This window comes from Microcaecilia unicolor, chromosome 14, assembly GCF_901765095.1.
Source record: "Microcaecilia unicolor chromosome 14, aMicUni1.1, whole genome shotgun sequence".
Taxonomy (NCBI): Eukaryota; Metazoa; Chordata; class Amphibia; order Gymnophiona; family Siphonopidae; genus Microcaecilia; species Microcaecilia unicolor.
Window position 1 is genome coordinate 4,893,310 of NC_044044.1, and position 72,089 is coordinate 4,965,398.

A 72,089-nucleotide genomic window follows, 5' to 3' on the forward strand; every position below is an offset into this window, starting at 1 on the left:
AGCAGATCAAAAAAGACAAAAAAATAGAACAGGAGGGTAACAGAAGAAGTGGTTTATTACAAGTTACCCGACGTGGCCACGTTTCGCCCTCAGGCTGCGTCAGGGGTAAAAAAAACTACAAAATAAAAATACATAATGAGTAAAACAAACTTCACCATTGTATATTTGATAATAAAACATATCTAAAAACACTATCACATCATATAAAATAAAAACAGATCAAATCTAAAAACATAATACAATAAAATATAATATCAAATCAATATCAGTTAAAAACATTCAGATTAAATATGCATGCAATAAAATAATAATTTTAATACAAGACATGATATCAACACAAAATATAATAATATCAACACTAAATGTATATCAATAGAACTGCATAGGACAGATAGGTGGCGATATACAACACTAAAATAACTGAATGACCATACATACTAAATATCACCTACCTAATAGGGGTAAAAAGCAAAGTGAACCCCTAAAAGTAGTCATACAACCACCTAAAAAATACAAAATAAAATAAATAAATAAAATCTCACAATGCTTGGCCTCAATTGCCCTCTTTTATGCACATTCAATGATCTAAAAATATTGAAATTAATATTCACTTTGTTAAAAAGTGAGAATCAGTGGGTTTCCATGTTCTAATAGGTAGCAACTCAAATCAATAGAAATTGATACAAAGTACCTAAAAACATCATACTGTTCTATGACAATCACATGTATCCTGATGATATCATTCAAAAGAACTCCACAGTGGCCATGAAAAAAACAGATTACAACTCACAGGCAATTCAGCACTCATTGCTGTTGTTTGAATGTACAAACATCAATTGAAATTGTGCTGTTGCAATGCACCAAACGTACTTACCCTGATACTTGTGTCATTAGAAAAAACTTTGTAATGGATGTAGCAATACTGATTCAGAGGCGCTCAGCCAAACTCACAGGCAATCCAGTGCTTTATGTTGCTATTTAAATGGGTGGATATCCATACATAAACCCTAATGATTTTATCATTAGAAAGAATTTAGCAATCCCACTCAGCACAACTGGCATGTAATGCAGTGCTCTTTACTGATACTTGAATAGGTAGATATACAATCATCTGTTTCAATCATAACTGTGGCAACATCCTAAACCCCCTCTAAGTATGGAAGCTAACAGCACTAAACTGATCAGATTACACAAACTTCAATCAAACAGACATGGAGCAACAAGTAACTGGCTTAGAAAAAATAACTGACTTAGAATTTGCACTGACAAAACATATTTAAATCAAGCCAAGATGTTTAAACAATACACACCACCATCTAAATTCCATATGGAGTATCTTCTATCTTACCTTACATAAGTGCTTCCCAAGCTTACTCAGCAAACTTCACAATGCTATGTTGACTGGCAGCATTATAACAAACACTCTGATTAGTCCTTTAAATATCCCCTTTGAGAGTTCAAAGGTCAAAGAAAATTCTAGAACAAGAACCCACTAATCCAAATAAAAGTGTATATAAAATACTATGGACATCTCAAAAACAGATAAGTAAAAGTGTTTTTATAGTACTACCAGCAGATTACCATTATGTACTGCTCAATCCAATGTTTGACTAAATCAGCCACCTGGTGGTCAGTATATGTTACTACATGTCTCCAATGCTTGTTCCATATCCTTTGCCTGGAAATGTCACATGACAGTTTTTTAAAAATACTTCTCTCTGTTTCTTAAAGTTTTTTTGTTTTTTCCATTTTTACTTTTACTTTTCTGTTTTTGAGATGTCCATAGTATTTTATATACACTTTTATTTGGATTAGTGGGTTCTTGTTCTAGAATTTTCTTTGACCTTTGAACTCTCAAAGGGGATATTTAAAGGACTAATCAGAGTGTTTGTTATAATGCTGCCAGTCAACATAGCATTGTGAAGTTTGCTGAGTAAGCTTGGGAAGCACTTATGTAAGGTAAGATAGAAGATACTCCATATGGAATTTAGATGGTGGTGTGTATTGTTTAAACATCTTGGCTTGATTTAAATATGTTTTGTCAGTGCAAATTCTAAGTCAGTTATTTTTTCTAAGCCAGTTACTTGTTGCTCCATGTCTGTTTGATTGAAGTTTGTGTAATCTGATCAGCTTAGTGCTGTTAGCTTCCATACTTAGAGGGGGTTTAGGATGTTGCCACAGTTATGATTGAAACAGATGATTGTATATCTACCTATTCAAGTATCAGTAAAGAGCACTGCATTACATGCCAGTTGTGCTGAGTGGGATTGCTAAATTCTTTCTAATGATAAAATCATTAGGGTTTATGTATGGATATCCACCCATTTAAATAGCAACATAAAGCACTGGATTGCCTGTGAGTTTGGCTGAGCGCCTCTGAATCAGTATTGCTACATCCATTACAAAGTTTTTTTCTAATGACACAAGTATCAGGGTAAGTACGTTTGGTGCATTGCAACAGCACAATTTCAATTGATGTTTGTACATTCAAACAACAGCAATGAGTGCTGAATTGCCTGTGAGTTGTAATCTGTTTTTTTCATGGCCACTGTGGAGTTCTTTTGAATGATATCATCAGGATACATGTGATTGTCATAGAACAGTATGATGTTTTTAGGTACTTTGTATCAATTTCTATTGATTTGAGTTGCTACCTATTAGAACATGGAAACCCACTGATTCTCACTTTTTAACAAAGTGAATATTAATTTCAATATTTTTAGATCATTGAATGTGCATAAAAGACGGCAATTGAGGCCAAGCATTGTGAGATTTTATTTATTTATTTTATTTTGTATTTTTTAGGTGGTTGTATGACTACTTTTAGGGGTTCACTTTGCTTTTTACCCCTATTAGGTAGGTGATATTTAGTATGTATGGTCATTCAGTTATTTTAGTGTTGTATATCTCCACCTATCTGTCCGATGCAGTTCTATTGATATACATTTAATGTTGATATTATTATATTTTGTGTTGATATCATGTCTTGTATTAAAATTATTATTTTATTGTATGCATATTTAATCTGAATGTTTTTAACTGATATTGATTTGATATATTTTATTGTATTATGTTTTTAGATTTGATCTGTTTTTATTTTATATGATGTGATAGTGTTTTTAGATATGTTTTATTATCAAATATACAATGGTGAAGTTTGTTTTACTCATTATGTATTTTTATTTTGTAGTTTTTTTACCCCTGACGCAGCCTGAGGGTGAAACGTGGCCACGTCGGGTAACTTGTAATAAACCACTTCTTCTGTTACCCTCCTGTTCTATTTTTTTGTCTTTTTTGATCTGTTTTTTTTCTTTTGATTTGCCATTTCTGTGGCAGATCTTTGCCTTTTTTTTGTTTCTGTCTGTAGCTGAAATGGGGCATGTTTATGGGTGTTCCATGGGTGTTCAAAACGTTACGCGCCCAATTACAGAATATGGCTCAGTGCACCTAAACCTACGCGTATGGATTTACAAATGGTTTTTATTGGCATAAATGAATACGCATAGAGTTAGGCACTGCAGTATTAATAAGGCATATTCAATATACCGCGCCTAAAATTTATAGAATACGCTTATTTCCACATGGATTTTTTAGGCACCATATATAAAACCTAGGGCTTAGCGCTGAATATTGACATAACCAGTTAACATTTTAGTGGTTAAAAAAACCATGGATATATTTGGGAACAAAATATGTGTTTTTTCTTACAGAGCAGTTAAAATATTTTATAAAGCAAAAAAGAATATGAGACTTGCAGGATTAATACGACTAAGATCTAAGATATGGGAAGAATGAGAATAATTAAGGTGGATGAACGTGTTAAGCCTTTATTGAAATATTTCTCCTTTAAATCTCATCTCCTGAGTTTATAACGGGTCACTCCCCCTTTATTTTGTGGTCTAATACAAGATGTAAATGTATTACTTTTGATCTTGATCTTTCTAGATTATGCCTGTCTGTTTTTCCTGTTCAAGATGTAAAGGCTTGTAAAGAATATAAATTCATAAAGATTTTTAAAAAATAGATATTGAATGCCGTTTGCAGAAAATGGCCCATCGTTGAATATACAGGTTTAATGCTGGCAATGGACAGCAAAAGAGCTGCCTACCGCTGGCTGAATATCAGAGAGATGATAGATAGATAGATAGATAGATAGATAGATAGATAGATATAAATATGGTTATATAGATAGAGATAGATCAACTTTTCTGCATTTTTATTTAAATGTGGATATGTTTCTAAAAAAAGGTCTTAGACTAATATAAATAGAGGAAAATAACATTAAATCTAAGGGCCCTGTTTACTAAGGTGCTAAAAATTAGTGAACACTAACTGTCTCAGCTTGGAGAAGAGACGGCTGAGGGGAGACATGATAGAGGTATATAAAATAAGAGTGGAATGGAACAGGTGGATGTGAAGCGTCTGTTCACGCTTTCCAAAAATACTAGGACTAGGGGGCATGCAATGAAACTACAGTGTAGTAAATTTAAAACAAATAGGTGAAAGATTTTCTTCACCCAACACATAATTAAACTCTGGAACTCGTTGCCAGAGAACGTGGTGAAGGCGATTAGCTTGACAGAGTTTAAAAAGTGGTTAGACGGTTTCCTAAAGGACAAGTCCATAAACCACTATTAAATGGACTTGGGAAAAATCCACAATTCCAGAAATAACATGTATAGAATGTTTGTACATTTGGGAAGCTTGCCAGGTGCTCTTGGCCTGGATTGGCCGCTGCCGTGGACAGGATGCTGGGCTCGATGGACCCTTGGTCTTTTCCCAGTGTGGCATTACTTATGTACTTATGTGTAGGCGCTCATAATTTTGCAATGGACACCTACACAGTTAGTACACACTAGCATTTTTAGCTGATAATATTCAACCATCTCCCTGACCTCATCTGCAACTTTCTTTAAATCAGACACCCTACTTTCTAACTCTTACTACTTTCTTACAAATCCATATGTTACATTTTACTTTACCCTTCACTATCAATTATAATGTTCTATTATGTATTGTGTTGACATTGCAAGTAGTATACATGCCATACTTTGTATTGTTATTTGAATATTTTTTACTGCTGTAATTGCCTATTGCTCATGTTTAATCTATTCTTACTGTATACCGCCTTGAGTGAATTCCTTCAAAAGGTGGTAAATAAATCCTAATAAATAAATAAACATTAGCACGTGCTAACCATGTAGGTGCCCATAGGGTAGATGTGAAGCGTCTGTTTACGCTTTCCAAAAATACTAGGACTAGGGGGCATGCGATGAAGCTACAATGTAGTAAATTTAAAACGAATCGTAGAAAATATTTCTTCACTCAACGTGTAATTAAACTCTGGAATTCGTTGCCAGAGAATGTGGTAAAGGTGGTTAGCTTAGCGGAGTTTAAAAAAGGTTTGGACAGCTTCCTAAAGGAAAAGTGCATAGACCATTATTAAATGGACTTGGGGAAAATCCGCTATTTCTGGGGTAAGCAGTATAAAATGTTTTGTACTTTTTTGGGATCTTGCCAGGTATTTGTGACCTTGATTGGCCACTGTTGGAAACAGGATGCTGGGCTTGATGGACCTTTGGTCTTTCCCAGTATGGCAGTACTTACGTATGTACTATGTATGTACTTATTATGATCATCTCTATGGTTATCACGTGCTAATTTTAGCACATGCTAAAAACGCTAGTGCAGTTTAGAAAACAGGACCCTGTTTACTAATCCATGTTAGAGCTGTGCTAACGTTGTTAGCATGTACTAAACATTAGTGCATGCTAACCATGTAGACACTCACAGTATTCCTATGGGTGCCTACACAGTCAGCACATGCTAAAATTAGCATGAGATAAATGCTAGAGTCGCCCATAGGAGTATATGAGTGACTTTAGTATTTAGAATGCCCTAATCATTAGCGTGCGCAAAAAATGTAGCACGCCCATAGCGCGAGTCAGTGAACAAGGCCCTTTGGTAGCCATTTTAATATTTGAGAGGTATTTTTTTCTCAGTCATTATAAATTGACTAAAAAAGAAAAAAATATTCCTTAGTGTCACTATTGTAATGATGATCCTTAAGAGATTTGAAGACTAGACACAATAGCTATCATGTTCTATTTGTACCCAAGAAGCAATATAACTTTCTCCAGAAGAAAATCTGTTTGGTCCTGTCATCATTAAATGCAACTCAAAGCAATTTAATCACCTTTGGGGCCATTTGTTGTTTACCCAGATCAATTACGATTTTTGCTAGCTAATCCTATTTCAAGGGACTATTTTTTTTTTAGTTTACACAAAGATTTACCATAAGATATTACAGTGGAGCACATTTAGCCAAAAAGAATGGGCTCACTACAGTGAAACAGCGAATTAATTCTGTAGAACCTTTATAGTAGAAAGAGGATAACAACATATATCAATTATGCAATTTACTAATGTATATTGATATCACATAATCAACAATTCTGACCAAAGCAATCAGTAGATAAGCGTGTCTTCGAAAGAGATCAGAAGCGTGAGTAAAAGATTTTGGAATTATTTTACCACACAATGTAAGAAATCTTCCGGGGGTCTTTTACTAAGTGGCAGTAAACCCAACATGGGCTTATCGCTCGCTAAGCTGAAAGTACCTCCGGGATACCGCAGCAGCCCAGTGTAGCTCTCACCCCAGCACGCACCATTTTTGGTGCTACAAAAATATTTTTATTTTGGTAACGCCATTGTTTACCTGTCGGTAATTGGGCAGTGCCGCACGCTGTCTGGTTACTGCTGCATTAGCGTGGGAGCCTTTACCGCCACCTCAATGGGTGGTGGTAAGTGCTCACCCGAAGTGGCCACGCGGCAAGTGGTTCACTTACTGCATGGACATTTCTTTAACAAAAATCAGCCTTTTATCCGCTGCAGTAAAAGGTGACCTTGGCACGCATGTGCTGTCTTCAGGCCCCCTTTTGCCAGAGTTTAGTAAAAGGACCCCTTAGTTTTTCTTAGAATTCTGTGACATTTAGGGTCCTGTTTACTAAGGTGCGCTAGCATTTTTAGTGTGTGCTGAAAATTAGGCCATGCTAACACTAGAGATACCCATGTAGTCCTATAGATGTCTCTAGCATTAGCGTGCGCTAATTTTTAACACGTGCTAAAAAAGCTACAGCACCTATAGCGCAGCTTAGTAAACAGGGCCTTAAGGGTTTTTTTTTATTAAACTGAAGATGCTTGAGGTATCTGTAGCAGGGCCCATAGAAATATACTGTACAGATGACTCAAAGCTATTAGGGTTGTGTAGCTAGAACATTTTTGTTTCGTGCTGTTTGTGTGCTGCAGGGTAAGCCACGGATACAGCAAAACTGCCCAAATAAAAATAACTAAATAAATATAAACTACTATAAGATCATCACTGAGATTCAAAATCAAAATCACCAATTAGCTCTATGAAGAAAATGCTTTGCTGAACTGGGTCACTGAGTCTGATGAGGCTCCCCATTTTGCCTGCTGCAACAGGGACCAACATTCACACTCAAACGCGGCTTAAAATTTTTGAAACACAAACACTGTTCCCTCTAAGTTGAGCCACAGTCCTCCGCCTACTGTCCTGCAAGTATGGGGGGGGGGGGGGAGGTGCTCTTTCCCTATCACATTTCCAATAATTAACCATGTTTCAAGGAAGGTTTTCTGTTTTTGATCAAATAAAATTCTAAAAATTTTAATATGATCAGAAAACGTATAAGTTATAATGATAACATGTTGTGATTTTGTACAAACCTTACAGTGGTGAAGAGATCGCAATATGTGTAAGAAACAAGCAGTCTCTTAATACATTCTAATGAGAACCTTAAACAATAGGCTACAAAGTATTTGAAAGTGATGCCATACAATAACCATTCAGTCTTTTTAAAAATAGGAATCTCAGTGGATGAGTGGATCCTCAGAACTTTTGACAGAAGTGTGAGTAATTAATTTTGGATAGTATTTTATCATGTGATAAGAGAATATTTCAATTTTTCTGGATTGTATTTGCAGAAGTTATTTTTTTTAATTTGTACATGGTCCTAGGTGTTTTATCTAGTTTGTGATCTGCTTTGAACTCATTGGATATTAGCGGAATACAAGAACAGAGTGTAATATAATATAAATTACTACTACTACTACTTCTGATCATTTCTACTAGACGTATGCAGTGCTGTACCCTTGAACATGAGACAGTCACTACTCAAAAGAACTGACAATCTAATCAGGACAGACAAACGGGACGAATAAGGGATAAGGGAATTATTAAGGTGGGAATGATAAAACAGACAAAGGTACTGGACAAGTGAATAGGAGTTAGGAGTTGAAAGCAGCATCAAAAAGGTGGGATTTTAGCCTAGATTTGAAGATAGCCAGAGATAGAGCTTGACGTATTGGCTCAGGAAGTCTATTCCAGGCATAAGGTGCAGCAAGATAAAGGAAAGGAGTCTGGAGTTGGTACTGGAGGTGAAGGGTACAGATATTAGAGATTTACCCAATATACAGAGTTCCTGGAGAGGAGTGTAGGGACGGATAAGAGTAGAGAGGTTCTCATGAGCTGCAGAGTGAATGCACATGTAGGTCAATAAGAAGAGTTTGAACTGTATGTGGAAATGGATAGGGAGCCAATGAAGTGACTTGAGGAGAGGGCTAATATGAGCATAGTGACACTGGTGGAATATGTCATGCAGCAGAATTTTGAACAGATTGAAGGGGAGAAAGATGACTGTGAGAAGCAAGTTGCAATAGTCTAAGTGAGAGGTGATAAGAGTGTGGATAAGAGTTTTGGTAGTGTGCTCAGAAAGGAAAGGACAAATTTTGGTGATATTATAGAGAAAGAAACAGCAAGTTTTAGCAGTCTGTTGGATATATGCAGCGAAAGAGAGAGAGGAGTCAAAAATAACCCCAAGGTTACGAGCTGATGAGACAGGAAGGATGAGAGTGTTATCCACAAAGATAGAGAATGGGTGAAGAGAAGAGGTGGGTTTAGGGGGAAAGATAAGAAGCTCAGTCTTGGTCATGTTTAGTTTCAGATGGTGGTGAGACATTCAGGCAGCAATGTCAGACAGGCAGATTGATAATTGGGCCTGGATTCCTGCTTAAATTTCTGGTGTTGAGAGGTAGATCTGGGAGTCATCAGCATAAAGATGATACTGAAAACCATGGGATCACAGCACCAAGGAAAGAAATATAGATAGAGAAAAGAAGAGGTCCCAAGACAGAGCCCTGAGGTACACCAGCTGATAGTGGGATAGAAGTGGAGGAGGATCCACCAGAGAATACACAGAAGGTGCAATGGGAGTGATAAGAAGAAAACCAGGAAAGAACAGAACCCTGAAATCCAAGTGAGGACAGCGTATCAAAGAGTAGACCGTGATCAACAGTGTCAAAAGCAGAAGATAGATCAAGAAGGATGAGACCTTTGGATCTGGCCAGGAACAGGTCATTGGAGCCTTTAGGAAGGGCTATTTCATTTGAATGAAGAGGGCAAAAGCCAGATTGAAGTGGACCAAGAATAGGTTGAGATGAAAGAAAATTGAGACAACGGTGGTGAACAGCACATTCCAGTATCTTGGATAGGAAAGGGAGGAGGGAGATGGAGCAATAGTTGGAAGGACAAGTTGGATCCAATGAAGGTTTTTGAGTGGTGCTGTAACTACGGCATGTTTTAAGGCATCAGGAACAGTTGAACTGGAAAGTGAAAGATTGAGGATATGACAGGGATGACAGTAGGAGAGATAGTGCTAAGTAGATGGGTGGGAATAGGATCAGAGGAACAGGTAGTCGGTTTGGAGGAGCAAAGAAAATGTGCAGTTTCCTCTTCAGTGATTTCAGAAAAGGAAGAAAAGGAGGCAGGGGTTGGATGGTTGAGAGAATGGATGGTTGAGAATTCAAGTTTAATCTTGTGAACGTTCTCAGCCAGTCTGGGGAGAAAATGAAAAGAGAGTTGAAGGTGAAGGGTCTGAGGAGAGAGTTCAGTGTGGCAAATAAATATTAAGGGTTTGAGGCAAGAGAGTTTGTCAGCTGGATGTACTAGTCCTGTTTGGTGAGTGAAAGAGCAGATTGGAAGGAGGTCAGCAAGAATTTGAAATGTATGAAGTCAGCATGGGCACAAAGGCTTTGGGCAGATCAGGCACAGGAACACAGGTAGCAGATTCTAGAGGTCAGCCAAGGCTGGGTTTTAGTATGCCTTACAGAACAGGGAATGGGAGAAGCTTGAGTATCCAGTGCAGACGAGAGAATAGTATAGGAAGAGACAGCCTCATTGACAGACAGATTCTGTGGAATTAAGAGTTCATCACATTTCTGATTATATAACATTGTTGAAAAATCTTAAAAGGATATTTATCAAGCATGTAATCTATGAAACAAAGATAGCATGTGCCTTAAAATATTACAGGTTTAATAATAGGATGTTAAATCAGGGTATCCTGAATAAAGCTGTGTATGCATCTATTCATAGATTAAAAGTAGATAGAGAAAAGAATTGATGATATTTATAGGGCTTGACTTTATGCTATGTATTGGTTTTGAAGGATTGTTTCATAAATATATACATGTTATATTCTCCCAGATTCTATATAGTGCGCCTAGTGATCCATGCCGAAATTGGTGTGAATTCTTAAAATTTAGGCATGCAACTCCAGAAGCGTATTCTGTAATGAAGTGTGCTGAATTTCTAATGCATGCAGGCAAAAAGGGGCATGGTTATAGGCAGGGAAATGGGGTGTTTGTGGGTGTTTTGGAATTTACGTACGCAGTTATAGAATATAGTCCAGTGCGCATAAATCTACATAATGGGATTTACACCACATTTTCATTGGTGTAAATGGATGCTCGTAGATTTAGATGCTGAGATATCAACTAAGCGTATTCTATAATCGGCACCTAAATTTAGGCGATGATTATAGAATGTGCTTAGTTGGCACTGATTTCAGTGCCAGTTTTTTAGGCCCCACATATAGAATCTCCTCCATTACACATTAAGGGCCCCTTTGACAAAGCGGTGATACCCATACCAGCGCTTTGCTGCGTGCCAATCCTGCACTGCTACCGGGCTACCTGCCCCCATCGCATGCCATTTCTGGTGCTGAAAAAAACAGTAATTAGGCAGCCCCGTGTGCTGCTGGGATACCATTAGGTTAGCGTGGGAGCCTTTACCCCCTCCCAAATAGATGGTGGTAAGGGCTACTCTGGGAAATGGCTTCACGGCAAGTGGTTCACTTACTGCATGCCCATTTCCTTTTTTAAAAAAAGCCTTTTACCCAGTGCAGTAAAAGGGGGCTTCGGTGTTCAGCAAATCCACATGCTACTGCAGGGCCCCTCTTACCGCATTTTTGTTAAAGGGGCCCTAAAATTTAAGTATGTCAAATCCAACAAATCAGTAATGAAAGACCAAATATAAGAGAGAAAATAATAAGTGAGAAAATGGGTATAAAAACCCCAGACTTTGGATATTTGTTATCTGCTATCGTTGTTTCAGGCCAAATCAGAGACTTTATATAGTGATATCATTTTTTTGCTTTTTTGCTTTTGGTGGAGGAGTAGCCTAGTGGTTAGTGCAGCGAACTTTGATCCTGAGGAACTGGGTTCGATTCCCACTGCAGCTCCTTGTGACTCTGGGCAAGTCACTTAAACCTCCATTGCCCCTGGTACAAAATAAGTACCTGAATATATGTAAACTGCTTTGAATGTAGTTGCAAAAACCTCAGCAAGGCGGTATATCAAGTCCCATTTCCCTTTCCCCCTTTCCCTTATGACATCACAATATCAGAAGTCAGCCAAGTATCGGGCAATCAAGCCATTGTGACATCACTGATGAGGTTGACTCTTATTGGTGGAATGAGTGGAGGAGTAGCCTAGTGGTTAGTGCAGTGGACTTTGATCCTGGGGAACCGAGTTCAATTCCCACTGCAGCTCCTTGTGACTCTGGGCAAGTCACTTAACCCTCCATTGCCCCGGGTATAAAATAAGTATCTGTATATATGTAAACCGCTTTGAATGTAGTTGGAAAATACCACAGAAAGGTGGTATATCAAGTCCCATTTCCCCTTTCCTTTATTATTATTATTATTATGATGATGATTTTTAGTGGAGTGTCTAAAAAATTATGAGGTTGCTTTACAAAAGAACATTAAACTGTCAACTCAGCATCAGTGCAGAAATGTATTTTTTTTGTTACATTTGTACCCCCTGCTTTCCCATTTATGGCAGGCTCAATGCAGCTTACATGGAGCAATGGAGGGTTAAGTGACTTGCCCAGAGTCACAAGGAGCTGCCTGTGCCTGAAGTGGGAATCAAACTCAGTTCCTCAGGACCAAAGTCCACCACCCTAACCACTAGGCCACTCCTCCACATTGAAATGTTTTGTGGTATTTTGTCTATTATAGGGGCCTTTTTATCAAAGAACAGTAAAAAGTGGCCTTAGTACACCTTTACATGGATCATTCCTGTGCTCTAAGGCCATTTTTACTGCTGGGGTAAAATGGCCAATTTTCTGAACTTTTCAATAACGGCTATGTGCTAATGTTCAAAAGCCTGATTTTTATTGCCCCTTCATCATTACCCCTTTAGTGATTGGAACATGTCAGTTTTGGTAATTGATATCTGCTATCTTTATATTTTGTCACAAAAAGAGGGAAACCAGCATACAAGAACAACCAGACAAACAAAAAAAAGCAAACACTGGGCCTTCAGGATTGGGAAAAATGTAATCCTTTATTACAATGAAGACCCGACACGGGCCGTGTTTAGGCATACAAATGCCTGCATCAGGGGTCAAAAAACTCCTATAGGTCAGCTTACGACATTGAAGGCGTTTTTCTGACCATATACGAGTTGCTTCAACAACGGGGAATATTTCCTGATTGTTCTTTTCATATCCCTGCTTACTAGTCCATAAGCTGACCTATAGGAGTTTTTTGACCCCTGATGCAGGCATTTGTATGCCGAAACACGGCCCATGTTGGGTCTTCATTGTAATAAAGGATTACATTTTTCCCAATCCTGAAGGCCCAGTGTTTGCTTTTTTTGTTTATCTTTATATTTTGCACAGTACCTGGGGGTATGCGTTTTCTTTTACTCTAGTATTGCACTATGGGGTCCTTTTATCAAGCTGCGGTAAGAATGGCCCTGCAGTAGAAGCAGTGACCGTTTTTCCTGTGTGCCAGGGACCTTTTTCCCACGGCAGGTAAAAAGCTCCTAAAAAATGGCCATGCATTAAGATTACTCTTACCACATGGCCATGCGGTGGGGAGCAGGGCCGCCGAGAGGGGGGGACAGGGGGGACAAAAGTCCCCGGGCCCGGGCCTCCAGGGGGGCCCGGCGCCGAGTCCGTGGGTGCTCGCCCCTCCGTGCGACTCCTAGGTCCCTCCTCCTCCCTCCGTCCGTCCGACTCCCAGGGCCCGCCTCCGTCCCTCCCTCCGAATTGCAAAAGCGATCTTCTTACTTCTTCGGCGGGGGTTACGGCGAGAGCAGCACGCAGACGCAGTGAAAAGCGTGCAGGCTCCCGCTTCAGCCTTCCCTCGTTGTCTGTCTCTCAGCTCTGGTCCCGCCTTTGAGGGCGGGACCACAGACAACGAGGGAAGGCTGAAGCGGGAGGCTGCACGCTTTTCCCTGCGTTCTCTTCTGCATGCTGCTCTCGCCAACCCCCAACGAAGTAAGAACAAGATCGCTTTTGCAATTCGGAGGGAGGGACTGAGGGGGGCCTTGGAATTCAGTCGGATGGACGGAAGGAGAGGGGGGCCTTGGATCTGGGAGGGAGGGAGGGAGGGAGTTTAGTAGCGCTATAGAAATGATAAGCAGTAGTAGAAGGGCCTTGGATCTCAGAGGGGGGGGGAGAAAGAAGAGATTGCTGGACAAGAGGGCAGGGCAGGGGGGAGAGAGAAGAGATTGCTGGACAAGAGGGCAGGGGGGAGAGAGAAGAGATTGCTGGACAAGAGGGCAGGGGGGAGAGAGAAGAGATTGCTGGACAAGAGGGCAGGGGGGAGAGAGAAGAGATCGCTGGACAAGAGGGCAGGGGGAGAGAGAAGAGATCGCTGGACAAGAGGGTAGGGGGAGAGAGAAGAGATTGCTGGGCAGGGCAGAGGGGAGAGGAGAACTGCTGAACATGGATGGATGATTGGAGGGGGCAGGGGAGAGAGGAAATTTACTGGATATGGTTGGATGGAGGAGAGGCCAGGAGAGAATGAGGAGTTGCTGGACATGGATAGATGGAGGGGAGGGAAGTCAGGAAGGAGATGCACATGGATGGAGGGAAGGGAAGAGAGGAGGAATGCTGAACATGGATGGAGGGGAGGGAAGACAGGAAATACATGTACATGGATGGAGGGGAGGAGAGTGAGGAGAAATGCTCAATTTAAGGGCTGGATCGGAACACTTTCAGGACAGATGCCGAAACTTGAGGAAGGAGAGGGACAGGGTTACAGATGGTAGACAGGACGCATAAGGACACAGGAGGATGGTGAGAGAAAAAATATCAAATGGAAAGAAGACACTGCATATAACAGAAGATGGGACCAAAGCAAATAGAAAAACTATGATCAGACAACAAAGGTAGAAAAAAGTATTTTATTCAGAATTTATTAATTGGAATATGTCAGCTTTTGGAAATGTGTATCTGTGATATTTTTCATGCAAGTTTCAATTTTTCTAGTATTGCTGCATGCTGAGTCTGACTTCTTGAGGTAACTTTCTAGTTCAGTATTTTGCCTTCATATTTTTTTATTTCTAGTTCCTTGTGTCATATCTGTTGCCATGTGTTTTTCATGTGTGATCAAGGTACAGTATTCTGCTAGTGTGTAGTATTTGCAGCCCTTTTTGTTTTGTTTTTCATTAGGTTGTGTACTGGTGTTTTAGAGCCCGGTGTAATTATAGTGCTGCCTTTCTACGCATAAGGTTGTAGTTCATCCTGTCCTTGGAATTAGTGCTGTTATGCTGTTATGGTTTGGTAAGGTTATGAGTGGGTTTTTGCACAAGTTTGTGTATAGTGTTTTGCAGTGGAGAGATTGTGTTTTGGCTTTACTGAGGTGGCACCAAAACATCAGAAAAGGTGTAGAGCCTAAATCATGACACACTACCTCTTGAAGGATCTACATATAGTGCAAGGGCCCGGCAGTGGGGGGGGGGGGGGGGGGGGGCCCAGGGGCGGCCTTGTCCCGGGCCCGGCCCAGTCTCTCGGCGGCCCTGGTGGGGAGCACTTACCGCCACCCATCAAGGTGGTGGTAAGGGCTCCCGCAGTAACCGGGCAGCGAAACTTCAGCCCTGTGTAGCCTGAGATAAAATCGAAAATGCTTTATCAGCACCCAGCTGCATGGAGGGAAGAAATTGAAGACTGATAAGCAGGAAGTGCAGCTAGAGGTAATAGCAGTGTTTGCAGGGCTTGCCTACTTCCAGACTTTAAATATATTTTATATACCCCATGGAAAGGGGGAAGAAATGAACAGGTTTCACTGAACTTTCTATGGCACCTCTCAACTCCTCCTTCAGACCTGGGAAATCTTTTTTTTTTTAGACCGTTTATCGCAGTGCCGTAGCGAGGGTGCCTGACACCCGGGGTGGGTCGCCGCTGCGCACCCCCCCCCCCACTGGGTGCAGGGCACGGCGCCCCCCCTCCGGAGCGCACCCCCCCCCCGAAACGCACCCTACCTTGCAGCGGGGAGCAGGCGGGAGGGCCGATCCGCCCCCAGTGCACGTCACTGGGAGCTGCGTCGGCTCTGCTGCTTCCCTGCTTTCTGTGCCCCGGGGCAGAAAGAGCAGAGAACCAGCGAGCCGACACCCCCCCCCAGCGCGTGCACCCATGGCGGACTGCCCCACCGCCCCCCCTTCCTACGCCACTGGTTTATCGTGCTCTTCATTTTTTTTTCTTTCCCTTCAGCAATACACATTTTCATGTCTCCACTTGGTATGTATGGCTGTTTTACGTTTTACATTCTATGTTCAGTTGTGTTTTTTTTATTTTATTTCTCATTAGATGCCTTTTACTCCATACATTAAGAGCCATTTCATGCCCACTGTTCATTTTTTCTGGTGATTTTTTTTTTGGGGCTACAATTCCACAGGTTTGTTTTCCTTTATATGCAACTGTCACTCCTAAATATTTGTGTATGGTTTTTCCACTTTTTTTTATAGTACTCGTGTAGCTCTTGCTCATGATCTTTCCTGCAAAGATTGAACCTCAAGAGTTCATTAAAATATTTACTGCAACTTTTTTTTTTTACTGTTTCATTTTAGTTACATTTGTACCCCACACGTTCCCACTCATGGCAGGCTCAATGTGGCTTTAATGGGGCAATGGAGGGTTAAGTGACTTGCTCAGAGTCACAAGGAGCTGCCTGTGCCTGAAGTGGGAATCAAACTCAGTTCGTCAGGACCAAAGTCCACCACCCTAACCACTAGGCCACTCCTCCACTTGAGGTTCTACATGGAATGTTGCTATTCCACTAGAAGTCTGCCCTTGCAGATCACCAATGTGGCCGCACAGGCTTCTGCTTCTGTGAGTCTGACGTCCTGCAGGACGTCAGACTCACAGAAACAGAAGCCTGCGCAGCCTTCTACATGGAATGTTGCTAGTGGAATAGCAACATTCCATGTAGAATCTCCAATAGTATCTATTTTATTTTTGTTACATTTGTACCCCGCACTTTCCGACTCATGGCAGGCTCAATGTGGCTTACATGTGGCAATGGAGGGTTAAATGACTTGCCCAGAGTCACAAGGAGCTGCCTGTGCCTGAAGTGGGAATTGAACTCAGTTCCCTAGGACCAGAGTCCACCACCCTAACCACTAGACCACTCCTCCACTCATTCATAATGATACTAATTTTCTGGCAATTTAAGAAACTATTAAAAAGTTTTTTGTTCAAGTCTTCTTTTTTGATATGTAATCCAGTTTTGGAAATTATAACAGAATAATCTTATGTTATGTTTTTGTTACCTGAAGATGTTTGCTGTTTTACATTGGTATGTATGTTTTTATGGAAACCACCTAGTTTATAGGTGGGTTTGAAGTATTTAAAATCCTAAATAATAAAACGCACCTCCAACATTCTGAAGCTGACTGCATGGCTGAGGCATTCCTGCTCTCTGTATCCATCTCCTGAATTGACATCACTTACTTCCGGGTTCGTCACAAGCAGAAGTAACCAACCACATGAGGTTTCTCGGCTTCGGAATGTTGGAGGTACATTCTATTAAATAGGATTGGTCAGTTCCTTGAAGCACAGCCAGAGCTCAGCGTCCTGCACAGTAACGCTCAGACACCAGAGAGAGGGAGGGAGGGGTGGCCTGACACCAGAGAGGGGGGGGGGGGAGGTGAGGTATCTCTGTCACACACACACACACTCTCTCACACACACTCTCTCTCTCACAATGTCTTTCTCTCTCTCTCACTCTCACACACTGTCTCTCACACACTCTATGTCTCACACTGTATCACATTCACTCTCTATGTGTCACACAGAGGGGCATAATCGAACGGAAACGCCTATCTCCATGGGCGTTTATCTCCGAGAACGGGTCCGTGAAGGGGCGGGGCGGATCGTATTTTTTAAAAGAAAAATACGCCCATGTTTTATTCGTCAAGGTGTGAGCTGGGCGTTTTTGCTTTTCAGCGATAATGGAATATGAAATCGCCCAGCTCAAAAACGAATAAATCCAAGGCATTTGTTCATGGGAGGGGCCAGGATTCATAGTGCACTGGTCCCCCTCACATGCCAGGACACCAACCGGGCACCTTAGGGGGCACTTTTACAAAAACCAAATAAAAGGTAAAAGAGCTCCCAGGTGCATAGCACCCTTCCCTTGGGTGTTGAGCCCCCCAAATCCCCCTCAAAACCCACTGCCCACAAGTCTACATCATTACTATAGCCCTAAGAGGTGAAGGGGGGCACCTACATGTGGGTACAGTGGGTTTGGGGGGGTTGGACGACTAGTAGCATTAAGCAGCACAATTGTAACAGGTAGGGGGGGGGATGGGCCTGGGTCCACCTGCCTGACGTCCACTGCACCCCCTAACAACTGCTCCAGGGACCTGCATACTGCTGCTTGGGAGGAGGGTATGACATTTGAGGGTGAAAGTAAAAAGTTGTGAAACATCATTTGTTGTGGTGGGAGGGGGTTAGTGACCACTGGGGGAGACAGGGGAGGTCATCCCCGACTCCCTCTGGGGGTCATCTGGTCATTTAGGGCACTTTTGGGGGCCTTATTCGTCAAAAAACAGGGTCCAGGAAAAGTGTCCTAAATTCTAGCTCAAAACTGTTCCATTATCGGCGAAGGGCGCCCATCTCTGTTCGCCCGATAACCACGCCCCAGTTCCGCCTTCGACACGCCTTCGATACGCCCCCGTCAACTTTGTCCGCATCCGCGACGGAGTGCAGTTGAAAGCGTCCAAAGTTCGGCTTTCGATTATACCGCTTTATTTGTTTTTGTGAGAAGAACGCCCATCTCCCGATTTAGGTCGGAACTTGGGCGTTATTCTCGTTCGATTATAAGCTGGACAGTCACTCACATACTCTCTTGGTCTCATACACTCAGTCTCACAGAGTCTGTGTCTCACACACACGCTCTCTCTCGCACACAATGTATCTGTGTGAAACACACTTTCTCACACTGTGTCTCACATACGCACTTGCACACTCTCTCTCACAGACACACTCGCACCCAGACTCACTCTCTCTCTCATACACACACACTCGCACATTCACTCTCTCTCTCACACACAGTCACTCTCACATACACTCTCTCAAACATACACACTCCGAGGAAAACCTTGCTAGCGCCCGTTTCATTTGTGTCAGAAACGGGCCTTTTTTACTAGTAAATAAATAATGTGCATTTTTGTGTTTTGATGCAGAAGTTTACTTTCTTCAGGTTGTATTTTTTCTAGCCTTATTGCATGTTATGTTTTTATCTTACTATTGTTGGAAGGTTTCATTTATTTTAGTCACAAGAATGGCACATGAGCATATTCTATAAACTATGTCTATCTTTGGCATGGGTTTCCGGTGCTAATTTTTAAGGCACCATTTATACAATTTGGACCAAAGTAACTACCAGGCTGCTCCTCAATTTCACTAAGCTAATCCTCCATATTAATTATTATATACATTCGATTGTATTTATTTTCTACTTTGTAAACTACGTTGTTTGATCTTTTGTGGCATATCAAATAAATGTTAAATATTGAAACTTCAAATGTGACCCGCTGAGTGAAAAGGTAACAAAAGTGGGGTTACAAATAACAGAGATAAAGACTTTAACAGTTTGGAGGAGTACATTTGAGCAACTTTCATTTTTGAAACTTTTATGTATTATAGGGCCATTAAGATCAAAATGTAATCAGTAACTTTCTATGGATTACAGAAATATATATGTTTGTGTGCTATTTTCCAAATGCATTTTTCAGAAAAAACATACTTATTTATTGATAAATGTTTCTCATTTTTAAAGATGTAATTAGCCCATGCCTGAGGCTGAAATTTAGCAGAGCTATGCAGTAGATATCCCTCTATCTTATGGAATAAATGAGTCACATACCCCACTTCTGGTACCTTTTTGCTCAGCAGCTCACAAATATAAATTTGCATTCTCAGACTTAATCATGAAGCAGGTTTAATATCTCTTTCTCCTCATGAACTTCAGATCCATAAAAATGAAATCTTGGCCTAATGTGAATAGAACCGAAGTCACTGAATTCATTATCCTGGGATTCCCGAGCCTTCCAGAGCTGCAGGTCTTATTATTCATCATATTCCTTGTTATTTATATTTTAACCATCATTGCTAATCTCACCATCATTACCTTAGTGAAGATTGACACCCATCTTCATACACCCATGTACTTCTTTCTGAGCAACTTGTCCTTCTTAGAGATGGGCTATGTGTCTACCACTGTGCCAAAAATGCTAGAAGGCTTCATTTCAGTCAACAATGTCATCTCATTGTTAGGCTGTATTATTCAAGCCTATATTTTTGCCGTACTTGGAGCATCTGAGAGCTTCTTCTTAGCACTGATGGCTTATGATCGTTATATGGCCATTTGCAACCCTCTACATTATACAACAGTTATGAACCATACAACATGTGTTCAGTTGGTTGTTGGAGCTTGGTTTGGTGGTTTCATTGCTGCATCTCTGCCATGTGTCTTGGTGGCTAGATTACGGTTTTGTGGTCCCAACTTCATCGATCACTTTCTGTGTGAGGCTGGCCCTTTAATAAAACTGGCCTGCTCTGATACCTTTCTCAGTGAGCTCATACTGTCTGTTTCTGCAACCACAACAACCCTTGCTTCACTTCTCTTCACCATGGGCACATATGTTTGCATTATATCCACAATACTAAGAATTCCCTCTGGCACAGGGAGAAAGAAAGCTTTCTCTACCTGTGCCTCCCACCTCATTGTGGTCACTATATTCTACACAACTGTCTTTGTGATGTATGTCAGGCCTTCGGGAGATGACCCATTCAAGAACAAAGTTGTAGCTGTCTTCTATGGCATTGTGACTCCATTCTTAAATCCCTTCATCTACAGTCTTAGAAACAAAGATGTCAAAGAAGCCTTCAAGAAAGTACTAAGGAAAAATAGAGCATTCCCCAAGAATACTGGTGCTGTCAGTGTGATACATTAAAATGCTGCATTATTATAAGAATTGAGCAGAGAGGTGTGATAGCCGTGTTAGTCCACTCTTAAAGGTTATCAATAGAAATCAAACAAAATAAAACATGGAAAAGAAAATAAGATGATACCTTTTTTATTGGACATAACTTAATACATTTCTTGATTAGCTTTCGAAGGTAACGTAAGACCTTTGAAATAAGAATGATTGAATATTTTGACACCCAACAAACAGGACTTAATAAGGATCTGGGTTTTCTAACCCATTATAAACCATAAAGCTGTATTTCTCTGTGTATTTCTCTCTTTATTACCCTCCTCTCACCTACCAACACCCATTCTGTTAGAATATCAATGAAATGCTTTGATGTCCCCATGCATACCCCCACCCTCCCACTCTGTCAGACTGTCAAAGTAATGCTTTGATGTTTCTCTTATATATACTATCTGCTACCACATTTGCTTATTTCCGATCTGACGAAGAAGGGCAACCTTCGAAAGCTAATCAAAAAATGTATTATGTCCAATAAAAAAGGTATCATCTTATTTTCTTTTCCATGTTTTATTTTGTTTGATTTCTATTGATAACCTTTAAGAGTTGAGCAGAAAGGGAAACATTTTCCATCCATCATGAAAAATTCAGTGGGAAGTGGAAATTTAGAGGTCCTTTTACTAAGAGACAGTAGGACTTACTGCAAGTTAAAAGGGCTCTCTGCAGGATATGCTGAGGCATCCAGCAGTAAATCCCTAATCAGTACATGCAAACTGTGTACTAAAAAAAAGTTTTCTTTTTCCTGGGAGGAGGCTTGTCTGGAGGTAGAAGGTGGTTGTGTCTGTACGAACCAGTTAACATATCCTCATTACCACACACTAAGGGGGGTCTTTTATGTGCTACAAAAATATTTTTATTTTTGTAGTGCAGGTATTTACCCGACGGTAATCAGGCAGTGCTACACACTGCCCAGTTACCGCCAAGTTAGCGTGGGGGCCCTTACCACCACCTCAATGGATGGCGGTAAGTGCCCCTCCCCCAAATGGCTGTGCGGCAAGTGGTTCACTTTCCGCACTTCCATTTCTTTAAAAAAAAACAGTCTTTTACCTGCTGCAGAAAAAGGCGCATCAAACACATGCACTGACGCCAGTGTAGGCCCCCTTTTGCTGCAGCTTAGTAAAAGGACCCCTAACTGATTAGCACAGGATTAGCACAATATCCCCTACCACCTTCAAAGTAGGTGTCGGTAAGTCACATGGACATGAATACAAAATAGAAAAGCAGCCAGTTTCTGGCTACGGTTAAACTGGCCTTAGTACATGGGAGAAACCTGTGTAAGGGCGCTCTAAAGCCTCTTTGGTGAAAGGACCTCTTAGAAAATATGTTGTGAATTTGATGATAAATTGGAAAAAATTGATTTTGAAAAGATACCTGAGTAACAGGTGATTTGATAAGGCATATTAAAAAGGAAGGGGTGTAAAGAATTACGGAGCCTTTTTACCAAAGTGTGATAAAATCAGGGCTTCATGCATTTTAATGTGGGACTTTCCCATATGCTACGCCCAGATTTAATGAGGCACTTTTGGGGCTTTTTCGGGGCTTTTTATTAATGCATGGTACCTGCAAAAATTAATGTGGGATCACTTAAGGTCCCTTTTACTAAGCCACGTAGGCACGTACGTACGTCCTACATGCGCCATTTTGAAGTTATCGCCTGGCTACCGCGTGGCCCGGGTGGTCATTTCATATTTTATGCGCATCTGCTATGTGTTCTGGAGATTTTTATTTTCCTGCACGTGGCGGAAACCAGGCCATAATCATCATTCTACACACATAGACAATTATTGTACATTACCGTGTGAGACTTTACCTCTAGGTCAATGGGTGGCGGTAAAGTCTCAGACCCGAAATGGACTCGCGCCAATTTTTATTTTGCCACATGTCCATTTTCGGCAAAAATTTAAAAAGACCCTTTTTCAGACACGCTGAAAAGTGGATCTGTGCATACCCAAAACATGAGCCTATGCTAGCGCAGCTCAATTTTCAGCGCACCTTAGTAAAAGGACTCCTTACTGCCTTCTATTTAGGAAGTGCTACTTGCTCACATATTAAGGGGGTCCTTTTACTAAGGCATGCTGAAAGGTGGTCCGAGCTACCTTTAGCAAGAGGGTTTACCACATGCTGCAGCCACCTTTAGAGGGGCATAATCGAATGCGGACGCCCATCTCCATGGGCGACTATCTCCGAGGACGGGTCCTTGAAGGGGCAGGACAGACTGTATTTTCGAAAAAGATGGGCGTCCATCTTTTGCTTCGATAATACGGTTTTGTGCCGGGCAAATGCATCGCATTTGGGCGGATTTGTGCTGGGCGGTATTGGTTTTCAGCGATAATGGAAACTGAAGGTGCCCAGCTCAAAAACGAACAAATCCAAGGCATTTGGTCGTGGGAGGGGCCAGGACACCAACTGGACAACCTAGGGGGCACTCGTAACAATTAAAAACAAAAATTAAAATAGCTCCCAAGTCCATAGCTCCCTTACCATGGGTGCTGAGCCCCCCCAAACCCCCCCAAAACCCACTGCCCACAACTCTACACCATTACTATAGCACTTATGGCTGAAGGGGGCACCTAGATGTGGGTACAGTGGGTTTTGGGGGCAGTTTGGAGCGCTCCCAATTAGCAGCACAAGTGTAACAGGTAGGGGCTGATGGGCCTGCGTCCACCTGCCTGAAGTCCACTGCACCTACTAACAACTGCTCCAGGGACCTGCATACTGCTGTCAGGGAGCTGGGTATGACATTTGAGGCTGGCATACAGGCTGGAAAAAAGTTTTTAAAGTTATTTTGTTTGGGTGGGAGGGGGTTAGTGACCACTGGGGGAGTAAGGGGAGGTCATCCCCGATTCCCTCCAGTGGTCATCTGGGCAGTTGGGGTACTTTTTGGGGACTTGTTCGTGAAAAAAAAGGGTAAAGCAAAAGCGGCCCAAATTCTCGCTACTGCCGCCCTTCTTTTTTCCATTATCGTCCGAGAGCGCCCATCTCTCTTCGGCCGATAAACACGCCCCAGTCCCACCTTCACCATGCCTCCAACATGCCCCCATCAACTTTGTTCGTTCCCGCGACAGACTGCAGCTGGAGGCGCCCAAAATCGGCTTTCGATTATACTGATTTGGGCGCCTATTTAGAGAAAGGCGCCCATCTCCCATTTTGGGTCGAAATATGGGCGTCTTTCTCTTTCGAAAATAAGCCTGTTAGTGTGCCAGTAAAATGGCTGAATTTTTTTTCTAATGGCCATGCAGTAATTTCTCCATTAGCTTGTAGCTATGACCACAGAAGCCCTTCCCATCATCTATTTAAGAGGTGGTAAGGGCTCCTGTGCACTATCCGATTAGTACAGGCATGCCTATTCTCTGCCCATGGGCATGCCACCCACGCTGGAAAATAAAAAATATTTTCCAGCATAGGATTAGTGCATGCTGAGTGGGAAACTACTATGGGATGCCTCAGTGCATCCCATGGAAGTACCCTTTTAGCTCACAGTAGGCCTGTGTTAGGTCTACTGCACCTTAAGAAAAGGGCTCCTAAATCTATTATCCAGTTAGTGCACAGTCATAACACGATTTCTGCAGTATCCAGTTTGCATGTGCTAACCACACATTAAGTACAATGATCCCAACATTTTGTCCCAGTTCCAACATAGCATCAGCGTTCTAAAAATTAAAGCCCCCAAAATGCAGCCAGAGAATAATGTGTAGATTAGATCTAAAAGCAATTTTTAAAAAAATTAAAAAAATCTTAAGTACTACTGAAATATCACCCTCCCCCCAAAACAGAACTGTCTATGCATCTGCTATCTAATAATTGTCTTCTTTCTTTTATTAATCATCTCTATTGATTTATTTCACTTTCTGGATTCCTTCTGCTCATTTGGACTTCCGTGTCAAGCGAAACCAAGGCTGGATTAAAGTATAATGGTATAGTGCTCACCATCATTTGTATTGTCTTGGCATTGTAAGTAGTATACTATGCCATAATGGATACTGTTGTTTGAATATGTTTACTGCTGTAATTGTCTATCGTCTATGCCTGTCTTATTCTTACTGTACATTGCCTTGGGTAAATGTCTTCAAAAAGGTTGTATATAAATCCTAGTAAACACATAAATAAATGTGTGGCTGCAAATTTAAGTACTACTACTACTATTTAACATTTCTAGAGCGCTACAAAGTGTACGCAGCGCTGTACAAACACAGAAGAAAGACAGTCCCTGCTCAAAGAGCTTACAATCTAATAGACAAAAAGTAAAGCATTTAAATTTAAAATATTTAAGCAGTCAAGCACAAGAGAACAGTCACAGAAGGACAGAAGATGTTGAAGGGTGGTCAGTGTGATTAGGTGTAACTCTGGTTGGAGTAGTGGGAGAAGGTGATAGAAGAATAGAAATGGGTGAGGTAAAGTACATAAGTACATAAGGTAAAGTACATAAGTAATGCCATACTGGGAAAAGACCAAAGGTCCATCGAGCCCAGCATCCTGTCCCTGACAGCGGCCAATCCAGGTCAAGGACACCTGGTGAGCTTCCCAAACGTACAAACATTCTATACATGTTATTCCTAGAATTATGGAATTTTCCCAAGTCCATTTGGTAGTGGTTTATGGACTTGTCCTTTAGGAAACCGTCTAACCCCCTTTTAAACTCTGCCAAGCTAACCGCCTCCACCACGTTCTCCGGCAACAAATTCCAGAGTTTAATTACGCGTTGGGTAAAAAAAAAGTTTCTCTGATTTGTGTTAAATTTACTACACTGTAGTTTCATCGCATGCCCCCTAGTCCTAGTATTTTTGGAAAGCGTGACCAGACGCTTCACATCCACCTGTTCCACTCCACTCATTATTTTATATACCTCTATCATGTCTCCCCTCAGCCGTCTCTTCTCCAAGCTGAAAAGCCCTAGCCTCCTTAGTCTTTCTTCATAGGGAAGTCGTCCCATCCCCGCTATCATTTTTGTCGCCCTTTAGCAGAAAATTGAAAAATGAGAGGCAATAGAACACAAAGAAACAAAAGGCAAGCGGAGTGGTTTGAAAGAACACTTTATTAAAATTCAAGAGACTAATACACCCATCATGTCTATGTTTATTCCCAAAACTTTGAACTAGCCAAGACTAGGCTGTGTACAATTGAAAATTCAGAAAAGGAAGAGAAAAGAACTCCATTATAAGCTGGAAAGGCAAACAATCGTACTGCTAGTAAGGAGAAGCAGTGAAAAAGAGAAAGAGGAGAGGTGAAGAAAGAAAAAGGAGGCAGCGACCATTCCTATCAATCATCTTCCAGCACTCATTAAGAGGCACTAACCCCCAGATTTTAGAGAGCGCACCTAGATATCTGCGCTAAAATCCAAACAGATTCTATAAAAACATGCGTAACAAACTTAGGTGCCCTTTTACTGAGGTGTGTAGGCACCTGCGTGCACCCAATGAGTGTCAAATTGGAACTACTGCACGGCTACCACACGGTAGAAAATAGAAAGTATTTTCTTCTACGTATTTTATATGCATGTGCCCTGGGCGGTAATTCCATTTTTGATGTGCTTATAAAATACGTGGTAGAAAATGCTTTCTATTTTCTACCGTGTGGCGTTTACCCAGCAGTAATCAGTAGTTTACATGCACTGACACTTACTGCCCAGTTAGCGTGTGAGACCTTAAAACTAAGTCAATGGGTGGCAGTAAGGTCTCATGCCGAAAATGGATGCACGCTGGTTTTTAATTTTGCCGCACGTCCATTTTTGCCAAAAAAGGGCCTTTTTTCCAGGTGCGTTGTAAAATGGACCAGTGCAAGGCCAAAACTCGTGCTTACACCAGAGCAGGCCACTTTTCAGCATGCCTTAATAAAAGGGCCCCTTAACAAGCTAATGAGCACTGATAACAGCACTTACCAAGCAAAAATGAGCACTAATTAGAAAAGACGCACAACTCGCTAAGCATATTCTGTAAGGTAGTGCACCTACTTTTTTACACGAGCAGGTAAAAAAGGAATGTGGCTATGGGCAGGGAACTGGGTATTTCATGGGTGTTCTGAAATTTACAGATTAGGTACTGAAATATCAGCGAAGCGCATTCTATATACCGTTCTAAAATCTAGGTGCCATTTATAGAATATGCTTATTCAACACTGATTTCCAGGCCAGTTTTTTAGGCACCATATATAGAACCTCCCCCTAAATGCAACTGAGAACAAATAGGTTTTCAGACCTACTTTAAAGTTCTTATAAGAAAGTTCAGAATGTAGCCCCTACAGTAAATTCTTCCACAGGGAAGGGGTCAAAGAGTGGAGGAGTGGCCTAGTGGTTAGGGTGGTGGACTTTGGTTCTGGGGAACTGAGGAACTGAGTTCAATTCCCACTTCAGGCACAGGCAGCTCCTTGTGACTCTGGGCAAGTCACCTAACCCTCCATTGCCCCATGTAAGCCGCATTGAGCCTGCCATGAGTGGGAAAGTGCGGGGTACAAATGTAACAAAAATAAAATAGATACTATTGGAGATTCTACATGGAATGTTGCTACTATTGGAGATTCTACATGGAATGTTGCTATTCCACTAGCAACATTCCATGTAGAAGGCTGCGCAGGCTTCTGTTTCTGTGAGTCTGACGTCGTGCAGGACGTCAGACTCACAGAAGCAGAAGCCTGCGCGGCCACATTGGTGACCTGCAAGGGCCGACTTCTAGTGGAATAGCAACATTCTATGTAGAATCTCAAATAGTAGCAACAGTGGAGGAGTGCCCTAGTGGTTAGGGTGGTGGACTTTGGTCCTGGGGAACTGAGTTCGATTCCCACTTCAGGCACAGGCAGCTCCTTGTGACTCTGGGCAAGTCACTTAACCCTCCATTGCCCTAGTACCTGTATATAATATGTAAGCCGCATTGAGCCTGCCATGAGTGGGAAAGCGCGGGGTACAAATGTAACAAAAAAAAAAGAACAAAGCTCCCATTTGAGTAGATTGCCAGAGAAGTGAGAACTAATTGATGATCACTGAATGAGTATAGTAACCATGCTGGAACATAACATATGGTAGGGTTGAACATATGGAGGGGCATAATCGAACGAAAATGTCTATCTCCATGGGCGTTTATCTCCAAAGAACGGGTCCGTGAAGGGGCGGACCGAACCATATTTTGGGAAAAAATAGACGTCCATGTTTTATTCGACAATTTGTGAGCTGGGCGTTTTTGTTTTTCAGCGATAATGGAAAATGAAAGCACCCAGCTCAAAAACGAATAAATCCAAGGCCTTTGTTCGTGGGAGGGGCCAGGAGTCGTAGTGCACTGGTCCCCCTCACATGCCAGGACACCAACCGAGCACCCTAGGGGGCACTTTTACAAAAAAAAAAAAAAAAAAAAAAAGGTAAAAGAGCTCCCAGGTGCATAGCACCCTTCCCTTGGGTGTTGAGCCCCCCCAAATCCCCCTCAAAACCCACCGCCCACAAGTCTACACCATTACTATAGCCCTAAGGGGTGAAGGGGGGCACCTACATGTGGGTACAGTGGGTTTGGGGGGCGGTGTGGAGGGCTCCCATTTACCAGCACAAGTGTAACAGGTGGGGGGGGATGGGCCTGGGTCTACCTGCCTGACGTCCACTGCACCCCCTAATAACTGCTCCAGTGACCTGCATACTGCTGCCAGGGAGGTGGGTATGACATTTGAGGGTGAACATAAAAAGTTGTGAAACGGCATATTTTTGTGGTGGGAGGGGGTTTGTAACCACTGGGAGAGTCAGGGGAGGTCATCCCCGACTCCCTCCAGTGGTCATCTGGTCATTTAGGGTACTTTTTGGGGCCCTATTCGTGGAAAAACAGGGTCCAGGAAAAGTGCCCTAAATTCTCGCTAAAAACGCATATTTTTTTTCCATTATCGGCGAAAGGCGCCTATCTCTGATCGGCCGATAACCACGCCCCAGTTCCGCCTTCACCATGCCTTTGACAGGCCCCCATCAACTTTGTCCGCATCCGCGACGGAGTGCAGTTGAAAACGTCCAAATTCGGCTTTCGATTATACTGCTTTATTCGTTTTTGTGTGATAAACGTCTATCTCCCGATTTGGGTCGCAATATAGGCGTTTTTCTTTTTCAATTATAAGCTGGATAGTCTAGTACCCTATCACGAAGTTTCCTGAACATCAAAAGTAACTGTATCTGAAAGACACTGGGAGCCAATGCAGGTACAGAAGCAGTGGGGTATTGATTTGCATAAAAACCGTACTGCAGTATATTGAAGCAGCATAAATCTTTTTATTTATTTATTGCATTTGTATCCCACATTTTTCCACCTATTTGCAGGCTCAGTGTGGCTTACATTATGCCGTAGTGGCAATTGCCATTATCGGAATGAGAAATACAGAGTGGTATTGCATTAAAGTTCGTAAGTGACAGAGTAAATTAAGCAATCAAGTATCGAGGGTTCAGTTTTGTCCAGTTCTGGTATAAGTTTCGTTATCTGCAATTTAGGATAGATCATTGTGGTATGCCTTTTTGAACAGGTTGAGTTTTAGTGATCAGACTGTTATGACTGTTGGAAGGGGTTGGGGGGAAGGGGAAGGAGCAGGGGATAGGGAAGCCTTGTGGGGCCCTTATCCAGGTATGGGCAGCTCCTTGAAGTCACCTAGGTGTGCCAAAATTCAGTGGCAGTATCCAAATAACTAAGCAGACATAGTTAAAACTACATTTTATGTGATCCTTCTTGCCCAGCTGGTTATCTGGGTACCAGCTGACGTAGGCAATCCTTCATATACTATATTATAGTAGTCATGCACCGAGGCCCCTTTTCACCGCAGCAGGTAAAAGGGAAGTCTCTCCTGTAAGAAATGGCCATGCGGCAAGTAAAACACTTGCTGTGTGACCATTTTGGGGGGAGCCCTTAACGCCAGCCATTCAGGTGGCGGTAAGGGCTCCTGCAATAACCCAATGGTACACAGGCAGTAAGCGTCACTGCCAGGTGCACTCTGGCGCTACAAAAATAAAGATATTTTAGTAGAGTCGGATATGACATCGCGCTAGGGATGGGAAGTACCACCGGGCTTACCAGTGCTTAATAAAAGGGGCCCTAAGTTTGTTAAGAGACAAATAACATGGGTTATTGTCCTAATGCAGCTTGATACCCCCCCCCCCACCCCCCATTTGTTAATGTTGGATATGCTGTGCAAATGCAGAATTCACAGTCACTAAAAGTATGGAGTCATGGTGACTATTGAAAGGGTAACAAAAAAGGAGAAGAGAATCCCCCTATATAAAACAAAAACTGCAAAAAATGGAGTAGAGGGCCACCAATCCAATTTCAACACATGGGTAAAGTAGATAATTTTAATAATCTAACTCAATGCAGATCTGCATTTTGGTGCAGAGGCGCCTGCCTCAGGAGTGAACAAATCAGTTGAATGATTATGGACAACAATATTCACCATATCATGTAAATAACACTCAACATGAATAAACCTCATCGTTTTTGATATAAAGAAAAAAAACCCAGCAGAATAAGTGTGAATTATAGCAAGTGAAGTACAGTGTCTCAAAAATTGGCATGGCACTAAACGTATTACAAATGAAGACTTATAGCCAGGGGCATAGCTACCTGTGGGCTTGGATGGGCCCAGACCCACCCATTCTCAGTCTGATCACCAATCAGGTTCTTAGGCATCACATCCTACACAGCTGTAGTGCTCATTAGCTTAGCTTCAGCTATGTGCAACAGAAAAGTTTTAGCAGCAGCTCTAGGGGGTCTTTTACTAAATACACTGGCTACCATTCAAAGAACATATTGCTTTCAAAATCTGCACCCTGGTCCATAAAATTATCTACGGAGAAGCCCCGGGTTACATGACAGACCTCATAGACCTACCAACCAGAAATACAATCAGATCAGCACGAACATATCTAAATCTCCTCCACCCAAGCTGTAAAGGACTCGAATACAAATTAACTCATGCATCCAGCTTCTCCTACATCAGCACACAACTGTGGAACGCACTATCAAAAGCTGTGAAAACAACGTACGACCACCTAAACTTCCGGAAATCACTAAAAACCAACCTGTTCAAAAAGGCATACCCCTTCGACCCAACCTAAAAGCCTAAACCTTGCAACACTACGAAACCAAACCCGGAAACAGACATTGCATAACTCTTCCTCTCTGCGATCCCCCACTGTGTCTATAACACATGAACCTATTCGACCACAATAACTCTTTGTATTTGCCGGAGATGGCGAACGTCTCTACGGTACTATGTAAGCCACATTGAGCCTGCAAAGAGGTGGGAAAATGTGGGATACAAATGTAACAAATAAATAAATAAAGCTTAACTCGAGTTATCTGCAACAGGGTCCATTTTATTCCTATGGGCCCTGCTGCAGATAACTCAAGCAAAGTTTTAGTAAAAGACCCCACTAGTGATTTCTTTTTGTTGTTTTACCCACCTCGTAAACAAGTAAGCAGCAGCCCTCTCCTGTCTTGCCTGCCTCATTTCCTGCTGCTGCTCGGGCATGGTGCAAGCTTCTCTTTCTTACAAATGCATTTGCTCTGCAGCTCCTCATTATCTATCTTCTCTCTCCCTGCACCTTTCCTTGTGAACTCCATTCATCAGGCAAGTCACACTTACCTGTGTGAATATGTCCTTCTCTGTTGCCAGCTCCCAACACAGGCAACTCCGCTCCCCTCTGCCGCGTCCATCTGGCCCTGTCTGATGCACTTCCTGTTTACGTAGGGTCAGATGGACGCGGCAGAGGGGAGCGGAACTGCTTGTGTGAATGGCAGCGCTGCGCAACAAGCGAAAAACAGAATGCAGGGACCGAGGCAGCGGAGCCTGGGGAGAACAATTTCAGGGCAGGCAGGCAACACTGCCTCCCGGACGGCCGTACCTGGAGCCGTGGGATAAGAGGCAGCGATAGCGATCAGCAGTGGCGTACCTAGGGTAGTTGACACCCAGGGCTGGTCATTTTTTAACACCCCCTCCAAAATCCAGTACTAGGCATACCGAGAATACAAAAACTCAGGACCTATAGAGCCATTCTAGCATACCATAAGCAGTCATTTCTACAAGTCTCACAAGGAAAAGGAAAGCATCTTAAACACTACAGTGAGCACTAGAACATCAATTCACCTATTGTAAAACGAAACCAGACAGAATAGTACAGATCATCGATCCTGCACAGTCAAGTACTTTGTTACTTTTGATGAAGTTTTTTCACATTATGAAATTCAGACTTTCTCACAGCGAAAGTCACATAAGTTATAGAAGAAAAGTTTAGACCAGTGACAATTTGGGGGATGTACTCAACACGGTAGAAAAAACGGTAACTGACTGAGCCCCTTACTGAAGTCCCAAAAAATCCTTCATAGGATCCTTTCTTTGATTGTTTATACACAGATTCTCTTTCATGAATTAGATATTATATAGTACTGGCAGTAAATAATAATAAATGTAATCAGAGACAATGAATTATGCAACAAACCTCAGAATGATGGTAAAGGGTCACAAGTACCTGTTCAGTGAAACTAAACTAGTGCACACTGAACCAGATCCTGAAATAATAGGATGCCTAACCCCCAAGCACTTACAGGCACTAAGGAGATAACAATTCAACCTGACAGATATCACTCACAACACTGGATCAGCAGGCAAGTCTGGAACTGACGATGATGGACCAGAATTCAGGAACCCAGACAGCAGCAGGTGGACTCCCCCATCTGCATAAGAGGCTATCAGGCAGGTGATGCCACTGTTTAATGAGCCTTCATTCTGATAGAAGGTTCAGAGCCAGCTAATGGCTGTTATCTAGGTTCCAGCAGATAACAGCTCACGTTCGAACTAGCTAGCTGATAACACCTTCAAGGTAAATTGGATCATGATAATCTGATGTCCTTCCAATGATGTCAAATGCTGATAACAAATACATCCATCCGAAGTGGTTCAATCAATAAACAGTTGCTCATTCAACTTATTGCTTGTTCAACTTTTTCAATTTTTTACATGTACACCCCATTGCTTTGAAGCAATGGGGTGTACATGTAAAAAATTGAAAAAGTTGAACAAGCAATAAGTTGAATGAGCAACTGTTTATTGATTGAACCACTTCGGATGGTAAAATTTTATTTGTTTCAAAGATAGTGGTATCGTCCCATTGTTTATTTAAGATAACAAATACATCAACAAAAGTTGATAATGTCCAATTTGTTTTGCCTTTATCAGAATGCATGTCTCCACATTGTCCTTGAGGCCTTCCATAGTATCAAACCACCGCATTAGAGCTGATAATGGCCCAGTCTGTAAGCCAGGATCATCACTTGTAGTGCTTTATGCAGGGTTTTGGCCCTAAACACACACTTTTTTGTTCATAATGATCAAATATTGTAAAGGGTTACGAATTGCCATTTAACAATCATAAACCATCATGGAAAGCAGAGGGGCATAATTGAAAGGGATGCCCAAGTTTTGTTGAGGACATCCTCGCAAAACATCCCGATGGAGGGGAGGGGAAACCCGTATTATCAAAACAAGATGGACATTCATCTTTCATTTCAATAATATGGTCGGGGATGCCCAAATCTTGAAATTTTGGTCGTCTTTAGAGATGGTCATCCCTAGACTTGGTCGTTTCTGATTTTTGGCGATAATGGAAACCAAGGACACCCAAAGAGTATATACAAGGAAGCTTTCAATATGTTTGAATTTCTGTATCTGGGGAAAACTTTCATTTGAAATGAGCAATACAAGGAACAGGATATCCACTTTTAAATTTGAAGAGACTAATCTTCAGCTTGTGGTTGTTAATGGTTTTTAAGCCACCGACAGCCATTGGCAGAATTAAGCTTGGATATTCAATACCGGGCCACCCACAGAGTAAATTGAGCAAATATAGGACTGATTTTATGTGGTCCTATCTACCCACTTAGCTATGTAAGCACTGGCGCTGAATATGGCTGCTGCCCTTACAATTGCCACTTCCTCTCTGGCTCTGTCCATGGATCACCTAGCACAAAACAGGCAGTGATGCGGCAGTGAGAGCTGATATTCAGTGGCAGTGACTTATTGTCAGTGTCTGGGACACATCGTAATTTAACCACACAGGAGCCTGTCACGGCTACTCACCGATGCATGCCTTCTCATGCTGTGAGCGACTCGCTTCTGTGTAGCAGAGGGACACACTGGAACTAGCAGCTGTAAGTGTGTCAGGACGTGCTGGATCAAGCTGCAGTACCGACGGGACACACATAATCTGACTGACATCAACCGGTGACTCTGGGCAGAGCGCTGACATCAGACATGCATGCCCCTTGATCTTTGGGCCCCGCATGCTCCCCGCATCAGCTAGGAGTCTCACTTCATGGGTGAGGACATTTCTGCCCACTTTCTAGTGCCTGTTTGCTTCCTGCCTTGATCTGGACCAGACCTCAACCTTACCTGTTTGTTGCCTGCCTTGACTTGGACCTTACCTGTTTGCTGCCTGCCTTGACCTGGACTGGACCACAATCTTGCCTGCTTGCTGCTGTATTGAACTGGACCAGATCTAGATGCCATGTGACTGCTGCTTGCCCAGACCTATTCAGGCTGAGCCCTGCACCTTTGCCTTCTTCCCCGATTTCTGCCCAACCTAGTTGACTTCCTTTCAAGCCATCCCTCAAGTTCTGCTGGTCAACCGAACCTAAGGGCTCAACCCTCAGGGACCCGTGATTGATCAGTATAGGTGAAGTCTTTGTTGGCTTGATGACCACCGACCTCCTTTCGGAGGACTGCACAAGGACTTACCATCTTCCTGCATCACCAGGGGCCATGACAGAACCTCTCCTGTCTGGTTAAATTGCATTGAAAGTTGGGCCCACAATCTTTTTCACCTTTTCCTAAGCACAAAAATAAAGTGTGGATTTTGAAGAATTAAACCATGTCATGTTGTGATGAAATAAATGCTGAAAATAAGCAATACAAGCACTTTGAATTATTGGACAATAGTAGTATAAGTTATAAAGCATTCATCTAGCCTAATTTGCATATTTCAGACAAATCCTTATTGTTTAAAGTGTCAGGATGGTGAGTAAGCTTTAGATTTAGGGGTCATTTTACTAAGCTGTGTTATACACTAATGCATACTGTGAGAATCAGAGAAGCCACAGAGCCCAGAATGCAGGAGGGAAGAGAGAAAAGCCAGAGTGGAAAAACTATAGATCCCAGAATGCATTGCGGGAGGGGAGGAGGCAGGAGCGTAGAGAACACAGATTTGAGACTGCCTGGAAGAATAGGAGAGAGGAGGACAAATGAGTACCTGAGCCATAGGAGAGGAAAGGAGAGGGGGCTGATTGGGAGATGGAATCAGCTGAGGAGAGGGTGGAACACCTGAGGGATGGGGTGGAGAATGAGGGGATGGAATGGGAGGAGTTGGAGCAGGTCGGAGGAGAAGGTGTGGAAGAGGAAATGGAGGTGGGAGAGGAAGTGGCTGGAGAAGAAGAGTGACTTCTAGAGGAGCCCAAAAGTATCAGAAAAGAATAATAGTCAGGAGAGATCCGGCGGGTGGCTGTCAAGAGGTAAAGTGTTGACAAGTGAGGGTGGTGGATCTTTAATGTCAAGAGGTAAAGTGTTGACAAGTGAGGGTGGTGGATCTTTAAAAGCCTGGCTAAGCTGTGCTGGGGAAAAAAGCCTAGCTAAGCTGAACGGTTTTGGAGGCCTTGCTGAAGAGGGCGTTGTTGGAAAGCCTGGCTAGCTGAACTGTGTTTGAAGCCTGGCTAGCAGAACTGGGTTTAAAGCCTAGCTAAGTTGAACTGTTTTGAGGCCTTGCTGAAGAGGGCGGGGTGGGAAAGCCTGGCTAGCCGAACTGTGTTTGAAGCCTGGCTAGCAGAACTGTGTTTAAAGCCTGACTAGCTGAACTTTGTTGGAAGGCCGGGCTAGCCGAACTGTGTTTGAAGCCTGGCTAGCAGAACTGTGTTTAAAGTCTGACTAGCTGAACTTTGTTTAAAAGACTGTCAATAGAAATCAAACAAAATAAAACATGGAAAAGAAAATAAGATGATACCTTTTTTATTGGACATAACACGGCTACCACACTCCTCTATTTAAAAGACTGGCAAGCTGAACTGTGTTGCACCGCCTTGCTAGCGGAACTGTGTGGCAGTGAGAGCGAACTGCACGGACAAGTGTGGAGTCAGAAGCGGACAGCACGGATAAGTGAGAGAGACAATTACGCGGCCGGGAGGAGCGGCTGACATATGGTGGCAGTGCTGGGATTACAGTGAACCTTCACGTGGAGGAGGAGAGGCCTCTGGAAGGCCGAGGGAGTGCCAGACCTGACCCATCAAGTAACCAGAGCGAGGTGGTGGTGTCCGGGAGATTCCTGAAGCCCGTCAAGGGGGCCAACGCTGACAAAGGCGCATTACTCGCCTACCCAGGTAAAGGGTACCTAGGGAGGAGGCGAGGGAGGATATAATAAACGGGGAGGCACAGTGCCTGTGAATTATAAAAAGATTTTTGTGAAAGTCCGCACTTGGGTGGCTGGGTTTTTTTGTTTCCCCTCAGATACCGTGGAGCCGGTGGACAAGATGGATCCCAAAGAACTGTTTGCGTTTATGACACACCAATTTCAGAAGCAGCAGGAAATGGCTCATCAACTTTTGGAGGAGTCATTAGCTGCTTCCCGAGCCCAGCAACAGCCACTTTTGGATTTATTTTAAGAATTGCTGCGTAGTGGAGGCGGACTGCAGGGAGCAGGATCGAACTTGAGGCCCATCCGTGTGGAGGAAGGAGCGGGGATTGCTGTTCTTCCTGGGGTAAACTGGCTGCCTTGGGGTAAGCTAACTGACTCAGACAATATTGAGGATTACTTGGGAGCGTTTGAAAGGGTGGCTACGGCAGCCGGCTGGCCCCAAGAGCAATGGACCATTCGGTTGGCACCAGCCCTATCTGGGAGGGCTCTGGCTGCTTTTCGGGCTCTCCCTACCCTGGAAATAGCTGATTATGTGAAATTGAAAGAAGCTATTCTGGATAGGTATGGGCCAGGGGCGTATCTGAACTGCGGCGGTAGGGGGGGCCAGGGCCAGAGAGGGGGGGCACATTATAGCCCCCCCCCCCCGCCGCCGCCGCCGCCGCCGCCATTGCCGATCCCCCTCCCCCCAGCCGCTGCCATTGCTAACCCTCCCCCTCCGTTGCTCGCCTACCTTCGCTGGCGGGGGACCCCAACCCCCGCCAGCCGAGGTCCGCGTCCTCCTGCCGCTGCTGGCTGCCTTTGGTCCTTTCATTCTTCCATTGAAGCTGGCGCCGACGAAAAAGTTTCTTTTGAATCTGACGTCGCTGCACGTTGCACGTTGTACGTGCAGGACGTCAGACTCAGAAACAATTTCTGAGTCTGACGTCCTGCACGTACAACGTGCAGCGACGTCAGACTCAAAAGAAACTTTCGTCGGCGCCAGCTTCAATGGAAGAATTAAAGGACCAAAGGCAGCCGGCAGCGGCAGGAGGACGCGGACCTCGGCTGGCGGGGGTTGGGGTCCCCCGCCAGCGAAGGTAGGCGAGCAACGGAGGGGGAGGGTTGGCAGCGGTAGGGGGGTCCAGGGCGAAATCTGCGGGGGCCCAGGCCCCTGAGGCCCCACGCAGATACGCCCCTGGTATGGGCTAAATCGTCAGACTTATAGGAGGCGATTTCGGGAGATGAGGTGGACAGAGGGGGAGACACCTAGAGCACTGCTGCAAAAACTTTTAGATTTAGCGGGCAAGTGGCTGGAACCAGAGAAGAGATCCATTAATCAAGTGTTCCAGGATGTAGTATTGGAACAATTTTTAGAAGCTTTGCCTAATGCTCTTAGGGTGGACCTAGTGAGGAAGGGATGTGGGACCCTGGATGAAGCAGTCAGGAGTATAGAGAATTTCAGAGTCCCAGCATTGTGGTGAAAAGGGAGGTCAATTAGGTGAAAGGAGGCAGTCAAGCTTGGGGTCTAAGCCTTCATCTACTGAGGAGAGGGTGTGTTATAGGTGTGGATGCAAAGGGCACTTGAGAAGGGACTGTGCTTCGAAGTTAGGGCTCACCTCTTATTCTCAGGGTTCAGTGGCTGAGCAGCTTAAACAGACGGTAGAGATCTTGGGGGTCAAGGTCACTGGTTTGTTAGATTCAGGAGCTGATCAAACGATGCTGTCCCAGGGTTTGTGGGAGAGAATAAAAGGAAAGGGGAAAGGGTGTTTGAACAAGAAGAGGCAAGAGGTAGGCATTCAGTGTGTGCATGGAGAAGTAACTAAGTACCCTTTGCAGCAAGTTAGTATAACAGGGCCTTTGGGTAGACACTGGGTCTGGGTGGCTATCTTACCCCGTCTTCCTCAGGAGCTTATTTTAGGAAGAGATTGGCCTTCTTTTTCTCACTGTTTAAGGGAGAAGGAGGGGTTGGTGGTTACGAGGGCTCAGGAGAGGGAGCAGAAGGATAGAGGGAAGGGATTAGCACAGATATTTCCCTTTCATGATGATGTGTTAGAGAGGCCAGGGAAGACTCGTGGGGAAGGAAGGGTAAAAAAACTAGCGCGTCGGGGGAGAGCGCAGATGTTGGAAGGAATGAGGCACACGGAGGACTTCCCAAAAAGGCCAGGGGAGTTGTTGGAGCAGTTTCCTTCTTTTCTTAAGGAACAGGAATCGGACCCTATGCTGCAGTATGCATGGGAGAGGGCCAGGGAAGAAGGGAGAAGGACACAGGGACCAGCTTTTATTATTGAGAAGGGCTTATTGTTTAGGGTAACAAAAGCCAGAGAAGGGGAGCCGCTGGTGAAACAATTATTAATCCCTCGTGGGTTTCGGGAGGTGATACTACGAGTAGCCCATGATCACCCATTGGGAGGACATAAAGGGACCCAGAACACCTTAAAACAACTGCTAGGTCGGTTTTATTGGCCTGGGGTGTATAAGGAGGTGCAGGCTTACTGTGATTCCTGTGGGTTATGTCAGAAGGTGGCGGAGAGAGGGCCAGGGCCAGTACCCTTACATCTGCTTCCTCGGATTGGGGTTCCATTAGGGCGAATTGCTATGGATATTATAGGCCCACTTATTAGGTCCACAAGGGGGTTTATGTATATTCTGGTGATCATGGATATGGCTACGCAGTTCCCATGGGCAGTTCCTCTGCGTACCCTATCAGCCAAGGTTATTGCAGCAGAGCTTATTAGGCTGTTTTGTGAGGTGGGGTTTCCTAGGGAAGTATTGACTGACTGAGGAACGAATTTCCGGTCGGGCACACTTACCCAAGTATGGGAAGCTTTTGGTATTGTTCATATTAACACCTCGGCATACCATCCCCAAATTAATGGGCTAGTGGAAAGGTTTAATAAAACCTTGAAGACCTTGTTGAGGAAAGGATTAGGCTCTCACTATGAAAATTGGGACCAACTACTGCCGTTTGCTCTATATGTGAGCCGAGAATGTGTTCAGTCCTCTCTTGGGGTTTTGCCCTTTGAGTTGATGTATGGGCGAGCTCCGAGGGGGGTGCTTGACATGGTAAAAGAACAGTGGGTTCCACGGGGCAGGAAGATAAGACAGTGGTCTCATATCTGTATGACTTAAAGGGGCGGTTACAGAGATTAGGGGCGTTATCTAGGGAAAATCTCAGGAGAGCCCAGGAGTATCAGAAAGAGAGGTTTGATAAAGGGACTCAGGAAAGGTCATTTGAAGAAGGGGATAAAGTTCTGGTCAGGATCCCGGATGGTCCTCATAAATTTACTAGTAGATGGAGGGGACCTTGTACAGTGAAGAGGCAGTTGGGGCCCGTGACATATGAAGTGAGGAATGAACGGGGGAAAAATCAAACCTATCATGTTAATTTGTTGAAACCTTGGATGGAGAGGAAGGTCTTTGTGGGGAAGGTATGGGAGGAAGAGGAGGAAAACTTAGGGCCTCAAATCTCGGAAATCTTTAGCCCCAAAGAGCCAGTGGTGGGGGAAGGGCTAGAGAAGCAACAGAAGGAACAGATTCAGACTCTTTTGAGAGAATTCCAAGATGTGCTTATGTCTTGCCCTGGTGAGACACATCTGATAACTCATAATGTTATTACAGAAAAAGGGAGGGTGGTGCGACAGAAACCGTATAGGTTATCACCAGTTAAACAGCAGGAAATAATCAAGCAGGTGAGGGAAATGCTGGATTTTGGGGTGATAGAGGAGTCAGGGAGTCCCTGGTCTAGTCCGGTGGTGCTGGTGCCGAAATCGGATGGGACGTGGCGCTTTTGTATTGACTTTCGTCAAGTTAATGCCCTGTCCCATCCTGATGCTTATCCTATGCCCCGTATTGAGGAGCTGATAGACAGGCTGGGGCCTGCGCTGTTCTTGTCTACCTTAGATCTAACAAAGGGATATTGGCAGATTCCCCTTTCATTGGAGTCTCGACAAAAGACAGCATTTTGTACACCGGTTGGGCTGTTTCAGTTCAAGAGGATGCCTTTTGGATTGAATTCGGCGGCAGCATCCTGCCAGCGTCTGCTGGATAGGGTTTTGAGGCCGCATCAGGAGTATGCGGCTGCATACTTAGATGATGTTATCATTCATAGTACTGATGGGGAAACTCATCTAGTACAGCTGAGGACATCTAGTACAGTCTTTTAGGAAAGCAGGACTAACTCTGAATCCACAAAAATGTCATTTTGCAAAAAGGGAGGTTAAGTATCTTGGATATAAAGTGGGGAATGGACAGGTGTGACAAGGTGAAGAGTATCCGTCAATTTCTCTTGCCCACCACCAAGAAAGGTTTGAGAGGGTTTCTGGGGTTAATAGGATACTACAAAAGGTTCATTCCTTACTTTGTCTCTCTGGCGGCTCCATTGACAGACATGTTGAAAGGGAATAGACCTAATCAGCTTAGATGGGGAGAGAGAGAGAAGCAAGTCTTTTCGGCTTTACGGTTAGCATTGTGTGAGGAACCCCTGCTTAGAACGGTGGACTTTGAGAAACCTTTTGTGTTGCATACAGATGCTTCAGGTGTGGGGTTAGGTGCTGTATTATCCCAGGTACATGAGGGGGAGGAACACCCAATTTTATATTTAAGCCAGAAGCTGCTGCCTCATGAAACTCAGTATGCCACCATTGAGAGGGAGTGTCTGGCCATTAAGTGGGCTATTCAAGAGTGTCAGTATTATTTGGAGGGACGCCCTTTTAAACTGATTACTGACCACGCTCCTTTAAAATGGTTAGGGCAAAAGAAGAACAATAATGCAAGACTCATGAGGTGGTATTTGGCATTACAGCCCTTCCAGTATTATATTGAGCATCGGGCAGGAAAGTTATTGCAACATGTGGATGTGTTGTCCAGGATTGCTAGTCTGGATGGAGAAAATGGTAAAAGGGAAAGGACTAGCAATATTTTGAGCAGGGGGGTATGTGAGAATCAGAGAAGCCACAGAGCCCAGAATGCAGGAGGGAAGAGAGAAAAGCCAGTGGAAAAACTATAGATCCCAGAATGCATTGCGGGAGGGGAGGAGACAGGAGCATAGAGAACACAGATTTGAGACTGCCTGGAAGAATAGGAGAGAGGAGGCCAAACGAGTACCTGAGCCACAGGAGAGGAAAGGAGAGGGGGCTGATTGGGAGATGGAATCAGCTGAGGAGAGGGTGGAACACCTGAGGGAGGGGGTGGAGAATGAGGGGATGGAATGGGAGGAGTTGGAGCAGGTAGGAGGAGAAGGTGTGGAAGAGGAAATGGAGGTGGGAGAGGAAGTGGCTGGAGAAGAAGAGTGACTTCAAGAGGAGCCCAAAAGTATCAGAAAAGAATAATATTCAGGAGAGATCCGGCGGGTGGTTGTCAAGAGGTAAAATGTTGACAAGTGAGGGTGGTGGATCTTTAAAAGCCTGGCTAAGCTGTGCTGGGGAAAAAAGCCTAGCTAAGCTGAACGGTTTTGGAGGCCTTGCTGAAGAGGGCGTTGTTGGAAAGCCTGGCTAGCTGAACTGTGTTTGAAGCCTGGCTAGCAGAACTGGGTTTAAAGCCTAGCTAAGTTGAACTGTTTTGAGGCCTTGCTGAAGAGGGCGGGGTGGGAAAGCCTGGCTAGCCGAACTGTGTTTGAAGCCTGGCTAGCAGAACTGTGTTTAAAGCCTGACTAGCTGAACTTTGTTGGAAGGCCGGGCTAGCCGAACTGTGTTTGAAGCCTGGCTAGCAGAACTGTGTTTAAAGTCTGACTAGCTGAACTTTGTTTAAAAGACTGGCAAGCTGAACTGTGTTGCACCGCCTTGCTAGAGGAACTGTGTGGCAGTGAGAGCGAACTGCACGGACGAGTGTGGAGTCGGAAGCGGACAGCACGGATAAGTGAGAGAGACAATTACGCGGCCGGGAGGAGCGGCTGACAATACTTAAAATGGACAACCATGGGACATGCTACAACATATCAAGGTAGTTTTTGAATATACTTTCACTGTGTGCTAGATAATTGTTAGTAGGTTGGGGGGAGCAAGTCAGGAATGAAGAGTGGACATTCCTAAGCTAACCAGTTAGTTTATCGATATTACTGCATGTTAATTGGCTAGCACATAGATAACACAGGAACCTTTACCACTTACAAAATAGATGTTAGTAATTGATGCCGTGGTAATTTTTAAACATGACCATGTACTAATGGCAACATTAGCTCACGATCATTAATGGAGAACATAGAAAACATGCATTTTTACAGCTGCATTAAAAATGGCTTTAGAGCATGAGAAAGACCCTGTAAGGGTACGCTAAGTTCAATTTTTATCACAGCTGTAAATATGTTTTTTTTTTTCTATTTTCTCTATTAATGGCCATGCATTAAAGTTGCCATTTGAACTGCCACTTATTTTGTAGGTGGTAGGGGTTCCTGTTATTTATTTATTTATTTATTGCATTTGTACCCCACATTTTCCAACCTATTTGCAGGCTCAATGTGGCTCACATAGTACCGTCAGAGGCATTTGCCCAGTCGGTGGATAACAAATACAAAGTTGTATAGTGATCGCATGAGGTATAAGTGGAGGGTCGGATTGTGCACTAACCAATTATCATGCAAAAATGTGAAAGAACCCTGAGTGCACATATCTACATGTCAGCCTGGTGAAATCTTACTACTGTCATATGCACTAGAGAAAAAAGAGGTAACGTGATTTTAGATAGCATCCATGTTAAGTGAAAGACAATTCCAGTGATCAAAAGAGTAAGCCTTACATATGCTAATAAAGTAGAATATTGAAAAATACAGCATTCATTAACTCAGTTATACCTCACACCATTAACAAAGAATCAACAAAAATGTAACAAAATGAGATGACCTTTCAAAAAAATATGTTATTGATTACCTTGGCAAATCTGAATGAAAACAAATGACTGTAATAATTATAATACATTCAGAGCCCCTGTATGAAGCCATGGTAGGGCTACTGTGGTAATGGCATGCTGCAATTTGACCCTACTGCCAGGCTTGCTCAGGAGCCTGGCAGCAGTTCCTGTTTTTGCTGTGTGTTTTTTTTTTTGTTACATTTGTACCCCACGCTTTCCCACTCATGGCAGGCTCTATGTGGCAGGCAATGGAGGGTTAAGTGACTTGCCCAGAGTCACAAGGAGCTGCCTATGCCAGGAATTGAACTCAGCTCCTCAGGACCAAAGTCCACCACCCTAACCACTAGGCCACTTCTCCACTTCTGGTGCTAGGAACATCTTTTTTTTTCTAGCACCAGTGCTGCCTGGTTACCACCAGGTTAGGGAAGGAGCCCTTAATGCCACCTAAATAGGAGGCAGTAAAGGCTTTGGGAGAAAATAGCCATGAGCCAATGTGCTGATCTAGCTCATAGTCATTTACTTCCCCTTTGGGGGGAAAAAAACACCTTTTACCAGCTGTGGTAAAAGGGGGCCTCATCATGCAGCAAACCCGTGCACAAGCCCCCTTTTACCTCACCTTGGTTTATCTATAGTGTGCCACCAAGCTTTGACTTTGACATTTACATTTATCTCTGTCTTTATATTGGATGTTATTTCTGTGCATACTTTAGCATTCCTTGTGCCTTCTTAAATTCTTCACCACTGTATTTATGATGGTGAATTGGGCCACTGGCTGTATTTATATATCTATGTTCAGTGCAGATAGGTTTCATAGCTCTGCACATCTGAGAACGCAAGTGGTCCAATGATGGCTCTCTACTGAGTCAGTCACTTAATTTTTAATTCATTTATGTTAATCTTCATGTATGTATGTATCAATGAGATATTCTGCTCTTTATTATACCTTTATATATGAGCGGTATTAGTGAGGTATAAAGTTCGATATTATTTCTCCTGTTTTGTATTATTAAACAAAAAAAATCAAACAGCTCCAAATTCAATAACAAAGAATAGAGTTTGCTTTGCTTTGAATATACATAAAATGTGGCCCTCATGCATCGAAAACCAAAACGTTGTCAAGTGGGAACAAGTTTATATAGCTGAAGTACATGAATAAGTACATAAGTAATGCCATACTGGGAAAAGACCAAGGGTCCATCGAGCCCAGCATCTTGTCCACGACAGCGGCCAATCCAGGCCAAGGGCACCTGGCAAGCTTCCCAAACGTACAAACATTCTATACATGTTATTCCTGGGATTTTGGATTTTTCCAAGTCCGTTTAGTAGCGGTTTATGGACTTGTCCTTTAGGAAACCGTCCAACCCCTTTTTAAATTCTGCTAAGCTAACCGCCTTCACCACATTTTCCGGCAATGAATTCCAGAGTTTAATTACACGTTGGGTGAAGAAAAATTTTCTCTGATTTGTTTTAAATTTACTACACAATAGGTGTGTATCCAATGCACATATTTCATGATTCTGTTTGCATTAAACCAAAACTCAGAAACATGCAGTTGACATACATGTATATATCTTCATGTCAATACTCATACTTCTATATACTGTACATATGAGCCTCTCCTGACCTCTAAAATCACTTTGAATATCGACCCCTATATTAATTACGAAAGAAACTCCATCAATATGGCAAAGTAGTCATGAACCATTCCCTAAAACAAAAAAAGAAGTCAAAAATAATATAAGGTCTTCAATTTTTATTATTAATTTTGTTGATTTACATCCATTGATGAGTACAATTAAACAAGAAGAAAAGAAAACAAATGTCAGTGCTCTCTTGTTATCCCCTATTCAGCCTACTACTACTACTACTACTATTTAGCATTTCTATAGCGCTACAAGGCATACGCAGCGCTGCACAAACATAGAAGAAAGACAGTCCCTGCTCAAAGAGCTTACAATCTAATAGACAAAAAATAAAAAATAAGCAAATCAAATCAATTAATGTGAACGGGAAGGAAGAGAGGAGGGTAGGTGGAGGCGAGTGGTTACAAGTGGTTACGAGTCAAAGGCAATGTTAAAGAGGTGGGCTTTCAGTCTAGATTTAAAGGTGGCCAAGGATGGGGCAAGACGTAGGGGCTCAGGAAGTTTATTCCAGGCGTAGGGTGCAGCGAGACAGAAGGCGCGAAGTCTGGAGTTGGCAGTAGTGGAGAAGGGAACAGATAAGAAGGATTTATCCATGGAGTGGAGTGCACGGGAAGGGGTGTAGGGAAGGACGAGTGTGGAGAGATACTGGGGAGCAGCAGAGTGAATACATTTATAGGTTAGTAGAAGAAGTTTGAACAGGATGCGAAAACGGATAGGGAGCCAGTGAAGGGTCTTGAGGAGAGGGGTAGTATGAGTAAAGCGACCCTGGCGGAAGATGAGACGGGCAGCAGAGTTTTGAACCGACTGGAGAGGGGAGAGGTGACTAAGTGGGAGGCCAGCAAGAAGCAGATTGCAGTAGTCTAAATGAGAGGTGACAATGGTGTGGATGAGGGTTTTGGTAGAGTGCTCGGAAAGAAAGGGGCGGATTTTACGGATGTTGTAAAGAAAGAAACGACAGGTCTTGGCGGTCTGCTGGATATGAGCAGAGAAGGAGAGAGAAGAGTCAAAGATGACCCCAAGGTTTCGAGCTGAGGAGACAGGGAGAATGAGAGAGCCATCAACAGAAATAGAAAACGGGGGGAGCGGGGAGGTGGGTTTGGGGGGGAAAATGAGAAGCTCAGTTTTGGTCATATTTAATTTCAGGTGGCGTTGAGACATCCAGGCAGCAATGTCAGACAAGCACGCTGAAACTTTGGTTTGGATGCAAGGTGAGGATGACAAAGTTACATAAAAGAAATACATTTGAGAACACCTAGCTAGATGTAACAGTATGGCTACAAGTTGGACTCTATCAGGGCATCATAGGACACAGCTTTTAACATTCAGGATAGCTTAGGAAATATTCTCATATGTCATGTCGCTGCATGCCATTAACAAACAAAAACAAGTAGAAAAAAACACATTTGTTTTGACAATAGTGTACATTTTTTGCAAATAATTCATATTATTTGCAAAGAGTGCACCCTATTTAAAGGTGATATCGAAGAATGAAATAAGAATAAACAAATAAACGTAAACTTTCATATCTTAAGTGGAAGGTCTAGGAGGAATCTCCACTCCCAATATTGATATTCTATATTTCCTGAAACATAAAGACAAATTTTCCTGCCATGCTAAGGAATATAGGGGGTCTTTTACTAAGGCACACTCACGTTTTTAGTGCACGCTAAAAATAGGCATGCGCTAAATGTTAGAGACACCAATGTATTCCTATGGGCATCTCTAACATTTAGCGTGCACCAAATTTTAGCGCGTGCCAAAAAACATGAGCGCGCCTTAGTAATTCTTGTAACTATTTTGTTTTTGATGGGGACAGAGTATTATTTTAACACCAGCTTAAGCCTTCCTGATCCATCAGGAAGTCAGTAAAGAAACTCAGGGGTTTGTTTACTAAGCCATGTGGCATTGCCGCAACATCCCATTCAAAGTGAATGGGCTATTTCGGCAGTACTGCACTTCCAGCCGCATGCTGGAAACCCCAGTGTCAGGTTTTAATGGAAAATCATAAGGGGTCTATGTCCAAAGGAGCCTGAGATTCAGAATATAAGGGAGCATACATGTAATAAGTTTATTGGGAATTATATTTTGGGCACGTTTATTCTTTATTTATTTATAGCGTTTATATCCCATATATTCCCACCCAAGGGCAGGCCAAATGTGGCTTACAGGAATTTACAGAAAGCATACATCAAGTCTACAACAAACAGTCAATGGCATTGTAGTGAAAGAGGCTAGTAAGTAATAGCAGAGTTGGGGAAATGTGGAAAGAGAAATTGAATTCAATAGACAGCGGTGCGGGACGGGTCTGGAGCGTAAGCTTTCCCGAATAAGAAGGTCTTAAGGTATTTTTTAAAGGTCTGATGATCAGGGGTGATTTTCACAAATTTAGGTAGACCATTCCACAGTTGTGCGCTAATGTAGGAAAAGGTGGAAGCGTAGGTGGTTTTATACTTGAGGCCTCTGTAGATTGGGTAATGCAGATTTAGGTACAAGCGAGCTGATCTGTGAGAGTTACGAGGTGATAAGCTGACAAGGGTGTCCATGTGCGCTGGGGCCTCACCATAGAGAATTTTATGCACCAGTGCGCAAATTTTTTTTTTATTTTTTTATTTTTTATTAATTATTCATTTAGAAATATACAAGAAACATCTTGCATGGAAAAGTGTTTGTTACTTAGGAGATTACTTATAAAACAAAAAGGAATTGAAATACATTCGTTTAGGAAAAATTAACACTCAAGTCCATAAAATGAGATCCAAGAATTCAGAAAATATGGAGAATAATATATAAAGGAAAAATATTCAGGATTAAACAACTCTGTTAAGTGAAGTTAGTTTCTTATTTATCTATGACGCTTTTCCATTTTTCACTGAGGCTATAAGCGCCGACACATGGGCAGGTTCTGTAAATATATATTTCTTTTCCCCAAGTCTTATTATGCACTTGCAGGGGTATCTTAAAAAAAAGGTACCTCCCAAGTGCAAAACTTCAGGCTTAAGGATCAAAAATTGTTTCCTCCGTCGTCTTGTCTCCTTAGAGACGTCGGGAAAAAGCAATATCTTAAAACCTAAAAATGGTTTATCTTTGTTCCGGAAAAACAAACGGAATATCCAATTTTTGTCCGGTAATAATGCAACCGTAACCACTAAAGTGGCTGCAGTTGCCAGCTCAGCATCAGAAGTCTCAAGCATGAGAGAAACATCTATTGGATTTTCAGTTATTGGATTTAAGTCCTTCCCTGGTATATAATATGCTTGTGAGAATGGTGGCAGATTCTGGTCAGGTATATTCAAAACATCACGTAGGTAACGTTTCAACATCTCAAGAGGAGCAACATTTAACACTCTTGGAAAGTTAACAAATCTCAGGTTGTGGTTTTAGTGTAATTATCAAATATCTCCATTCTCTGCCTGAGGCTTGTCAAATCTTTTATCATTGTTGGTTGCATTGTTTCACAGTTCACAATTCTTTGATCAATATTTTCAATTTTATCATTCAAAGCCTTAATTTCTTCCTCTTTTTTTTGTAAATCATTTTCCAAAGAATTTACTCTCGGTTTAACTTCATTAATCTGTGCTATAAAAGTTTGTCCCAGGGTTGAAACCAAGTCCCATAATGCATCCAGTGTTACTTCTCTTGGTTTGACCACTAATGCTGTTGGAAGTTCATACCTTTCAGAAGAATGCCCACGAATCTCGCCCATTCCCTCAGTTTCTCGACCCTCATTCCGTGGCGATTCTATGGGCAAAATGCCCTCCGTTCCTTCCTCTGCTGTAACAAGAACCTCCTGCCGATGCTCTTCTGGGCCCGTAAATCCCACTTGGGGCGACCCTGTCGATTCTGAAAGGAAGGAACTGGCGCCAATCGGTTGGGGAGGAGGAGTGCGTGCGGCGGGGCTCAAAGTGATGTCAAAACCAGGGGAAGCCGAATTCTCCCTTTCGCCGGCATTCCCTACTGGAGGCATTCCGCCGTTTTGACCAACTCCCTGTGGTCGCAAAAAACGATCGATAGGACCAGGTAATGGGGAAGGAAGCGGGGAGGCTCTAACCGCTACTCTTCCTCTACGTTTAGGCATTTTGTTTTCAGAGGAACGCGAAGCACAGCGTCTTAACAGGGCGCCGCCATCTTGGATCCCCCAGTGCGCAAATTTTAAATGTCATTCGGTCCTTGACAGGGAGCCAATGCAGTTTCTCACGCAGCGGTCTTGAGCAGTCATGATATAATTTCCCTTTTGACTGTGATCACCCAGAGACAGTGCCAAAACGTATGCATTTGATTGTTTTTTCCACCCTTATTCACATCACCAGGAAATACTAAATATATATGACAGAGATGGTAGGAAGGCAAGTATGTTTCATATCCTGGCTACTGGGATTTAATGAGCCCTGGAATATGAAACAGAATGGTATTTGTGAATGGCTTAACAGTTCTAGAGAATTTTGCCACTTCTTTTCCTCCAGGTGAATTCTGAGATCTTTGGGCCAATGCTCTCTAAACCTGGAAGAAAGACGGAATATATTTGTGCTATTGTACTTATGTCTTCCAGGTTCCTGCTAAGATTTTGTTATAATAAATCTATATAAACAATGCCTAAATTCATTCGCACCTCCTTGGTGTGTTAGTTGTTCAATAATATCAAAAATCATGTTTTTTTCCTTGCAGATTATAATTGATTAAGTTGAATAATGTGATCTCTTTCATGCAGAACCTTCACACTGATTCAACCACTTAGGGGCACTGTTCTCTCTGAACCGAGTAGGAGTCCTCCACCTCCAGTTCTGCCAGTGGGTGGTGCTGTTTTAATATCACTTTTTCAATAGTGAGGGATATTCAAGCTCTGTAGGGCTCCAGAAAACCTGCTTCTTATTAGCAATTGAAAGCACAATATTGAAGCACCACTACCCACTGGCAGCAAAGCAGTTGCAGGACTCCTGCTCAGCTTAGAAGGAACAGTGCGTAGGGATTTACTGAAGATTAGCATATGTTATCTGCAGCAGGGCCCATAGGGATAAAATTAGTCCTGTGGCAGATAGCATGCACTAACCTTTAGTAAAAGGCTTCCTTAATCTCCAGGCACCAAAAATGATTTCACTAATTGTGGTAGGAGCTCAGGGAGTGTCCAATTTTGCATTAGAGATTTCTGCCTGGGGAATCTACAATATATCCAAAAAAAGTCATTTGTCATAGTGGTTTCTATTCACGTACAAGATAATGTTGATTTATGTTTGGACTAGTCTATAATAGAAACAAGTAGGGTGGTCCAGTGATAATCAAGGGGTCCTTTTACAAAGGCGCACAGAAAAATGGGTTTTGGGTGCGTGCAGAATCATTTTTTCAGTGCACCTGTAAAAAAAAGGCCCTTTTTTGCTGAAAATGGACGTGTGGCAAAATCAAAATTGCCGCACGACCATTTTGGGTCTAGACATTACCGACAGCCATAGACCTAGCAGTAAAGAATTTAGGCGATAATGAGCTACACACGTCCAATGCCACTTGGCACGCGTCTGTTACGCTTGTCCGAAAATAAAAAAATATTTTTCAGATGCACGTAGTGGACGCATGCCAAAATTGAAATTACCGCAAGAGTCACACAGTAACCGGGCGGTAAATCCAATGAGGCGCCTACGTGGCTTAATAAAAAGGAGCCCTTAGCTTGTTATACAAGTGTAATTTTCTTTGAGAGTTATATAATTGAAATAAATTTACTTTGAATATAGAAGCAGCTAAGCTCTGTCATATCTTCTTCCCCACTTCTTCCAGCATTGTCCTCAATTTACTTCAAGAGTAGGAATGAGATAATCCCTTTCAATGTCTGAAGCAGTTCTTTCAGGAACTGATTTATGCAGGCTATTGTCACAATTTGAATCTATGGGGAAATGAACAGGCTCATTTTCAAACGAGATGGATGTCCAAAAAGTGGCATAAATCGGCATTTGGACGTCCATCTCACAGAGACGTTCAAATCGGTATAATCAAAACCGCATTTTGGACGCCTTTCTCAAAAGTCCGTCGCAAGGATGTCCAAATCTCAAGGGGGAGTATCGGAGGCGTATTTAAGGTGGGACTTGAGCATTCCTAAGACTTGGACATCTTTGAGCCATAATGGAAGAAAGCAAAGACATCCAGGACTAATACTTGGACGTTTTCTTGCTAGACCTGTTTTTATTACAAATAAGGCACAAAAAGGTGCCCGAAATGACCAGATGAGCACTGGAGGGAATCAGGGATGACCTCCCCTTACTCCCCCAGTGGTCACTAACCCTCTCCCAACCCCCAAAATTCTGATGAACAACATTATTTGCCAGCCTCTATGCCAGCCTCAGATGTCATACTCAGGTCCATTACAGCGCATGCATGTCCCTGGAGTAGTTTAGTAGTAGGTGCAGTGCACTTCAGACAGGTGGACCCAGGCCCATACCCCCCCTACCTGTTACACTTGTGAAGGAAACAGCAAGCCCTCCAAAACCCACCATAAACCCTCTATATCCATATATAGGTGCCCCCCTTCACCTGTAAGGGCTATGGTAGTGGTATACAGTTGGGGGTAGTGGGTTTTGGGGGGTTGGGGGTTCAGCACACAAAGTAAGGGAGCTGTGTACCTGGGAGCATTTTATGAAGTCCACTGCAGTCCCCCCTAGGTTGCCCGATTGCTGTCCTGGCATGTCAGGGGGACCAGTCTACTAAAAACGCTGGCTCCTCCCACGCTCAAATGGCTTGAATTTTGACATTTTTGTTTTTGAAAATGGCCAAAAATCAAAGACGTCCAAATCGCAAGACGTCCAAATCCAAGGACATCCATGGTGTTTTCGAACACAAAAGATGGACTTCCATCTTTTTCGAAAAATGACCTTCCCCACCTCGGAATTTGGACATCTTTGTAAAACATCCAAATTCCAACTTAGACGTTTCTTTCAAAAATGCCCCTCAAAGTCTCCTAAATCATTGACGATGCACCACTGTACATCACTGACAGAAGCCTGAAGTCTCCCTCTCTGAAGCATTTTGTCAGTTGTGTGGCAAATAACCCCTTGATAGAAATAGCAAAGAAGCAGCTCACTACTGCTTGGATCCTCACCAGTTTTATTCTCCCACATTTCCCCAATCCATTTTCACTCAATTCCTATATCTCATTACCATTTTACCCCAGTATTCAGCTATTCTCATATGCCTCTTTTCACACAGTTTCTTTTTTACTCATACCCCAACAAATTTCACCAGTTCTTTTTTCACTTCCTTCTCCACCCCAGTGTTTTATCTCTCTCTCTCTCTCTCTCTTTCTTTTTCACTGTCAAACCTCCTCCCCTTCCCACATACACATGAACCCCACACCCCAGTCTTTACCCAGCCTCTAGCTCTCTTCTACACCATCTCTCATCCTTGCTTACAATGTTCACCTAGCATCTCTCTCTCTCTCTCTCTCTCTCTCTCACATAAACTATACCTATTCCATTCATCTATCTTTTTTACATACCACCCCATCCAGGTATCCATCCATCTACTATGCCTAGGCTAGTAATGGGCTTAAAGAAACAGTATCTACCAGGCAATTCAGTTCTCTAGATTGAAGCTTTGGTGGAAGGGGGAATATTGTTTCAGGAATTTAGAGCAGGATCGTTATCTTATAAAAAGACCAATTATGTAGTGGAGACTGTAGAAGGATGTTATTTTCTTCAGAAATGGCAGAAAAGAATCCCAGGCACCCGGGTTCAATATCCAGGTGTCATAACTATCTAGTGCCTTGGAATTATCAATTCCTGGTTTACTACACTTTTGGGGGAAAATCTAGGACATCCATCTTTCAGAATGACATGCTCTGCTTATTGCTTTCTTCAATGACACTTGTACTTCTTTGTTCCGAAAGCTGTAGATTAGGGGATTGAGCATGGGAGTAACCAAGGTGTAGAACACAGCCACAGCTTTATTCAGTTCTAATTCATTGGTGGCTCTTGGACGTACATACATGGATATAAGAGTGCCATAGAAGATAAGAACGACAGTCAGGTGGGAAGAGCAGGTAGAGAAGGCTTTGTGTCGTCCTGTAGTGGATGGAATTCTCAATATGGTGGAGACAATAAAAATGTAGGATATCAATGTTAGAAGAAAAGAGATCATAATTATGTTCAGTGCCAGGATAAAATTGATCAATTCAATCAAGTAGGTGTCAGTGCAGGAGAGTTTCATCAGTGTTGGACTATCACAAAAGAAATGGTTGATTATGTAGGGACCACAAAACTGCAAGAGGGCAAGAAGAACAACAGATGGTATTATGCCTAGGAAGCCACCTAACCAGCAGCTCAATGACAACTGGAGACAAACTCTATTGGACATGATGGTTGAGTACCTTAGAGGTTTGCAGATGGCTAAATAACGATCAAAGGCCATAACTGCAAGCATGAGAAGCTCAGTGGCAGCCAAAGAAAAGAAGAAATAGCACTGAGTAATACAGGCTTCAAGTGAGATTGTCTTCATATCCATTGCAATGTTGGCCATCATCTCAGGAACGGTAACAGTTATGTACCAGATCTCCATGAAGGAAAAGTTACCAATGAAAAAATACATAGGGGTGTGCAAATGTAGGTCACTCCACACTAGCATAATTATAATAAGGTTCCCCATGATTGTCAAAAGGTAAATAAACATTATTAACAAAAAGAATAAAATCCACCATTCTTTAATACTAGGAAAGCCTAGTAGAATAAATTGTACTGGAACACTTTGATTCATAATTCATGATCTATTTTTTTTTAATCTGCAAAAGACGGATAGAAGAAAAAGGAAATGCATTGAAAAAATTACATATTTTAATTTCAACTGCAATATATATATATATATCTTAGCACAATGTTTATGAATCAGGTCTAGCTAAACCTTGAACATTTAAGATTTTTTTTTCTCAATAAACATTTCAAATTTTCAAATATTTTCCTGTGTTCCCACTTACAAACACCATGATTCAAGCACATGTGATAGGGGAATGGAGACAGAAAAATGTCTTTTCATTTCATGCCATTTCCAGGAATGTTCATTTTTGCCTTTACTTTTTCATTCTGTCACAGGAACAATGTTGTTAATATTGCATAATCTTTTGGACAGAACACAGACTCTTTCAAAACAGTGCACTCTACTTGTGAAGAGAACATCATATTTAGGAAGGGTACACATTGTTTCCCTTCCGCAATAGGGAGCACTCTTTCACGAATGGTACATGCTTTTTAAAAGAGTGCACGCTCTTTCCAAAAAAGCACAGGAGAAAACGCCAAATGTCAGGTTTTTGCTGCCTGTTTTTCATTTGTCAATGACATGGGACATTTTGTTGACATTTCCTCGGTCACTTCCCATGAATGCACATCCCTAATATAGTAATCACAATATATTACCAGTTTGGATTGGATATGGGTTGAATTTTAATTTCTCACTTTTTCCAAATCTAAAATTCTAGGCAAGTTGTAACCAGATTCATACGTCATTCCTCTGTCCAAACAGACTTACAAACATAGGCTCCCTTTTACAAAGCCGCACAGCAGTGCCGACACAGCCCATTCAAAATAAATGGACTGTGTCAGCAATACGACAATGCCAGTCGCTAGTGCAGTTTGTAAAAGGGGGCCATAATATTATTATCTTAGGCTCTCTTTTACAAAGCAGCTCTAGCGGCTGCTAGATGACAATGCTGACATAGCCCATTCAAAGCTTATTTTTCTGCTTTGCAAAGGGGGGCCTTAGCTTCCGGACATACATTGAATCATAACAATGACGCACAGCAAACATCACTGTCTTCTGTAAAGTTTTTCAGCAGAAGAAATACAATGTGCAAAGAAATTTACATGGAAGCAACGAATTCAATGCTGAATACTTAACTGATTTCAGAGTTCTTTTCAGCTAGAAAATAACAGAATTCCACACCCTTGACCGATTTATAATGCTGAGCACTGAGTTCACTATAAGTGGTTTTTTTATTTGTATATAAATACTTCTGAGTCCACAACATCAATGGAATTATGGGGCTCACTGGGGAATGTTAACTTCTTCTGCAGTTTCAAAGCAATATATGATTCGCAGAGAATACCCGCAGAGCTCCAAAATTATCTAGTTCCAGGAGGGAGATGTTTCAGACATTTCTGGGCTTTTGAGATCATGTCCCAAAGCAACATGGTATTTATAATCCCTAGTTCTACCAACTGAAAACACTGCTGCAGGTCCCATAATGAATCTGGATAGAGTTGTTAGCAATCCAGGACTGTCAAACACTCTCCCTCTTGGAAATAAATCATTTGGCAGTTCTGTATCTTTGAGCCTCAGTACCACTACTGTCAGAGAGTCCTTGAGGAGTGTTTATAAATAGAAGTGATAAACACATAGAGATATTTTCCGCAGATACAACTATCACAGTAATCTGAAAAAACATGTATACATAAATGGATGTATACATTTCTTAAAGGATAATTTGATTACTCAGAATATAAGTGAACAATATAAATACATAGTTTTTTTATTCTTCTGAAAACATTATTAGTTTGTAAATTAAATGGTTTTTATTTTATAGAAGTGACAGAAGATGGTAAACAAATACAAATGATAGTATATTTTTGCTTGTAAGCTATTAGCCTAATTCCACATTACGGGAGGAGTGGCCTGGTGGTTAGGGTGGTGGACTCTGGTCCTGGGGAACTGAGTTCAATTCCCACTTCAGGCACAGGCAGCTCCTTGTGACTCTGGGCAAGTCACTTAACCCTCCATTGCCCCATGTAAGCCGCATTGAGCCTGCCATGAGTGGGAAAGCGCAGGGTACAAATGTAACAAAAATAAAATAGATACTATTGGAGATTCTACATGGAATGTTGCTACTATTGGAGATTCTACGTGGAATGTTGCTATTCCTATTCCACTAGCAACATTCCATGTAGAAGGCTGCACAGGCTTCTGTTTCTGTGAGTCTGACGTCCTGCACGTACGTGCAGGACGTCAGACTCACAGAAACAGAAGCCTGTGCGGCCACATTGGTGATCTGCAAGGGCCGACTTCTAGTGGAATAGCAACATTCCATGTAGAATCTCAAATAATAGCAACAGTGGAGGAGTGGCCTAGTGGTTAGGGTGGTGGACTTTGGTCCTGAGGAACTGAGTTCAATTCCCACTTCAGGCACAGGCAGCTCCTTGTGACTCTGGGCAAGTCACTTAACTCTCCATTGCCCCAGGTACAAATAAGTACCTGTATATAATATGTAAGCTGCATTGAGCCTGCCATGAGTGGGAAAGCGCGGGGTACAAATGTAACAAAAAAAAAAAAATCTCTGCTAAGAAATCAATGGGCCCAATATTCAAAGTATTTATGAGCCTAACATTGACAGTTATGCTCATAAACTGGCCTCTCTGAAAATTTAATAGGGCTGACCCCCAGATTCTATACAGTGAGCCTAAAGATCTGTGCCAAAATCCAAGCGGATTCTATGCCAATTTGCATAACTTAACAAGCTTAGGGGTACTTTAACTAAGGAGCACTGAAAAATGACCTGCGGTAGTGTAGGTGTGGGTTTTGGATGTGCACAGATGCTTTTTTCAGCGCACTTGCAAAAAAATGCCTTTTAAATTTTTGCCAAAAACAGATGTGTGTCGATTGACTTAGCAGTAAGGTCTCACACATTAACCAGGCAGAAATGACCTATGAACCTAGAATGCCACTTGACGCGTGTAGCTGACACACATTAGAAAATAAAAATTAATTTTCAGATGCACATAGCAGACGTGCGTCAAAAATGAAATTACCGCAAGGGCCACACGGTAGCCTACACGGCTTAGAAAAAGGGTCCCTTAACAAGCTAATGAGTGCAGATAACAGCACTTAACTAGCAATAATGAGCACTATTTAGTATTTACATGTACAGCTCGCTAAGCGTATTCTGTAACAAAGTGTGCTGAACTTCTAAAACGTGCAGGCAAAAAGGGGCATGGTTATAGGTGGGGAAATGAGTGTTTCGTGGGTATTCTAAAATTTACGCATACAGTTTAGGATATGGCCCTCTGCGCCTAAATCTATGTGCTGGGATTTACATTATATTTTCATTGATGTAAATGGATGTGCATAATTTTAGACGTGGAAATATTCTATATACTTTGCCTAAATCTAGGTGCCGCTCACAGAATACTAGTAAAAAAGGCCCGTTTCTCACACAAATGAAATGGGCGCTAGCAAGGTTATCATGAAATGGCGATTATGTTTTTAAGAGAACTGTTAGGAGAAATGTCCTGTCATGATAAGTAATAATTGGGAAGGGTGTATAATGAGTAATATGCTCCAGGGGTATGAGACACGGATTATTTTATCTATGTTTTTTTTTTTTAATCTTTCTTTTTTTTGTGATTTTTATTTATAGTATTTTTTAAAAGACAAAGAGTACGCAGACTCCATCTATGTCCAGCATTTCTCCTATCTTCCCTCCCCTCCATCCATGTGCATCTCCTTCCTGACTTCCCTCCCCTCCATCCATCCATGTTCAGCAACTCTCCATTCTCCCCTGCCCTCCCCTCCATCCATCAATAACCAGCAAAGTTCCTCTCTCCCCTGCCCCCATTCATCCATCCATGTTCAGCAACTCTCCATTCTCCCCTGCCCTCCCCTCCATCCATCAATAACCAGCAAATTTCCTCTCTCCTTTGCCCCCATTCATCCATCCATGTTAAGCAATTCTCCTCCCTCCCCTGCCCTCCCCTCCCCTCCATCCATGTCCAGGAACACTCCATTCTCCCATGCCCTCTCCTCCATCCACCCATATCCAGCAAATTTCCTCTATCCCCTGCCCTCATTCATCCATCCATGTCCAGCAATTCTTCTCTCTCCCCTGCCCTCTCCTCCATCCACCCATGTTCAGCAACTCTCCATTCTCCCCTGCCCTCTCCTGCATCCATCCATATCCAGCAAATTTGGACGTCTCTAGCGGAAGTCCATCGCAAGGACGTCCAAATCTCAAGGGGCCGCATCGGAGGCGTGTTCAAGGTGGAACCTGGGTGTTCCTAACACTTGGACGTCTTTGAGCAATAATGGAAAAAAACACAGATGTCCAAGACTAAAACTTGGACATTTTCACCCGGACCTGTTTTTATTATGAATAAGGCACAAAAAGGTGCCTGAAATGACTAGATGACCACTGGAGGGAATCGGGGATGACCTCCCCTTACTCCCCCAGTGGTCACTAACCCCTTTCCACCCTAAAAAAACATCATTAAAAATATTACTTGCCAGCCTCAGATGTCACACTCAGGTCCATGACAGCACATGCAGGTCCCTGGAGCAGTTTTAGTGGGTGCAGTGCACTTCAGACAGGTGGACCCAGGCCCATACCCCCCTACCTGTTACATTTGTGGAGCAAACAGCGAGCTCTCCAAGCCCCACCAGAAACACACTGTACCCACATATAGGTGCCCCCTTTACCCGTAAGGGCTATGGTAATGGTGTACATTTGGGGGTAGTGGGGTTTGGGGGGGGGGGGGGGGAGTTGGTGGGCTCAGCACACAAGGTAAGGGAGCTTTGGACTGGGAGCATTTTATGAAGTCCACTGTAGTGCCCCCTAGGGTGCCCCATTGCTGTCCTGGCATGTCAGGGGGACCAGTGTACTACAAATGCTGGCTCCTTTCCACATCCAAATGGCTTACATTTGGATGTTTTAGACTTGGACATCTTTGGTTTCGAAAATCACCGAAAGTCAAAGACGTCCAAATCCAAGGACGTCCTTGGTATTTTCGAAACAAAAGATGGCTGTCCATCTTTTTTCGAAAATGACCTTTTCCCTGCCTCCGAATTTGGACATTTTACAAAGACGTTCAAATTCCAACTTAGACGTTTCTTTTGAAAATGTCCCTCTTAGCGTCATGAGTTGTGTGATTTGGAGCCTAAAGAGGTGACTTGGGCCCTGCAAATAACAAAGCAGGGCGCTTGTTGCTGAACAAATTGAACAAATATCAGCAGTTGTATACCCCAGAATCCCCATCCTCATAGGGGGATATAGATGTGCTTTTACAGAGGGTTACCCTTCCTTGTCTGATACCTAGTGAAACAGCTCAGTTGTCACTCACAGTTACAGCTGATGAAATGTTATGGGCAATTGGCCAATTGCCTGAACAGAAATCATCAGAGATTGATGGGTTTACAAACCAGTTCTACAAGGTGTTTGCAGATCAACTTGCTGAGCCGCTTGCCAATATGTTTGACCTGCTTCCCACTCAGGAGACATTACCGCTTTCTCTTCGGCAAGCTGGTATTATTTTGCTTTTGAAGACTGATAAGGATGCAACAGCGCTGCATAACCCTAGTAGCGCTTTAGAAATGTTAAGTAGTAGTAGTAGTAGCTCAATGTCCTTCCTACAGACCTATCTCCTTTTTAGAAGTCGATTATAAGCTTCTGGCCAAGATTTTAGCCAACCAATTGCAGAAATATTTACCCAACCTTGGTCATTGAGATTAATCAGACTTTGTAGCAGGCAATCAGCCCACTGATAATACTCAATGCCTGTTAAATCTGATTTGGGAAGTCCATTGGGGGCCTTCTCAGGCAGTTGTTTTAATGACTGACATGGAGAAGGCCTTTATAGAGTTTACTGGTCATTTGTGATGGCCACTCTATGGAAATTTGGGTTTGGGGGAACTTTTTGAGATTGTCCCTTATTTATGATACCCCAGTGGCTTGTCTGCAGATCAATGGTAGCTATGCCAAGCATTTTGCTGTATAGCAGAGCACTCATCAGAGGTGCCCTCTCTCTCCCCTGATCTTTGCTCTTGTTATGGAGCCTTTGGCTTAATGTGTTCAAGTGGATCCCAGGATTCAGGTGATTGAGGTTGCTGGACAGGAACATAAGCAGCTTTTATATACGGACAATGTTTTGTTTGTTGTTACTGCTTCAGAGACTTCTTTGCATGGTTTGTTGGCTCATCTCACTCAATATAGTGTTGTTTCTGACTTCCGCTTTAATATATCTAAGTCGGAGCTTCTGAACCTTATGGTGTCAGGGCCTCAATTTGTTGAGATCTGTGGGCAGTTTCATTCTCAGCAAGTAACACACATTAGATATTTAAGGGTTAATATTCCAGTGGACTGTTCTCATCTTTTTAAATTCAATTATTCCCCCCTGCTTAAAACTGTGGTTGCTGATCTGGACTGATGGGAGAGATTATGAGGCATATTTTCAAAGCACTTAGCCTTAGGCTAAGTGCTTTGAATATTTGCCTCTATGGGTCTCTTGGCTGGACCAAGTAAATGTGGTAAAAATTATGGTTTTCCCTAAATGTTTATATCTATTTGCTACTATGCCTGTTCCAAATGTTTTTCTATTTAAGTTTCTTATATTTGGAAGCATAAAGTCCTGAGGGTGAGGAAGGATCTAATGTACTTGGATCAAGCATATTTGTTTATTTTTATTTTTTTATTTAAGCACTTATATACTACTTACACCTAACCAGGGGGATAGAGGTCCCTCACCTATTTCTGTATTATCAGGCTGCTCAATTTAAATCTATCTTTAGTGGGTTACGTTTCCTGAGAAGCAGTGGGTGCAATTGAAGCAAGAGTTGAAGAGACCACTCTCCACACCCTTCCGTAGCTGCCATTATGGGACTATAAGGGTCTCTACGCTCAGGTTCTCATAGGCCCAGCCTGCATGCTTGGCATTTGGCATGCAGATTGGAATAAATGTTTTCCTCATCATATGTATTTTTATCATACCCCATACAGTCTGCTCCAGGATTTATCCCAGGGGCACTTGCTTCAGTTTTTCATAGATAGGTGGGCCAAGGTTTGTAGGTTCTGAGTCAGTTAGTACTGGGTAATGCCTTTATCCTTTTTGAGTCCCTTCAGGATGAGTTTGGGTTGGAGACTCCAATTATTTTTATGATCAACTCCAGGATTTTATGGGTCAGAAGGTACTACCACATTGGGAGTGGGACACAGTTTTTTTCTCTTGCAAGTATTTCAAATAGGGGTGAGGGTGGGCTTATATCATGCCTTTATAAAGTTTTACTGATTTGTACACCACCGGTGCACACCTATGAGGAGAAGTGTGAATCTCTTTTGGGTATCACTTGTCTAGTTCCCATTGGGAAGCAATATATAGGAACCACATACATACCTCTATTTATGCCCACTGTATTCTTATATCCTGGCCCGCCTTCATAAGTTTTTTGGGTCGAGCATTGGATGCCTGTTGGAGACAGTGTGGTCAGCCTAATACCTTTGCCCAAGTTTGGTGGGACTATCCTAAAGCCAGGGAATATTGGCAAATGGTGGTGGCATTCATAAAGGATGTTTTACCAGTTGAGATACCTCTCAACTATTGAATGGGGGTCTTCCTGGGCTGGAGGATGATGCTCAGAAAATTTTAGCTCTAGTTGCTATGGCTGTCAGATTTTGTTTGGCTTCCTATCGGAAATGGACTGTGCTTATTAAATTTTGGGATTTTGCCAGGTTCTTGGGGCCTGGATTGGCCGCTGTCGGAGAGTGAGTGCTGGGCTTGATGGACCTTTGGTCTTTTCCCAGCGTGGCAGTGCTTATGTACTTATGTACTTTCCTCTAGAGCCCATCTTTTGTTAAAGTTGGATTACATCTGCTTGATGACTAAAATCACTGCCTTGTGGAACATTGTGATGGATGTTTTCTGGAGAGTCTGGCAATTCTATTGGAGTTTGAACAGCCTTCAGTCTTGTTTGTTAGGTTATAAGTGGATATTGGGGTGATACTTTTATTCTTGCTATATAATCTTTTGTTTTTACAGATTGGGGTTCTTTTTGTGGCAGTGGGGACTTTGGTGGAGGTATGTTTGTGAGTTTCTTTATATTGTTGATAGTTTCTTTGCTTGTTGAGGGGGCTTTTGGGATTATGAATGGTGTTATTCTGTGCCTTGGAAATCGCTGGTTCTGTATTCTATAGCTTTGTTATCACCTGAATTACAATTATAAAAATGTTAAAGAAAGAAAGAAAGAAATAGTGCATGATAAACCACATGCTGACATTGTGATAAACCACAGTGTCTGCCCTTACATGAGGAGGCAGCCAAAGGGCGCTCTCCCATTGAAAACCAGGAAAATGCCCATTCTGGCCAGTAGAGGGAGCTCCAGAGAGATAGCTGGGGGAGTGAGAAGAGTCTTCTAGGCCAGATCTTTCTGGAACCAGAAGGGCAAGGTTTCAAGAGGTGGGGAGGTTTATTGGACATCTCATAAATAGCTTCCTCTCAGTAGAGGAAGGAGTTTTGCCTGAGGGAGAGGAGATGGGAGCCTGGAGACCGGAAGCCTGAACTGTGTGTTCAAAGGACTGTGTGTCTCAAGTATGGGCAAGGTAAAGCAGGCTGCAAGGCCTGGGGTTAGCAGTCCCCAAAATACTGATGTTGGAACTGTGAAGGGTTTAAAAAGAACAAACAGCCGGGGGGGGGGGGGGGGGTGGAGGATAGGACCGTAAGGTTAAGGTGAATAAAGAAGGTCCTATCCAGGAGAGGAGGCTGTTATACCCTGAGACCCAGATGTCCCCAGTAAATGTTCTCAGGGGGTGAATCGCAGTATCATATTAATAGTGGGAAAGTCAGGTTCCCACAAGACTGTAGCTTAGTTCCAATAAACTGAATTTACATATGATCAGCTTAATTTGCATATTTCTGTGAGCAAAGGGATCCGCACTATCTTCCAGAGGAGGGGGACCAGGGGACCCACCAGAAGAACGGGTAAGGTGGGTCGGTTACCAGGAGATACAGTGGGGAGGCCGGGCCAGGACTGAAGGTTAATGCAGAGGTCACCCTGAGGGAAAGGGGAGGACCAAACATAGAGGCCCGAGTCAACGGAGATACAGAGAAGTCTGGTTTCAAGGTGGTTCCCTGAAGCAGAGGGCTGGTGAGGATGGGCAGTAGCTACTAGAGGGCCTCTGCACACCGGAGCACTCCTGCGGGCTTACAACATGCAAATATATATTTTAACTAATTTTATGATAAACCTTGTCTCCTGCATTAAGTACACATTAGCACTTTAAAGTATTCTTTCTTTGCCCTTCTATTCTATTATTCTAATTTATATCTGATATTTCCCGGAGATCTCTCTCTCTGGTTTATGTAAGCCACATTGAGTCTGCATGTCTGTGGGGAAAATGTGGGGTATCAATTTATTTATTTATTTGCTGCATTTGTACCCCACATTTTCCCACCTGTTTGCAGGTTCAATGTGGCTTACACTATGTTGCAAAAAGTATAATCATAAACAGAGTAAGAGGTATGGTCTAATTTAACATATTACTGTGTAAGAAATTAGGTAGATAGGTCAGTAGAATTATTTACATAACACAAAATAAAACAGGTACGATATAATGACCAATAGTGATAATGTGATTAACATAATCAAATTAGAAGGGATCAGTATTAGTTGGTTTAGATGTAGAATGGAATCAAGTCATTAAGGAGGATTTTTATTGTAAGTCTCTTCGAACAGGTGCATCTTCAGTAACTTCTGGAAGGTTGTCAAGTCATGCGTTGTTTTTATAGCATTCGGTAGTTTATTCCATGATTTTTGTGCAGAGGTATGTGAAGGTAGATGCGTGTAGTGATTTGTATTTTACTAAATAAATAAATAAATGTGGTTTAGTAAAAGGGCTCCTATGTATGTTAGACATACCATTACAGAATGGTGCTTGGGTGCCCTGCTGGAACTTTTGCAGGGCACAACAGTGCTAGTATTCTAGGTATTTACACACATTTGCAAGGAGTAAATAAATGAGGGCACCTATTTTATAAAATGTAGATGTTTGGGAGTGAGTAGTAATGCTGTAGAGCTCTCTTAGTACTGAAGCCCTCGTCCTCTAGGCAGAATCTTATCATCATCCCTTTAGATTGTAAGCTCCTTCGAGCAGGGACTGTCCTTCTTTGTTAAACTGTACAGCGCTGCGTAATCCTAATAGCACTCTAGAAATGTTAAGTAGTAGTAGTAGTCTCCACTAATAGACATTCCAGCTTTGGTTCTCGATTGATTTGTGCTAATTTTAGAGATTATAATAGTTTTTTTTATTAACTTCATTATTTCAGAGAGTAAGAGGAATGGAATGTCTTTGGATTCTTTCGTTTCTGTGACAATCAGCAGCCGGTGCTGTATGGTGATTATTCTACGTCAAAATAATAATCATGTTCTCAGCTTTAAGCCTCATTTGTTAAGGCTTTCCTCTCATTCTGTATTTAATGAAAAAAAAAAACTATAGAAGCAGGACCTTATAGTCAGCAGTTTGCCATAACAAAGGGTACAAAAAAGTCCATTTTACCGTGAAAGAGCAGAATGACATTTTACAACAGAATTCACTTGTTTACACACAAAGTTCTGTTTTTTTAAAAATTTTTATTTTGTCAGAAGAGAAATATTTTATACTAAATTAGTTTAAAACTTCTGACCAGCAAATCTGTTCTGTCCTTTGAAAGAATGAAACACATTGACACTTTTTGAGCAGATCTAACTGGAGGTTTTTATTCCTTAATATTTTGGGGGTTACCTGCTTTTGCTGCACGCCAAGGCCCCCTCTTGCTACTTATTTAAGTGACGGTAAGGGCTCCTGTGCTAACCCGGCAGTAGCCAGGCGCTAGAAAGTATAAAAGTATTTTTTTAGTGCTGTAATGATGTGCTGGTAGCCAGAACTACTGCCAGGCTCCTGAGGTAGCCCGGTGGTAGGGCAGATTTAGTGCACAGTGACACAGCATTATGGCTTAGTAAAAGGGGCCCTTTATGACAAAAAAAGAAAAAATCAGTAGTAAGAACAGTGGAAAGTGGAACAGGCTCTCTGGGGATAAATCACAAAGAATTCAAGTTTTAAATAACACATATTCTTTAAGCCTGCCGTGTTGCCATAAATGACTGAGCGTTTTCTGCTTTATCTATAGGATTACAATTGTAGCAGAAGCCTTGCTTTCATTCTCTTTGAGCTTAATATTCGTATATTTACAGTGGGGGAAATAAGTATTTGATCCCTTGCTGATTTTGTAAGTGTGCCCACTGACAAAGACATGAGCAGCCCATAATTGAAGGGTAAGTTATTGGTAACAGTGAGAGATAGCACATCACAAATTAAATCCGGAAAATCACATTGTGGAAAGTATATGAATTTATTTGCATTCTGCAGAGGGAAATAAGTATTTAATCCCTCTGGCAAACAAGACCTAATACTTGGTGGCAAAACCCTTGTTGGCAAGCACAGCGGTCAGACGTCTTCTGTAGTTGATGATGAGGTTTGCACACATGTCAGGAGGAATTTTGGTCCACTCCTCTTTGCAGATCATCTCTAAATCATTAAGAGTTCTGGGCTGTCGCTTGGCAACTCGCAGCTTCAGCTCCCTCCATAAGTTTTCAATGGGATTAAGGTCTGGTGACTGGCTAGGCCACTCCATGACCCTAATGTGCTTCTTCCTGAGCCACTCCTTTGTTGCCTTGGCTGTATGTTTTGGGTCATTGTCGTGCTGGAAGACCCAGCCACGACCCATTTTTAAGGCCCTGGCGGAGGGAAGGAGGTTGTCACTCAGAATTGTACGGTACATGGCCCCATCCATTCTCCCATTGATGCGGTGAAGTAGTCCTGTGCCCTTAGCAGAGAAACACCCCCAAAACATAACATTTCCACCTCCATGCTTGACAGTGGGGACGGTGTTCTTTGGGTCATAGGCAGCATTTCTCTTCCTCCAAACACGGCGAGTTGAGTTCATGCCAAAGAGCTCAATTTTTGTCTCATCTGACCACAGCACCTTCTCCCAATCACTCTCGGCATCATCCAGGTGTTCACTGGCAAACTTCAGACGGGCCGTCACATGTGCCTTCCGGAGCAGGGGGACCTTGCGGGCACTGCAGGATTGCAATCCGTTATGTCGTAATGTGTTACCAATGGTTTTCGTGGTGACAGTGGTCCCAGCTGCCTTGAGATCATTGACAAGTTCCCCCCTTGTAGTTGTAGGCTGATTTCTAACCTTCCTCATGATCAAGGATACCCCACGAGGTGAGATTTTGCGTGGAGCCCCAGATCTTTGTCGATTGACAGTCATTTTGTACTTCTTCCATTTTCTTACTATGGCACCAACAGTTGTCTCCTTCTCGCCCAGCGTCTTACTGATGGTTTTGTAGCCCATTCCAGCCTTGTGCAGGTTTATGATCTTGTCCCTGACATCCTTAGACAGCTCCTTGCTCTTGGCCATTTTGTAGAGGTTAGAGTCTGACTGATTCACTGAGTCTGTGGACAGGTGTCTTTCATACAGGTGACCATTGCCGACAGCTGTCTGTCATGCAGGTAACGAGTTGATTTGGAGCATCTACCTGGTCTGTAGGGGCCAGATCTCTTACTGGTTGGTGGGGGATCAAATACTTATTTCCCTCTGCAGAATGTAAATAAATTCATATACTTTCCACAATGTGATTTTCCGGATTTAATTTGTGATGTGCTATCTCTCACTGTTACCAATAACCTACCCTTCAATTATGGGCTGCTCATGTCTTTGTCAGTGGGCACACTTACAAAATCAGCAAGGGATCAAATACTTATTTCCCCCACTGTATATATCACAAGGTCAGTTTATCTATGATACTTAACTTATATGGTTACATGGTTACATCATATATATCATATATTATTTACTAATTGGTTGTAAGTGTGTTTTATTTATTTATTTCACTGTATTTTGAGTTTTTTCGTTATACTTCATTTTGATGTTTTTTCTGCTAATTTTTAGATGTCATCCTTCTTTGATTGGTAATATACAACACCTTTATCGTATGTTATATATAATCTAATATTTTTTAATAATTTAATAATTTAAGTATTTATTATATATTTGAAAACTATATATGCATGTATATTTGAGTATATGTATTTTTACATGTATGGATTTTATATGTATGTGTATGTATATGTATGTATATATGTATGTATATATAGGTATATGTGTATATATATTATAGCATTTCTGCAATATTAATAATAATTTTTTTACAAAAAAAGTTTTTTATAAAAAATGTTTTTATTAATTTTTTAATTCTACATGGAATTTATGTTTATCACACATTTAACGTTCTACATTTATTTTACTTTTGTTCTGCATGTTTGTTATATTACCATTGTTTGGTTTTATTTCATAGACTCCTGAAGAAGGCATCTATAGCGCCGAAACATGGCTGTGTTGAGTCGAGTGTATATTTAAATAAAGAGATTGTTCCTAATCTACGTCACCTACTAGTGTTGTTCAAGAGCCCACTCCTCCTACTCCCCCTTTCCTTAGTAAAAGGGGCCCTTTATGACAAAAAAAAGAAAAAAGTAGTAAGAACAGTGGAAAGTGGAACAGGCTCTCTTGGGCTAAATCACAAAGAATTCAAGTTTTAAATAACACAAATTTTATTGCTAGAAGACTCAACACAGCACTGTGTTTTGCCCTTTGCTGCAGTTTTCTCGCTTACTATTGGATGGTCTCAACTTCCAGAAATAATACAGAAAGACTCCTGAGGCAAGCCCTTGGATGAAACACAGTGCTGGGTCTCGTTTCTTTCAACAAACATTGAATTAATTAGAACTTGAACTCTTTGAGGCTGATACTCAGAGGGGCATAATCGAACGTCGCCGGCGAAATAGATCGCCGGCGATCGATTTTGGCGGCGGCAGCACAACAGCTGGCCGGAACCGTATTTTCGAAAAAGATGGTCGGCCATCTTTTTTTTTCGATAATACGGTTTAGCCCGGCCAAATGCCAGAGTTCGCCGGGTTTGAGATCGCAGGTTTTGTTTTTCAGCGATAATGGAAAAAAATGCCAGCCATCTCAAACCCGGCGAAATCCAAGGCATTTGGTCATGGGAGGAGCCAGCATTTGTAGTGCACTGGTCCCCCTGACATGCCAGGACACCAACCGGGCACCCTAGGGGCACTTCTAAAAATGTTTAAAAAATACACAAATAGCTCCCAGGTGCTGAGCCCCCCAAATCCCCCCCCCCAAACCCACTCCCCACAACTCTACAACATTACCATAGCCCTTATGGGTGAAGGGGGCACCTACATGTGGGTAAAGTGGGTTTTGAGGGGGTTTGGAGGGCTCAACACTTAGCACCACAAGTGTAACAGGTAGGGGGGGATGGACCTGGGTCTGCCTGCCTGAAGTGCACTGCACCCATTAAAAACTGCTCCAGGGACCCTAACCATAGGTGTAGTTTGACTGTTTTATTTGGGGGGGGCAAGGGATGGGGCGGAGCATATTAGCATATTCATTTGCATATATACATATGCAAATGATATGCTAATATGGAGGAAGGAAGGGAAAAAGAGCTGGCTTTTTGGGGGAATAACCATAATGAATATGTATGAGATATCAAGCCAGCTCTTTCTCCCTCCCTTCCTTCCTTCTTTCCTCCTTACCCAGCACTCCCTCTTCATCTCCAGTAGTATTTCCCGCCCCCCTTTCCCATACCATACCAGTGTTGACCTTAGAAATGCATAGGCTCTAAATGTAAATCCTTCAAGAGGTAGTGTGTCGTGATTTAGGCTCTACACCCTTTCTGATGTTTTGGTGCCACCTCAGTAAGGCCAACACACAATCTCTCCACTGCAAAACGCTATACACAAACTTGTACAAAAACACACTCATATTCTTACTAAACCATAACAGCACTAATTCCAAGGACAGACTCAGCATGCAGCAATACCAGAAAAATTGAACCTTACATGCAAAATATCACAGATACACATTTCCAAAAGCTGACATATTCCAATTAATAAATTCTGAATAAAATACTTTTTTCTACCTTTGTTGTCTCATCATTTAGTTTTTCTATTCGCTTTGGTCCCAGTGTCTTCTGTTTTATGCAGTGCCTTCTTTATGCAGTAGCCCTGTCTCTACCCTTCCTCGAGTTTCAGTATCTGCCCTCAACGTGTCCCTCACCCCAATCTTCATCCTGTTATTCCTGTGTTTTTTGTTAATTCTCCCCTCTTCCAGCACCCTCTCTTTCTATTTCCTCCTTTCTATACAGCACCCTCTCTCCCTATTTTCACTCCTCTGACTAGTATATTCTCTTTCTCTCACCCTCTTCTATCCAGCATCCCTCCATGTCCCCTTCCCTTCCATGTCAGCTTCTCCATTATATCATTATTTCTCCTATGTCCAGCATATCCCCTCTTTGTCCCCATCCCCATACAATGTCTAGCACACCCCCCCCCCATCATTTTCTTACCTCCCCATTTCCAGCATCTCCCCTGTCTTCTTACTCACCCTATGTCCATCATCTTCCAATATCCCTTTTTCCCTCCCAGCATTGTCCCTGTATGCCCTTATCCCCTCTCTGTCCAGCATTGTCCCTTTGTGTCCCTGTCTCTATGCTCCCTCAATGACCACAATCTCGCTTCTCTGTCTCCCTGACACTCTCTTTTCTCTTCCCTTCCTCCTACCATCCATTCTCCCTTCTTCCCTCCTACCAGCTAATCCACATCTAACAATCCCTTCTCCCCCCCCCCCAATCCATCACCTCTTCCTCTCTGTTCATCATCCCCCCCCCCAAAAAAAATATCCAGCACAGCAGACCTGCACCTCTCTCCCTCCATCCTGTAGATCCTCCTTCTGCCCTCCATTCACCCCTACCCACATGGTCCCATCACCTCGCTCCTCCCAAAGGTGCAGCTGAACAGTACCTCCATTTTTCTCCTTTTCTCACCCCCCCATCCCGGTTCCAGCGTCTCTCCTTTTTCCTTCCTCCTCACTCACTTGCATTGATCGCTGCCGGTAGCGGCACTGCAGCCAGCCAGCAATAACAGCAGTCTGCCTCGGCCTTCCCTGCTACATGTCCCGCCTCCTCTGGTACAACTTCCTGTTCCGCATAGGCGGGACGTGTGGCAGGGAAGGCCGAGGCAGACTGTTGTAATCGCTGCAGCGCTGCTACCAACAGCCCCTGGTACCGAAGTTGAAGCGGCGAACGGGCGGCCGGCAGTAGTAAAAGCAGCAAGTAGCAGACAGGCTCGACTCCGCTTTCCTGCTCTCTCTGCGTCCCGCCTTCCTCTGATGTCATTTCCTTTCGGGCGGGACGCAGAGAGAGCAGGAAAGCGGAGTCGAGCTTGTCTGCTGCTTGCTGGCTGCTTTTACTACTGCTGGCCACCCGTTCGCCGCTGCGGGTCGTCGTCGTTTGGGGGGGCAAAGCCCCCCCTCGCCCCCCCCAGTCTACGCCTATGACCCTAACCCTAACAACCAAAAAGTACAATCATATAAACACACAAAGGGCCTGATATTCACACTGCAGGAGTTAGCCAGACCCCAGACTGATTCCCATGATCGGTGTTGAGCCCAGATATTCAATACTGGGCCTTCTGGTGACCGGCATTGAATACCCAGTTTATTTTTGGCCAGTTTAAATTTAACTGGCCAAGTTGATATTCAGCACTGGCCGGTTAAGTTTAAACCAGCCAAAGATATTCCACTTATTCATGTGGCCATATTTGTATTTATTTATTTATTTGCTGCATTTGTATCCCACATTTCCCCACCTATTTGCAGGCTCAATGTGGCTTACAATGTTCCTTCATGGCATTTGCCACTCCAGAGTTAAAAGGTACAGTTGATATTAGAGTACAAGGATTACATAATAAATTATGAGGGGCATAATCAAACGGCACCGGCGAAATCGATAGCTGGTGATCTATTTTGGCGGTGCCGCAACAGCTGGCCGGAACTGTATTATCGAAAAAGATGGCCGGCCAACTGTTGTTTCGATAATACGGTTGGGGCCGACCAAATGCCACAGATCGCCGGGTTTGAGATGGCCGACTTTGTTTTTCAGCGATAATGGAAACTGGAACCGGCCATCTCAAACCCGGCCAAATCCAAGGCATTTGGCCATGGGAGGGGCCAGCATTCGTAGTGCACTGGTACTTCTCGATGTTTAGATCTTGCTGATCAGTTATGTTATGTTATGACTTACTTGTTCAGGAGTGCTGTATTTTGTGATACTGTTTTGAGAAATGTTCAAGAAAGACTTCAAACAAATGAAAAAAGTCCCTGCCATGCATTTTCCCTTGATGGCCGTCCCTGACGTGCCCTTAATAGCTGTCTTTCACTTCTCTTAATGGCCAGCTTTCTCCCCAAACAGGGAAATCAAAAGTTTTTGCACACTGCTTTTTTTGTAGTGATAGCGGGATTTGAACCAGCTACCTCTGCATTACAAGACCAGTGATGTAACCACTTGGTCACAGCTCTACTTACTTGGGTGTCCCTCTCTTTTGATTATACCCCTCCAGGTCTCTCTCAGCCACTCACAGACAGCTTAACACACTGTGATTGGCTGAGAGAGACCTGAAGGGGTATAATAAAAAGGGAGGGACACTCAAGTAAGTGGAGCTGTGGCCAAGTGGTTACATCATGGCTCTTGTAACGCAGAGGTGGCTGGTTCAAATCCCACTGTTACTACTAAAAAAAACTGTGAGGAAAAACTGTTTTGATTTCCCTGTTTGGGGAGAAAGCCGGCCATTAAGAGAAATGAAAGATGGCTATTAAGGGCACGTTATGGACATCCATCAAGGGAAAATGAACGGCAGGGACTTTTTAAATTTGTATGAAGTCTTTCTTGAACATTTCTCAAAACAGTATCACAAAATACAGCACTCCAGAACAAGTAAGTCATAACATAACTGATCAGCAAGATCCTTTTTTTACGAGCTGGCCGACTGGCTTCCCCTCCTAGGAAGGAAATGTTTTAAAGGTTTTTTTGGGTGGGAGGGGGTTGGTGACCACTGGAGGAGTATGGGGAGGTCATCCCCGATTCCTTCCGGTGGTCATCTGGTCAGTTTGGGCATCTTTTTGAGACTTGGTCGTGAAAATAAATAAACCAAGTAAAACCGGCCAAATGCTCGTCATCGCCGGTTTTCTTTTTTCCATTATCAGCTGAAGCCGGCCATCTCGTAAGCACGCCCACATCCCGCCTTCACTACCCTGCCGACACGCCCCCTTGAAATTTAGCTGCCTCCGCGACGGAATGCTGGCGAGTGAGTCCAAAAATCGGCTTTCGATTATACCGATTTGGCTGGTTTTAGGAGATGGCCGGCCATCTCCCAATTAGTGTCGGAAGATGGCCGGCTATCACTTTCAAAAATAAGCTGGATTGTAACTGTTTTCATTAGTTCATTGTAAGCCGTTTTGGGGCTGCTTTACATGGCGAAAGGCAGGGTATAAATGATTTAAAATAAATAAATGACGTGCTATTTATCTATCTATTTAATCTTCCAAGTCATCAATATTCTTTAGGTAATACCAATTGTCTCTTTTACTCTGTAATGACGATCCATTATGTTAATCACATACCAGCTTATTTTCGAAAGTGATAGCCGGCCATCTTCCGACGTGATATATTACAGTTCCTGTTATGGGTCATTGTGGTATGCCTTGTTGAAGAGAGAGGTTTTCAGTGATTTGTGAAAATTGATTAGATTGTAAATTATTTTCAGGTCCATTGGCAATGTATTCCACAGCTGTGTGCTCATATATGAGAAGCTAGATGCATGTGTTGGTTTGTATTTTAGTCCTCTACAACTGGGGAAGTGAAGATTTAGGAATGTGTGTGCTGATCTTTTAGCGTTTCTGGATGGC

General features: G+C 42.8%; 2 protein-coding genes across 2 annotated transcripts; one reads left to right on the forward strand and one right to left on the reverse strand.

The window, feature by feature from the left end:
• The first annotated feature begins 11,354 nt into the window (after nt 1-11,354).
• Nucleotides 11,355-20,613, forward strand: LOC115458186 (olfactory receptor 6B1-like). Its single transcript, XM_030188047.1, has 2 exons — nt 11,355-11,374; nt 19,665-20,613. Exons 1-2 carry the CDS (start codon nt 11,355-11,357, stop codon nt 20,611-20,613), a joined length of 969 nt encoding a protein of 322 aa, XP_030043907.1.
• A 25,543-nt stretch (nt 20,614-46,156) lies between these two features.
• LOC115458049 (olfactory receptor 6N1-like) lies at nt 46,157-53,148 on the reverse strand. Its single transcript, XM_030187837.1, has 2 exons — nt 52,348-53,148; nt 46,157-46,174 (listed from the first exon to the last, which is right to left on the reverse strand). Exons 1-2 carry the CDS (start codon nt 53,146-53,148, stop codon nt 46,157-46,159), a joined length of 819 nt encoding a protein of 272 aa, XP_030043697.1.
• Nucleotides 53,149-72,089: the final 18,941 nt, after the last annotated feature.

What these genes read in the sequence shown, in the direction of transcription:
- LOC115458049 (XM_030187837.1), bottom strand. Translation starts at nt 53,148, where the DNA reads ATGTTTATTTACCTTTTGACAATCATGGGGAACCTTATTATAATTATG.
- LOC115458186 (XM_030188047.1), top strand. Translation starts at nt 11,355, where the DNA reads ATGTCAAATCCAACAAATCA. An exon ending in ATGTCAAATCCAACAAATCA is followed by an intron (nt 11,375 to 19,664) that starts GTAATGAAAGAC and finishes TAATGTGAATAG; the next exon opens with AACCGAAGTCACTGAATTCA.